This window comes from Botryllus schlosseri, chromosome 12, assembly GCF_051294905.1.
Source record: "Botryllus schlosseri isolate E-star chromosome 12, Bs_hap1, whole genome shotgun sequence".
Classification (NCBI taxonomy): domain Eukaryota; kingdom Metazoa; phylum Chordata; class Ascidiacea; order Stolidobranchia; family Styelidae; genus Botryllus; species Botryllus schlosseri.
The window spans coordinates 10,565,012-10,621,788 of NC_137247.1; the positions used below are offsets into that span (position 1 = coordinate 10,565,012).

At 42.3% G+C, this 56,777-nt stretch overlaps 2 protein-coding genes and 1 long non-coding RNA gene across 4 annotated transcripts; all 3 read left to right on the top strand.

Annotated features, from left to right (window-relative positions):
• The first annotated feature begins 6,315 nt into the window (after window positions 1-6,315).
• On the top strand, window positions 6,316-26,230 carry LOC145452631 (uncharacterized). 2 transcript variants are annotated; one of them, XM_080330816.1, is made up of 21 exons: window positions 6,316-6,483; window positions 6,776-6,918; window positions 7,375-7,464; window positions 7,772-7,894; window positions 8,046-8,216; window positions 9,052-9,125; window positions 10,996-11,103; window positions 11,620-11,699; window positions 11,947-12,070; window positions 12,136-12,261; window positions 13,268-13,384; window positions 14,527-14,615; window positions 15,400-15,499; window positions 16,625-16,806; window positions 20,322-20,460; window positions 20,523-20,579; window positions 21,219-21,564; window positions 23,320-23,505; window positions 23,898-24,022; window positions 24,664-24,730; window positions 25,204-26,230. In XM_080330816.1, the coding sequence occupies exons 2-21, from the start codon at window positions 6,898-6,900 to the stop codon at window positions 26,059-26,061; spliced, it is 3,183 nt and encodes a 1,060-aa protein (XP_080186942.1). In that variant the 5' UTR covers window positions 6,316-6,483; window positions 6,776-6,897; the 3' UTR covers window positions 26,062-26,230. The 2 variants fall into 2 exon arrangements, with proteins under 2 accessions (XP_080186942.1, XP_080186941.1); XM_080330815.1 differs by having other exon boundaries at window positions 6,317-6,483; window positions 25,201-26,230.
• A 5,247-nt stretch (window positions 26,231-31,477) lies between these two features.
• On the top strand, window positions 31,478-44,743 carry LOC145452632 (uncharacterized). Its single transcript, XM_080330817.1, has 13 exons — window positions 31,478-32,851; window positions 33,510-33,636; window positions 34,188-34,277; window positions 34,334-34,527; window positions 34,592-34,643; window positions 34,960-35,059; window positions 35,315-35,443; window positions 35,731-35,850; window positions 41,619-41,690; window positions 42,155-42,214; window positions 42,280-42,396; window positions 43,074-43,250; window positions 43,771-44,743. Exons 1-13 carry the CDS (start codon window positions 32,743-32,745, stop codon window positions 44,146-44,148), a joined length of 1,725 nt encoding a protein of 574 aa, XP_080186943.1. The 5' UTR covers window positions 31,478-32,742; the 3' UTR covers window positions 44,149-44,743.
• A 5,562-nt stretch (window positions 44,744-50,305) lies between these two features.
• On the top strand, window positions 50,306-52,048 carry LOC145452957 (uncharacterized). The gene is made up of 2 exons (XR_013919602.1): window positions 50,306-51,324; window positions 51,801-52,048. It is a non-coding gene; the product is annotated as an uncharacterized LOC145452957 (long non-coding RNA).
• Window positions 52,049-56,777: the final 4,729 nt, after the last annotated feature.

A 56,777-nucleotide genomic window follows, 5' to 3' on the forward strand; every position in this document is an offset into this window, starting at 1 on the left:
GAGTACAAAGGTCAATCCAGATTCTTTGTTCGTTTTCTCTCAGTCAAGCCCCCTTTTTTAATTGCCGCACAGCCAGAAGGGAATTCCCCTTCGAGTATTGCTGCAAAACTGAGAATGAGCTAATTCTTACACTGTTTATTATATTGATAATCTTGGTTTGTTTAAGTAAATAGGGTGCATGCGGGCAAATCGCCCATTTACCTAACTACTAAGATGCATCTTTTGATCGAAACGCGCCCGCTTTATACTTCATTAACTAGTACGTATGGCCACATCGATTTCAGACGCTAAAGCCACCGCTAATACTTTACAACACTAATGCCTAACCTAACCTAATGCCTCCTATTTGTTGTTTGTTTTTGACTACGGAACTAAACACGTATTTTAATTGACTCGGGAAGTGCAAATAACTTCATAAAAGCCCTGACTGATTCATTTGGTAGTCCTACGGTCGCGTTCCGTTGTCCAAATGAAACGATACTTCTCGGCTATGGTCAATCGCAATTGACGCTTTCATTCGGTTCTTCGGTCGATTATACGTTCAGTTTTGAGATCGCATCGCTGCCCTATTGCATAATTGGCGCGGACTGCCTTCGCCATTTTGATTGGACTCTAAACATGCGCGAGCGCACGATTAGGGATGAGCACAATCAAATAACGATCTCAGCCGTTTCGGACGTTCAGAAGGCAGGTTTGGTATCTAACATGACGTTACATTGTAAAAATTACAGCATCGCAGCACTGCTATCACGCTACCAATCAGTTTTTGATTCTGAACTCGACAGACCGCCTCTACATGAATTTGAATTTGATATACAGTTAACACATCACGCGTCATTTGTTGGATCGTTTAATCTGTCGATTCCCCTTACGCTATTGTACTAAACGTGTTACCTAAATAAAACTAAGCATGACTGTTGTACACAAAATTTCGACTTCTGGGACGACGCTTGACGGCGCCTTGGAATTTGCAAGATTATGACCTGTCATTAATTTTCGCAGAAAACTAGCTGCACATTTTATATCAATTTTGCCTCAATGACTTCGCCATTGTCTTGATGACAATAGCGTGGTCTCGGTTTTCTTTCATCTTTTGTTCTAAGTCTATATTCATTATTAGACTACCTTGCTTGATTTTTCATTGTGCAGATATGGTCGCCATGCAATTTTAGTGCATGGCTACTGATATCTGGTCACAGATATCCGTGAAACATTTTTGTATACTCACGATTCTCTTAACATCACCTATGCCCATTACAGCTATACTTGGGGAACTCGTGAAGTTGGGGTACGGTTGAAGTACGGGGTCTGTAGGTCTTCGCTTTCGCTCCCGGGTCGTATATGTAATGCCGTGAGCACGGGGAAATTACGCTTCCAAGTAATTTTCCTTGTACTGGCTTTGATATCTCGCCAAACCGTTTTTAGATATGGGGACTGCTGGTGCGCGATTCAGCAATTCTAATGCGCATGGAATTTATGATTTGCAACCCCCCAGTTCAAACTCATACTATTTACTTTCACGATTGCATAACGAAGCAGAAGTAGAGTCCCGCCGACTCGCGTCTCGCCCGTGCGCCATTTTCTCGAAATGATCCACTGACCGGACATTATCATACGGTTTTTGGATAAAATAATTATCCAGCGTTTAGGCAAATTATACCTAGAACACCGTTATTAAGGCGTATTCCACCGGTCGATACGCCATTATTATTATTAATCAGCCTTCGAAGCACACGAAAGTAGCTGGGCGCACGTTTACATTTGCGATATGTTAGGTGTGCGTGCTGTGATTATTACTTATTTGATTATTCTTTATCTTTCGATTCGTTAGCGGACCGAGTTATTGATTAGCCCGCGTCGACATGGCGATTTGATATCGACACTCGACTTAGTTCGCCAGCACAATGCACGTGTTTCGACATGCCTTGTTGACCCGTTTGGTTTTCATTTTTATTCTGCGTCATGTGTATGACGTCACTACTACAAGTAGAAGTAATTGCAACATATAGCGGTGCTAGGATTCCACCTACAGAGCTGATCCGCAATCTGCTTCGTTGCCTGCCATATGTGCATTTCGCAATTTTGTGTATACGTTTGCTTGCTACCAGTGTGTTTAACATTTTATTTTGCTCGCCTGTTGTTAGTATCCAATTTGCGACTGCTGCCGGCTTGTCTTACAATTCCAGAAACTCGTACCCGACATTCGTGCCGCCCCACCGAGAGTCGCGCTAGAGTACCGGATGCCGGAGACGCTCATTCGAACTTTCACCTGCTGCCGATACCAGAAACTGCATCATCACTTCGAATTGGAACGCTACACCGATTGCGTCCTATAGCCGATCGCGCGCTGGCTACGAATGCGTTTCGTACCAGAAGATTATTACGGCTTCCGCGACGGTTTTCGCGTTTAACGAAAGTCGACCACCTCCGATCGAGGGTCGTGAAAAGGCATCTGAGCAGTTCCTGCAGGCAGGTTCCCGCCATCGGCGGTGTTATGAAATATTACGATGAGCATTGACATTGGTACAACCCGGCATCCTCGCGACCCCACCACGTTGAGATATTTTTATTTTCGCCTATCCCACGTGGAAAGCACATTTTGCGTGCTCGACTGATTATGGCGGCACATTCGAATGGAATTTTGATTAACAGACGTTTCTCGCAACCATTTCGCAGCATGTCTTTGTTCTGCCTGGATATTTCCCATCGCTTTTTACAATTTTTCTCCCATCGCATCAACACTTACCGCCGCTCCCTTAAGCTTTATTCGATTATTAACTCCCAGCGGTTATGGAAATTAGAACATTGGTGGTTCACAATAACACACAACTGGTTGCTCTATTTTTCGTTCGTAAATAGGGTCACCACATCCTTCCCACACTAATTATCCATTCGTCTCAGTCGATTATGAATTAAGTGCGGCGGTAGTGCCCTATATTACAGCGGTTGGCGGCAACTTCTAATCCCTTGTCGATCTCCGCCATTCGCTTCCCTTGCCCTTACCTTTCTCTTCTCTCATTTAAATAAAACATCAAAAAAAACTTTTTTTGTTGCCTTTTCCAACCATCATGTAGTTGTATGCAATTGTATCTTGGACCACGGGATTTGACCTCACATGATAACCATCCGCTGCAATCAATCCATACATTATGTATTTAACTGTATTGCGATTATTTCATTTTGTACTTGCATCCCCTGTTACATTTAGTAACCTATACGATTTGATTATCGCTATCACTCCCTTTTAGATGGGACAGTGTGGATAGGCTCTAGCTCCCTCTCTCCTATCTGTATGGAGGAATACCACATCACGTGACTTATCGCACAGTTATAACCGAGCGCATATCGCATATTAGCCCCTTTTGATATGAGACTCAACGTACGCCGTATAACCTACTGCTTGAAGTAACCATCCGTCCAATACATATGGAAAAGGCAATTGTCGTCTATTGAACTACCAGTCAAAGAGCTACACGCAGGACGTCGTTCGTATCCGCTAATGCCAGATAAGGATATTGTAAGCCGCTATCCATGACATACGGACTTGCGGTATATACCATCGCAGAATATCGGACAGACAGCTCCTTTCACCGCACTACCGATATTTCCCCATTAACAAGTTATACAGCAGTAGCCAACACCTCAATCGCACGGATTTGGTTTTAATGATGCAGTAAAAATATGAAGTCAAGATTAACCCCGTACGCCTGCTAGATTTTTTACATCAGAAAACGATATCAATCTCATTGATTGGTTGAATAAGCATCATTCGCTGACTATATGTATTTCGCTCGCGATGTTGTGTGATTGCGGGTCAAGCTCGCAGCAGCGAGTCAATAAATATTCTCCAACGGAGAGCTGGCTATTCCGAGCAAACTTTTGTAACAAAGCAAGTAAAACTTTTGAGATTGTCAAGGTGCATGCTCGTTTAATGTTGATTTTTTTATGCTGCCAGCGCCATGCACAGAGTGGCCCGCAGTTGAAATGCAATAAATTGGAATCAAAGATGTTATAATGAAGTGAAAATTGTAATATATGAAAAAGGTTCACAGTGCAGAACCTACCAAGGTTCTGTTGTGAACGCGAACCTCTAAATTTCAGAGGTTCACACACAGAACGCGAACGTGAACCTCACGTTCACACCATCCCTAGTTACCATATTTCTGTGACCATAGAAAACTGTTTTCTATGTTGTGACTATAGAATGTAAACGTGGAATGGCAGCGACCGATTTTGCAGCGTCGTTCCGCTTCGCTGAAGCTTTACTCAGACTTATTTTACGGCAGCTACTGTAGGATTTCTGGCAATCCAAAAGTTGTCTTCCAGAGCTCAGAATTTACTGAATCTGGTCTTGTTCGAAAGCTACTGTCGCACTGATTCCGAAAATGTAAATAAACCTATGATCAGGCACTGAACCGCTTAGAATTCGCCCTCCAAGTCTGAATTATCGGCATTGTCCGAACAATCGAAGAGCCGCAATGGGTCATTGTTATGGTCATTGTTTTGCGGTCATCCGATTGTTCTGAACAATGCAGATTTTAGATGTTGAGGGTGATTTATCATCTCAGTACGGTGCTTCACCATATTTTGATTGGTATTTTCGAAATCAGTGCGACAGTAGCTTTCGATCAAGACCGGATTCAGTAAATTCCGAGCTCTGAAAGACAACTTTTGGATTGCCAGAAATTCTACAGTAGCTGCCGTAAAATAAGTCTGAGTAAAGCTTCAGCGAAGCGGAACGAAGCTGCAAAATCGGTCGCTGCCATTCCACGTTTACATTGACCCAAATTCCGGCAACTCTTTAGCGCCCACTAGTGGATTTTAAAATGAGTTATGACGTCACACTAGCAAAGCTTTGCTCATAGAACAGAGGTGGTCACGAACCGGTTCAGGAGTATGTGGCTGTGTGTTGTGTAACCGGGACCGAAAGCACATGTTTTCAGCCCCTTCCCGCCCAAATAATCAATGATTTTGAGCCCACCATAGGGTAGTCGATGTAACTTCTGGGACGGGTGGCTTGCTACATGAATCTGGTTTCTATAGGCATCTGGTCGTTAAATTTTTTGAATGAATTCTGTCAATAATATTGGTTGTTCTGTATATTACTAGATAGTTACTACTCTCCGCCCACATGATCAGAGTTAGCGGTAGAACTGGTTTGGATCATGAGTTTGAAAATACAGGGAGCGTAATTGTACATCCTTAAGTCGTGTTCATGCCCCACCGATAAGATCGTTTATCAGCCTTATGCCGGTGCGCACCACGGAGCTTTATAAACACCTCACATCCGGTGGTTTCCAACCTTTTATGGTCGCGACTCCATCTCCAATTTGAAAATGTTCCGTGGCCCAGATCAAAATTTGACGAGCTGATTACTAAAAGAAGTCAGCACCTTTGCCCAGACTTACTCACGGGCTATTTTGGAAGCTGATTACGTTCAACATATTCGCGAACCCCAGAATAAAGGCAAATGACCCCCACGTTTGGAACCACTATCTTTGAATAAAGCATTTAAACGGCCTTTAGCGATCTCTAGGAATATACCGTTCTCCTATAATTGCGATTACAATTAGGCTTATTCCAGTGAATGAAGGTTTTTTATTTTATTTATATTTTATTGCAGTTTTTGCGAGGGTGGTGTAGTCTTCATATTAAAACAATAAATATGGTAGTAAATCGCGCCCAGCGCGAAGAAAATTATCATGCATCAGCATAAATATTCCCAAAAATAATGTTTTTATGTTGATTTACGAAAAAATTATGAGCCTACGTCAAGTCTTCAAAATTCCGGACATTTGGCATATTTTAGAAATTCCTCCCGGACGCTAGTTTAAACAGTGAAATTCCGGACATGTCCGGGAAATTCCGGACGTATGGCAACCCTAGTATAGAGACTCCTCTATAATGCCAGTCTGAAAGGTCCCGTCAAATAAAGCCTACTTGGAAATATTCTCTGCTTTACTTCTCATTCAGTGTGCATTCTTAATCTATAGAGTATGACTATAGAAAGTGACTAGTCACTTTCTAGTCACTAGTCACTAGTCACTAGTCACTTTCTATAGTATGACTCTAAGGTGCATGCCTCCTCTCTACATCGCCTAGGCCCAGGTGGGTGTCTGATTTCAAAGACAACTCCAAGTCGTTTCGAAACCATCCTATCGTTTCATTGTATCGTAGTTTTGTGGTGTTTTGAAATGATGAAAATACCAATATACTGATACTGATACTTTACGCTTTTACCGAAAGCGATCTCGTTTTTTTATAGTCTGGCAAGAAGGATTTCCGACAAACCGTGGATTATGCAGAACAGGCCGCGCGTTTGCTTTGCTTGATGAGGTTCGAAATTCGATCGGTATACTCGTGTTTCGGCAAATGGCTGGATATTGCTAACCTCTGAGATTGTATAAAATCCCGCGAACTGAAATTTGGTGTGATATTACTGCGATTTTCAAGCGACTGTACGTATAGACGTCGATTTTCACGGTAAGCACATGCATCCATGAGCCATATGGCCCATATGCACCAACCATGGTGCTGCTAATGCTTGTCGACTGCATATTACATAGTGATGTGAAAACCAAGGGTAGATTTTCGGTCAGTGAAAGAATGTGAATGACGCTTGCGAAAATGACACCGAATCGAATTACCATACATTGAGATGATGAAAGTTGTTGGAACGCAGTAAATGTTTCATAGATGATTCCATGCAAATTGCAAATACTGTCGTGCTCGTGAAATGGAAATGATTTCCAATCTTGATTTATTTGCGTTGCAGAGTTGATGCTAATGGATGTTGGATTCTGAGATATTTATATTGAAAGAATATTCGCCACTGTGATCGACTATAGTGAATTGCCATTATTACTGTAGCGCATACGTGTTCTGCAAAGATCAAAGATGGACGCTGGATTTTTCAGAGTAAGTTTTGCTTGCAAATCTTGTATCATGGATCGAAATATAGTTTTATAGTGGTAGCGCAGAACTAATTCTAATTGCACAACCATTATCATTGAGTATCTCGTCAATTTTGTGCCGTATTCCCTGTGGATTTCGAAGTATTTTCATTGTAGATTTATCAAGTTAATTACCGGTATATTTAATAAATTAAGCTATGTGATTACCATGACTACAATAACTATATTTCTAAATAACTTGTCTTATGGTTTGATGTAGGTTGGGTTACTCTTACTGGTAATTCACAACTTCACAAACTATTTCACCTTCCCATGCATGGTAATGGTTCACTTCTTTGTTTACTCGGATGTCTTTTAGTGTAATTTTATAAGTATAACTATCCTATTAGTCATCGAATCGGAAACTGACAGAAAGTCATTCTGAAAATAGGACGCTCTTATATCTTATTCACGCATTCAGGGCACCAGCACCGAGCAAGATAACAGGTTTGCGAATAAGCAAAAGAAACTGTTGAAATCCATGAAGTTTGCAGAAGGATTGGATGCGAAGGTAATGAGACCGTTTCTAATTGAATTTATATATAGGCCCTATATTCTTTTTCATGATCTTTAATCGAGATTCCCTTCTTGCAATAGCGTAGGTGTTTTTTGCCAGCACGGTACTATTTCCTTCACAGACAAAGTATTGAACTTTGCACTTCATTAATTACAGATTAGTTCATATTATTTTTATAACCAAGTAATCTCCTTGTAGATCGATTCCAGTCCTAATCTGTCGTCGTAAAATGAGCTCGATAATTGTGAATTGCTTTTGTTTCGTAATTGTATTGCTGTGAATCGTTTTTCTTCTTTCCTAGATTGACATGCAAAAAGTTAACCTCGACACAGTGAAGCCTTGGGTGACCGAAAAGATTACAGAAATTCTTGGATTTGAAGACGACGTGGTCATTGGTTACGTTTTTAATCATTTGGATGAAAGGGTGAGTCGTGCTAGAAATTTCAAGTTCAATTCCATTTTTGTAATTATTATAAATCCCGATCCATAATCTCTGATATCCATTGGCTCTTTTCAGGAGAAATTGCAACCTTACCAGTTCACGCTGTGTGAGTCTCATTGTTTTTGTTTCTTAGTTTCCAGACCCGAAAACGCTTCAGATAAATCTGACCGGGTTCTTGAATGCAAAGAACTCGAGGTTGTTTCTCGGGGAGTTGTGGCCTCTTTTAACTTCCGCGCAAGACAATGCGACCGGGATACCGGTACGGTTCATCGAGCAGAAGAAGGAAGAGCTGAAACTTCGTCAGGTAGTGACAGTGATTTTTTGACGTTGGGATGAATGCTATGTCTGACATGTTCACAGTCCTGTGTAGTTGTTGGGGATGAATAATTTCCATTTGTGTTGATTTTTTGGCGCGTTAACGTCAGTAATGATTCAGAAATACCTACTTACTCTCTTGTGTCTCTGTTACTCAGTTTATACTGACGTCAAAATGAATGTGAAAGCCTGTTTGTGACGTTGTGACAGTCATAAAACATAAGCGCTTATAGGGCACAAGTAGAAAGATTAGACAGTCTTCAAGTCTGCTAGCTTGTCGTTAAAGAGGCGTAGATGGCTTTGGAACAGTGTTATACCTCAATTTGCCCCTATTCAACCATCAATAGAACTTTTGTTGTATGCAAAGGCAACTGTAACGAAATGCTGCTACTTCTGCACTACTTCCTCAAGCGGTAATCTTTTTTTGACACTTCTACTTACTAGTTTGCAGGCAGAACTACCATTTACGTTGTGGCTTCTGTAAAGTAATAAGTAGTTTAGGGACATATTTCTATCACTTTAACGAGTGAAATTGTCGTAAAACTGGAGAAATAGTCCCTGTATCGCAGTTGTGGAGTTTCTTTTTTTAAATTTGTTATGTCATTTTTGTGTTGGACTCTAAGCTGCTCCACAAAATGAGCTACCTCCTATTAACAGCCTAAAGTATGCGACCGCTTGACCATATCTACTTTCTGAAGGTCCCGGCTGTAGCAGTTGCAATGCACGTATAGCTCGGAAACAAACATTAACGCTAGGTTGTCCCGCTGTTGTTTAATGCTGTGCTGGCTGGCGTTAGCCGTTGTTAACATGCTGTTCTATTGTAGGCGGAAGCGGAGAAGTTAGCAGCGCTGATCAAAGTGGAGGAGGACAGGAAGGAAAAGGACAAGAAGAGACAACGGTGAGGCGGACAGTTTGTTTCCACACATTTTTGACTGAATAAAGCAGAGAAACAGCTTTGTCCGAGTTGAGCGGTATATTCATTGTTTGCATCATGGTCATGTGTAAAGGCACGCAACACGTTCAACTTACGGTTGTGTTCCGTGATAAATCAATAGCATCTGCAGTCTGCACTATACTGCAGTAATTGGCACAGATCGCATAAAACGTACGTAACCTTCAGGTTAATTGTATTGTACAGTATTTTCGACACCAAACCGTTCAGTGAATACCGTATTACTGTGTAAGTGTAACACGCACATTGGGTTGAAATAGTACTTCTTGATATCCCCACCAACGCAATGGACTGTCAAGGAAGCTCATTGCTCATTTCTTCGAATGCTTTAATGACAATTTCACAAGATGCACGCAGCTCTACCCGATTTGAGTGACACTGAAGTTGGTACGACGTTGTATGAGTTCATTGTCAATTGTTACTGCATGAATCGTCATTGATTCACTATAATCACTCGTCTCGCGTTAAAAGGAACGAAGTACTGTGTACTGTGCCATAACCTTAGAACGAAAAGAATTGTGAGCCTGTGTACTGGTGAACCGGGGTTTTACTGGCAATTTTTCCTTTTTTTCCGTTCCTGAGTGGTTCCGCGGGATATCCGGTGTCCGCATCAAGCGGAGTCAGTTGTAATTCCATTTACGGCTTCATTTCTTGGTATCAACGCTCATCAGCAGTGATATTGCTGCTACCATGCAAAACTTTGACCATTTATTTTGGCCACGCTCTATCCGACAGGGGTAATATTACAGGCAGCGCCGTTAAATCTCCTGACGCCATGCATCAGAGCTTCTCGCAGTCAGCAACCCGTAACCTTCTCGATAAAGGTGGGCTTGCAATTGCGTTTCGCTCGGTGTTGCGGGGAAAGTTAACTTGCCGTTGTCGAAACGCATTTTAGAGTCGGATGACGCTGAGAAATTCGCCGCTTCTCTCGTGACGACTTTTCGGCGGTTGGGCGTTGAGAAATTTCAAGAGGCCAAAGTCGAAATACACCGATTGCTTTATAATTTAGAATTTGATAAGTGACATTTTGATAAATTAGTGATGATGAAAATGTAATTCTTAATTACACGTACGCATGTGTTGATCTGTACTTGCGTAGACGTAAAGAATCGCGATACTTCCACATAGGTGTAAATGCGATCTAGTGAATGCCAATATCAATAACTAGAGAGATAGCTCGATAATTGAGTGGAATCAATGGCCTTGGGTGACAGAGGGGGTCATTAACGAAGTACTTCTATTTTACGCTTGCACTATTTACTCTCTTTTACTTGGACAATTTTCAGCAAAACTTGGGTACAATACTTGCTTTTACAATGTTACTATGTTATTTCTACTTGAGTACGGGGGAGAGGCCTCGAGTTTTGTCACGTTTGGCTAATTTCTGTGAGCGTTTTAATTTCAATCATGTCGAGGCGATTTGAAAAATAAATTGATATGAAACATGAGATTCGATTTGTACCTGACCGGATGCAGTGTGTGAAATTATGGGAAAGTAAGTCCAACTGTGTGCTACACTGATATGTGAAATAGGGTAAGTAAGTTGGTTAATACAGATCCGCGACTAATAAAAGAACAGGTCGAGGTGAATCGGTACAACAATATGTATTGGGTGTCACGTTTGTTTAGTGGGAGTGAGAAGCTTTTGATACAAAATTAAGTCCACTCAGTGACCATTGTGCTTACATTTTATTGGCGTTAGCAACTGACCACGTATGTAGTGTCAGTGCCAGCAAAGGGTCCCTCATTGGTCCTCTGCTGCCCCGTTGTTTTTCCAGTTGCTGCCGACACTTCATTCTCGCTCTCTCTTCCACAGATCCAGGAGCCGGTCTCGGAGTCGTTCCAGAGACAGGAAACGTCACAGACGAAGCAGGAGGTCCCGGACGCCGTCCCCACGTAGAAGTCGCCGTGGCGAAAGAGAGAGGTTTGGCCTTCTGACGATATACTGTATACCTGTGGTTCTCAACCGGTACTTGTGAACTTTCCCACTGGACTGCCGAGTATATTTCAATTTTGTTAATTAGTGAAATGAAACACCAAATTTTCACTGATTTCAGAACGCTTTCCGACATGATATATAGAGTCCATGGTATACTTACGACTTGTCCAACACCAAAAATCTGCAGTTGTCCTCGAAAATTAACCTGGGACTAATTTAAGACCAGAAATATATGAAAACTAAGATCAAATTTTACAGTAGGCTACTATTCAGCGGCAGAATCAAGTTAGTGTCACGATTCTATCTTTCCGGCAAATTTCTTGTTCTTAGTTTCGAGTTGTATACTTTGTCTTTTGATATTTGAAAGCTCATGACCCTCAAAATTTGTTTTGCAACTTTACCTGTCCGCAAGCCGAATAGGTTGAGAACCACTGCTGTATACGATCGAATACCTCACTTTGTCGCTAAGATTCTTCGCAAATGGACCGGCTTTTTTTGCAGACCTGAGGATTCCGGTAACAAGAAAGAAGAAATTGAAATCAGCATCAAGACCGAGGCCCAACCCAACACAGTTGCTTCTGGTAACAGAGCTGTGCCGATGCTTTCCCAGATTCGATTATTTTCGGCCTTGGCTCAAGCTTATTTTCTGACGTGGTGTTACGGAGCGGTTACTATATCTTAATTTACATTTATTTTTCAATGTGTCAGTATTGTGATGTCATGATCTTAACGCTAACAGCGTCGGAGATTTGCTTTCTCCATACGAGCAAATGCAGGCTGTAAGTTATCCTGAATGTTACCCGCCGTCATCAGGATTGTAATTTACAGAGAATGGAACGGCGAAAACGGAAGAGGAGAAAGAGAAGCACGACGAGGAGGAGAAAGAGAAAACTGCGGAGGATGCGGAACCAGATAAAGAGCAGGAGGAAGTGAACGGAGTAGAAACGAAGGAGTGAGTAACGCCTTTGTGCGTGCTGGTTTTTTCCTTGTGCGTTCAACCTTGAAGCGTTTGCGCAGGGATGATGCGAAAACGGATGAGGTGGTGAAGAAGGAAAAAGAGGAGAAGGATTCTAAGGAGGAGAAAGGGAGCGAGAGGAAGAGAGCGGACGGGAGGGATCGGTCTGGAAGCAGAAAGAGATCTGGGTTAGTTGTTACGTGCGATGCTGTATACTCTCGGGATCGATTGTTTGGTATTTGTTGTGAAGAAGAGCAGTGGTGTAGTCAGAGGGGTCGAAATGGAGCGCTTGACATATCCTGCGGTGTTGTAGTCTCACGTGCCAACCAAATATCACCATCGTATATCTTTGTTTTGTCTTCATGTTCTTATCGTAGTACGCGAAAATGGAGCCTCGAAATATTTTCTACTACGCTTTTTTCTTGGCTGTATACGCGCATGACGTGTCTCGAGTCTGAATCCTAATTGCATTCTGTCAGCTCCTCACTGGATGGGAAATATTCGACTAGAACTGGTATAAGAACTAAGAAGGTGCCCTAGTCGCTGCTTGTAGAAACTCTGAGCGAGTTTTTTCCTTTTCCGAGTGAAAAGAAGAGTCTGTGCTGCGATTTGAAACTTAACGTGGTAGTGATGTCGAGTCTGGTTGTGAAGGGGTTTCGCCTGTCAAGTTTTTCGACTCCGCAATCCCACACACGCGATACACTTTAAGGCAGGCGCTTTCTGTTTGCAAGAAAGCATGTTTCTTTATGAATTATTCAAAGAGTTGAAACATCGTGTAACCCTTGCGTCAGCGTTGTTTTTGATGTGATTAGTGGGCTTGGTTTTGAATGTCTCGATGTTTCATATGATTATTAGTAGCAATCTCATGATTGCATTCCACTATGGCCGTAATCGGCAATTATTTTAGACAGGGTACCGAGACTGCAACGTTATTGTGCATGATCATTTGATCAATTGCAGGCAAGTAACAGTGTTTGGACAGTCCTGACTGCTACAGTAATCCTCTCATAATCACTTGGCTTACGGGTTGGTCGATCGATTATGCTTGTGAGGCATTTGTTTTCTGGAATCGTTACATGAATATTTCAATGGTAGCGTGAATTCTCCACTCCAAACACGTGCACTCGTGCAGTGTTGAGCCCACCTCCAGCTCGGTAAACCGGGCGCAGTTTTAACGTGCGCGGTGTGCTACAGGAGCAGATCGCGAAACAGGAGGTCCCGTTCAAGATCGAGGAGACGCGACTCTAGGAGGTCCAGGTCCCGCGGCAGGAACAGGCGGTCAAGATCTCGGAATAGGGGGCATTTCTCGAGGTATGTAGCCGGTTTTCGACGCTACTGAAAAGTTCGAAACATGCAGGACCTTCATAAAAGTCAATGGTAATGAAACCTTCGCAAAGTAATCAAATATTATATCCGGTTAGCGATTGCTTCAAGCGATTTGACTAAATCTCTGTACAATTTTTGGCCATGTTGTGATTGTGAATATGTGATGTCGTAATATATTCATATTGAATGGCCAGAATTTTTTGACTGACACAATTGTCAGGGGTAATCATCATGTAGTCATATTTAGTGATACGATTGGTGATATACAATGTTCTTTCCAATTCTCTACTAGTTGCTGACGATCAGCCTACCCCTGACGAGTGAGTGAGTGACGAAAATATTGGAGTTTATTTCGATATGATATATTATAATAATTCAATTGTAACTTCCATTTCATGGTTATTTACTGGTAATGGGAAAAAACACTCTTTTCCTGCCTGCATGTTTTGAACTTTTCCGTTGTTCCAGAAAAGACGTTATACCGTTTTGAGTAGGTTGTTGCGAAAACGTAGATGTGATAGCGCAAGGCTTTATTGAAATTGGTCACGGGACTTCTCTCTAGATACTGCGGAAACAACCCTACTCGGATATCTGTTACGAAAACGCAATACATCGCATATTTGACCTAATCTTAGGGTTGACATGATCGTCATATCTTGATGAATATGACCTTGTAATCTTTCTGGGAATAGATTAGCAATTTCATTTTGATGCGGATTTGTGGACGCATTATATTAGATAATATGCCAGGCGTGTCGCAATCTGTAATGATCAATCGATTTCTATTTATCATATGTTCCCCGATGCAAGCTGCTGGCAGTTGTCAACCACGTTTTATCGTTGTGAACTTATTTGCTGATGCTGGGCAACACTAATTTTTAGAGTTGTGCACCTAGAAAAGCAAGTCTTGTGTAAATTTCCCTGAATTTTATGCCACTTTTGTAACCAATAACCTGCACCATTGGTAAAAAGAATACGCTGGACAAATGGAAATGTGCGTGCGTGGAATAGCGCATCTCGCGGCGTCATGCCGCTTTATCGTGAAAACTAAAGTCGGATGTTAACTTTCTATCTATTCTTCTCAGCCGTATAAAACCGATTTGCTTGAGAACGATTTTTGCTTGAAGGAGGAGGAGTCGCTCGTATTCTGGAAGCAGACGGAGGAACGTGCCCAGGAGGTCACGATCTCGCTCGCCTAGAGCGGCGAGAGACCAAGGTAGTTTATTCTAGTGCCTGTGCAGTGATCTATTATCTTTTGGTATTAACCGTGTGTCCATTACTCACCGGCCTAGGCGTTGATCGCAACTCGCTTTGCGATTAGCATTCATTTTTGGAAAAACTCTCCAGTTATTCTGATTTGTCTGAGATGGAGTCATTTTATTGTAACCTGGAAGATCATTTCCAACCTGTCAAGTCTGTTCTCCCCAGTTTTTGAGATCGCACAAATTATAACAATACGAATCGTCCATATTTCATGGCGGACACCCGACCGACTCGTTGAGATGGCGGTAAATTTTCAAAATGTGAATGTCCCTCGCGTTCTTGACTCGGAAATTTGAACGTTTAAAATGTTGCTCGAATATCAAGTCATGTTTGTCTAGGATTGGAATTTTCATGTCGAATGTAATTAATTCCGAATTTATCGATACTGCCTACACGTTTTGCGAGATTATAATAGCCTGCACGTTTGTGGTCTGAAATAAGTTCCAACGTTTGTACAATAGCTGCTGATTTCGACTAGTGACTAAGTTCAACGAGCTACGGTGAATGTGGTCCAATCCCGACCGGGATTCCACAGTGTATCAATCGAAAAGTGTAACGGTTTTGCCTAGGAGTAATCCTTCGATATGGTGTTGTACGCTGTGTAGTTGCGTAGTGTTGTGCCATCATAATATGATGTTGCTCTGCGGTGAAAGCGCTCCAGATGATATCTCTTTGGATTGGGGAAGGGCGAAGATGTTAGATTGTTTGGTTCCTCCGCTGAATGGTATCGTTTTCAGACCGAGGAGCGCCGCGTAGGAGGAGGGCTTCGACTTCTTCCTCTTCGTCTTCATCTGGATCAAGGTCGCCGTCTCCATCAAAGGCATCTGCGAAAAAACAGTGAGTTTATTGACGCGGCTATTTCTTGATGCAATGCTTCACAATACTAAGCGCTGGTAGGTTGGAGGAACTTACAATCACTGATGTGATCCTGAGAATGCAACCGTACAATATCGACTGATAACTATATGAAGCATGTGGCTGCTGTGTTGTGTGATAAGCAAAGCAGTGTTGGGATGAAGTTGCTACCTTCGAGTCACAAGTCAATTCGAGTCAATTCGAGTCTAGGTATATTTGCGCATTTTGACTCGAGTTAAGTCAAGTCGTTTGACTTTTGAAGGTGACTTGAGTCAAGTCACTAAGTCATGCTGAATTTTCGGAGTTCCAGGCAGGATTCATGCCCTTGCATCTTGAAACATGATTGAAGTATAGATTTATTTACTACTAATTATGAATCGAGTAACGAATGTAGCTTTAATTAATGGCTCGCATATTCGTGTATAGGCTACTAGGCCACGTCGGTGACTGTGGACTGTAGACGATACGATATGAAACCTCAGAAAGTTGAAACAAGTGGATATGATCTAATATACAATCCACCAACACATCCGCACGATATAATTACCAACCAACTGTTGACGAGTAGTATAAATGTATTAACTGTTATATCATTCCGATTTAAATTATGCAAGAGGTTATGAGCAGAAAGACACTGCTGTACTACCGGTCTCGAAATTTTTGCTTCGAAAAAAGTTAACCCGAGTTGTCCCAACACTGACCGGTATCTTGGGCCGAAGTATAATAGGACAATAGTTGAATTGATTTTCTGTGATGCTACAGGTAATAACGCGTTCATTTCTTCATTGAACACGAATTACTTTGTGCCCACAACTGTGCAAATGAGCCCGATTATCACGGCAACCGTGTTTTGGAAAATTGTACCCGTTTGTAGTGTCTCGAAGATTGCACCCCGCAATTCCTAGTGACTACTTCCGATTACTTAATTTCCTACTTCTACTTGTAATTGATATGAAATTTACAGGGTTACTTAAACGTGAGTAGCAAAGCTGGCAACTTTGATCGCCTCTAAATGGAATGGGATTTTTTTGTCGTGCGGTGAATTATCGGCCGATGGCCGTCGGAAACCGCTCGCTGATACAGGAGCTGAACGATGTTTTCTCGCAGGCCCGCCAAACCGGAGAATGCGGACAGCGGGAAAGCGGAGGACGCGAAGGGATCGGACAAAGAAGAGGGAAGTAAATCCGGGAACAGCGGAGACGAGAAGGAGGACGCGGCGAAGAAGGAGAAAGACGGAAGCTCGCTTCAGAAGAGGAGGCAGTATCGCGCTCGGAAGACCGAATCGTCAGGTATATTGATGCGGTGGCGGCGTGGCTTCCGGGACACGATGCTTGTTGTGGACGACGTCTTTATCGATTCCGCTTGTGCTTGGTGTCTCGCCGTTGTGTGTAGCGGATGAGCAGATTAACGATTTTCATGTCCAAATCTAGTATTGATTTTGTGTTATGTCCAGATTCAGTAGCAAGTGAAATATCATGTATATTCGAGTCAAATAGGAAATTATTAGTTTTGGCTGATTTCACTGGGCTGGGCAAAAGACTAGACCAGTGGTTCCCAACCTTTTTCGACTCATCGCCCCCTTTTGAAGCTCCACACCGATCATCGCCCCCCAATTATTGGGAACCGAAAAAGGTCAACTTTTCGGCTCGACCTCGAAATTACACTTTTACAGCTAAATTTTCGTTGGGGCGCCTACGGACAATTAAACATTAGGGTTGTTCAGATTTGGGCAATTTTTTGGAAACTCGTTTTGCGTAATTCCAAATGATAGTTTAGTGCATAAAAACACCTCTAAAACCGATTTTATTCATTTTCATTGCGGTCTTCCTTGCGCGCAAAGCCCCCAAAGACCCACAGGCCAATTCTCCTTACTAGCGACGATTCACCATTGCTGGTTTGTAGCTTTTGTGAAGTTTGCGGTAGAAAACGGCTGAGTAGAGCTGGGAAATATCAGGTTGAATTATCTTTTTGACAATTGAACTTACCTACATTCCTATACATGCTAATTGCGTTTCACTTTCCCGTATTTGGTATAGGTAGCCGGGTGGTAGGCTTATGTATGAACGAATACAGGCATTTTCAGCCGGTTTTAACTCTGTAAATGTTAATCAAAGGCATATTGTATATGAATGTAATTTCACCTTTATAGTAGCTCCAATTCACCTAATCCGCATCAGGTTTGCAGTATTTAATGAGTCTGAAAGAAAGTTGACACCCCCTTCCCCCACCTCCGAACACAGAAACTCAGGCCTGTCCTGTCCAAGACGTTGTCACAGTAGCGAATACGGCCAGAATGCAAATATCAAAAGCTCACGACACAAGGCTTCTTCTCGAAAGATCATGACAGTTAAGTCTAAATGGGGGTTCTGATCCTCAACTACCAATGCATTCTGTCAGAAAACGTCCACGGTGTTCTTACGGAAACTGAATCAATAATCTCAATACATATTAGTCACTGTCGTCACCCACTTTGTTATGTGCTTACAACTGAGTTAACATAAGAAAAGAAATCTGGCCAGACTATGTTTCTGAAACTTGATGAATTTATTGTAAGGAAATTTGCATTATCAAACTTGAAAAGCAGAATAAGGCAAACACAAATCCGGACCTAGTAGGCCGACCATTTACGTGACTTGAGACAATTGTGAAAGATGAAAATACAGTTATTATCATTGAAGAACATGTTGAGAATTAGGTAAGCTTAAAAACAAAAGGTGGATAACAACAGGCTCTAGTCTCATGCAGGCTTATAGGATTTCAGTGCGGATTTATTGAAGTTGTGATACTTCTGACGGTGTAGCTCAACAACTTGCAGCAGACTTTTCTTTTGGCGCTCATCATCTGTGATGATCGAAGCAAAGTCGGTGTTGAGTTTAACTCCTCGTTCAGCAGCGTCATTAACGACTTTGACATTGCTTACAAAATGGCTCATTTAATTGTATGATTCATGCTGAGGCCATTGTTCCACAGGCTGATTCAACAATTCTCCAGAACACTCAAATTCGTTGAACAAATGCCATGACTGAGGGCCCACTAAATCAGCCAAAGTGGTGTTATCCTCTATAGTCCTTTCTGACGAGAGAATGGGTGACCCACGTCGATAAGATTGAGGTTTTTCAACTTTCAGTAGGCGGCTTGCAATGCTTTTTCTGGTATCGCGACTTTCTTTTTCTGAGAACAAGGCATAAACCACAGTTTCTTCCACAATGTACCATGGATGCTTCTTCAACTTATTGAGAGCAGATTCAGCAACATCTTTATCGGTAGTTGCGTAACCGCGTATCTCTTGAATGAACCGCAAGTCGTTTCCCGGCGCGTCACGCCCAATGCTGCAGTCCAGCCAAGCAGGAACATAAAGTTTAGAAAAAGTTCATGCGTTCCAGTTGAGTCGAGCAAATACTGTAGAACTTGGAGTGAATAATACACTCAGATGATTATCCAATTAAATAATGACCAGACTTCGATCTCGTTCTTGGTGGGTCCGACACAACCTTTCTCCGCTTTGTTTCAGACATTCTTCTTCAACCAAGTTCTAGCCTACCAGCAAATTGGATAACTCAGTATTTTACAGTAACACTAAAATTGAGGTAAAGATTACTGACATAACATATTACATACCTTCCAGTAACATTTACTAGCTTAACACCAGCTGGAATTATCTGCACATCTGTTGTCGAGCTCGACTCACAATCACAACACGATGGTGCTTCTTCGGTATACGATTCATAACAAACGTGCAACCAATACATCTTTCCCATGAACACGATAGACCGGTTCTGCATGGTATAACGAAGATACATCTGGCATTTATAGGACTGCATTTCAGTACAGTTATGAATACAGATATATTTCCCATCCTTACATAGCCGTCTTGAACTGATAACTCCACAAAAGCTCCAAACCAGTGACATGGTCAACACTACAGATAAAGATATGACGTAAACACTCTGGTGGATCGTCAGAAGTAAGGAGAATTGACTCGTGGGTCTTTGGGGGCTTTGCGTGCAAGGAAGACCGCGATGAAAATGACCAAAATCGGTTTTAGAGGTGTTTTTATGCACTTAACTATCATTTGGAATTAGGCAAAACAAGTTTCCAAAAAATTGCCCAAATCTGAACAACCCTATTAAACATATATGTATATATATCGAAGTTTTCGGTCAGTACACGGGCATTCCTTTTCGGCCAAGGTCTTCTCGCTGCTGATCGTTCTGGCATACTTCTCGGAGTCGTATGTTACATGGTGTATAACTTTATATGTCTTGGAGCGTCGTGGCGCAGTAATGGCCATCGCCGGTGTCTCAATTTCCATAAATCATGCGTATTGTTGAAGGGGGAAGGGTACCCCAAAATCAATATAGATATCACAATATTAAATCGCGCACAGCGCGAACATTTTTTGAAAAAGTTGAGAGAATTTCTAAAAAAATTACTCTATAATTTATGTTAATTCACAAAATTATTTTTGGCCCCTTCGAGTTCGCCCCCAAAATTGGGGGTTTGAGGTGCGGCAGTTACTGTCCTGACTCCATGTTGCCGTTTTAACGCGCCATCGCCCCCTATCGCCCCCTCCGTCCGTTTTCGCCCCCTTATCGCCCCCTTCGGTATTTTTGCCCCCCTAGACCGCCAAATCGAGGGGGCGATATCGCCCACGTTGGGAACCACTGGACTAGACTTTTATATTTTGAGATTTCAGCTTCACAGTTAGGCTACCCCTGATTTGATAACTTCGTTTATACCTGTATTTAAGTAACAACGCTGACTGCTTTGAGAATAAGTGTGTAACGGGGATTGAAATCTGCAGGATCTGCGGACTCGTCATCCAGCTCATCGGAGGAGGAGCAACGCAAGCCTTCGCCGCCTAGAAACGCGCGTCGTGGTTCGCGTTCCCCGCGCCGTAGACGCAGGTCTAGGAGCAGGGACCGGCGTCCGTCTCCGAGGAGGTTTGTGCGATAGGGTGCACGAGAGTTTGTGGGCCCAGCTGTTGATCAGTCTTGTTTCTCAGCTACCGCGGAGCCTCGGACTGGTATCGCAGGAATCGTTCTCCGTCGCCCAGGCGCAGGTATTAGCTTTGTGGTGTTGGCGGTGGAACTTGTGTCTAGCTTCTAAATGTGGGTACCTGGATCAGACGTCTCAAGGCATATTCCCGGTTTACTGTTATTCAGGTATCGAACCGGCCGGAATTACGTCTGATTAACATTGCCCTTGCTGATAACAGTTGCCTTAAATTGGCATTGCTGGCGTTATGCAACACAGTGTTTTATTGTGGGTAGTTAATTATTTGGGTTTGCGTGGACGCCCTTTGCGAGGTAGTTTGAGAGAATCTTGTTACATAGAAAACATGGTGGTTTTAGTTCTCGTACAACCAAATAAAATATATCTATTCTTCGCTCTTCTTTCTTGATATGGGATTACAAGTAAATTAGATAGAAGGCTAATTTTAACGGAGCCAGTCAAATTATTGTTTTATCTAATGGTCTCGTTGGAAACACCAAACTAGCAATCATCAATTTCTATTCTCGTTGGTATTATACTATCATTGATAACGTGGCAAAATTATATTGAGTTTTGAATGAAAACATTAAGACTAATGTCGTTCACTTTTCCTGGACCCCTTAAAGCTAGTCCACAGACCCTCACATCCCTGATACCATCAGACTACTAGAGCTTTATTCCACCCCCTTTTTTAATCGATATCCAGATCGCCACCGAGATTCATGGACCGGCGGAGGTTCGACTACTCCCGCGACCGCAGGCCGTCCCCGCCACCGCGTTCTCGTGACCGAAGAAAGTCCCTGGACAGGTCCCGCGACCGCAGGAGATCGCCGGACCGGTCCAGGGATCGCGGGCGACGGAGCCGCAGCCCCAGGAGAGACTCGGGCAGGCAGGAACGGCGCAGGAGGGCGTCGGAAAGGAGCGGGTCCCCGAAAGCTCCGGACAGGAAGGCCAGGAGGGGTTCGCCTTCCAAGGCTAGAGATTCTGAGGAGGAAAAGGAGAGGCGGGTGAAGAAGACAGTTGTGAAAGCCAAGCCGGAGGATTCTTCGGAGGTAAGGATTTGTAGTTTACCACTCGTAGCATGGTATCGAGCATCGGAAAATTGAAACGGTAGCTCGATGCTATGTGTGCTAGTGGTAACGGCGTGAGAGCTAAGTTTATGTGATCAACTATAGATGACAGAAGTTTCGATGAAAACAGCTAACTCCAGTGGCATATACACGGGAGCGACTCTTTCCAACTATATTTTTTGTTTTGAAGTTGTTCATTCAATTACGTGAAAGTAAGAACATGAAATAATCAGAATAACACCCGAGTCTACATGCTGATTTTGGCTATGCTTTTGAAGCCGTTAGAAACTGCTCGTGTTGCTACTGTCTGAGACTTCGATGATGATACTGACAACCAGACGCGTAGCCGGGGGGTTTCGGGGGTCGGACCCCCTCCTTTCGAAGCGCGAAAGCCCCTCCTTAAACGCGAAACCCCGTCCTTTTCAAATGACCGTTCTGACGCTAATACTCTGTTGCAATTCAATAAGTCGTATTATCAGTTGCAATTCAATAAGTCGTATTATCAGTAACGAAAGGCGTGTTGCCAATTAGCGAGATTCATCCGTGCGCGCTGCGTATTGCACTGCACAATGTAACGCGACGCGAGCTCCCGCTGAGATGATTGCAAAATTAGGTCATTCATTGCCCGGTGTGCACGATATCATCGCTGGCCTACACAATCGAATCTACAATTAAATAGTATATTCATATTGAAATGAACCCGAATATTTTCGGCTGACACTCGTCAGGGGTAATCGTCAGCAACTAGTAGAGAATTGGAAAGAACATTGTATATCAACAATCGTATCACAAAATATGACGTAACCAGCATGAAATTTCGAATGAGAGAGCGTTCAATGTACTATTTTTAGGTGATACACGAACTCCTTTTGTTGACAGAGTTTTGGTTGGTGTATTTTGATATTGTGATACGATTGTTGATATACAATGTTCTTTCCAATTCTCTACTAGTTGCTGACGATTACCCCTGACGAGTGTCAGCCGAAAATATTCGGGTTCATTTCAATATGAATATACTATTTAATTGTATATTGAAGTTCTGTACCTCCAAGAAGCTCTACAATCGAATCTGCAATAGGCCTAGTACCGAAGATATCGCTAGCCTAACTACCGTGTCTCGGGTCTACCATGTTTTGGCTCAAATTTCCCGATGTCTTGGATGCAATGCCGTTAAGTATATGCTGATTGTGATTAAAGAGTGACATCTCGAAACTGAATAACATCGAATGTCCGCAAACATGTGTGACGTGCGCGTACATGCGTAAATTAAATAGTATATTCATATTGAAATGAACCCAAATATTTTCGGCTGACACTCGTCAGGGGTAATCGTCAGCAACTAATGCAACATGCGTAAATGATTTTCGCTACTAATAATAATTGTAAAATAGGTAAGGTTTGAACCACCTGAAATCGGCGTCATTATAGCACATATTCCATACATTTTGACTTGCGCCAAGCGTCACCGAGGCTGCGTAAGACGCATTGATAAGCGCGCATATTCAATTGTTCACGACATACCGGTGAGTCGCTAATTAACAGCACTTCCGGACTCGTCGACAAGCTTATAATACGCGTATAATCGTCAACACCAGGATTTGTATAATCGCTATTCACACATGTACTTAACCCTAATGAATTGATGCAATATTACTAAATGAGAAAAAAAAAATCGAACCCCCCCCCTTATTTTTCGGCTGGCTACGCGCCTGCTGACCATTCCTTCTCGTTATCCAGAGCTCTGACGAGGAAGAGATTAAAAAGAAAAAGAAAAGAAGCGAGAGGAAGCAGAAGAAGAAGGAAAGCAAAAAGAAGAAGAAAAAGAAGAGCAAGTCCAAGAAGAAGAAGCACGGCAAGAAGGCAAAGAAAGAAAAGGTCGAGTCGTCGGACGAGAGCGACGACGCGGAAGAAGTCAAATCCAAGGTTGTTGGAAAATAACTCATTTTTTTTAATTTGACTGGTTATTTAGTCGCTGCGGAATCTTTCTCTGCTCCAACCTGTAAAAGCGAAATTATTAGGTTGCAAAATTTTGGGTTTGTTTCAAAAAAAATTACTGGCTACCCCATGAATTTTTCATGTTGAAAAACGAATACAAATTAATTTGACTCAATTCCAGCGTAAAAGCGAAGGTATCGCAATGCATTTATAACTAAATGATAGAATTTCCATCCACATTCACTCCACTGTTATTTTCAAATATAAAATTACTTCTACTCCAATAACTACGCTTCTATCGGTTGAAATCGAGCCAAATTTGTTATGAGCGCCGTGACGGCTACCGATTTTTTCATTTGTGCGACTGCGACGTCATACAGGTGAGGAGGAGTTCAGGAGCGACGTCGGGCGAAGATGACTCGTTGCCACCCCCGCCGGGCACCAAAGATCCGTCATCGTCCGAGGAGGAGGTGTCTGAAAAGAAGCCGGTTAAAAAGCCGCGACAGTATGTTGTGAATGATTTTTTGTCGGCTGATTGACATAGGCTTGGGGCAACTAGATGGTTATAATGCAGGGAATTCTAATCTAATTTTTGGAATGTTTCGACGCTCTGATGTTAATTTCTGGTTTTCGGAGTCGGTGTGACAGTTGCTTTCCATCAAGATCAGATTTAATATATTATGCGCTCTGGTCCTCTGGACGATAGCTTTTGGATTGCCTGTAGTCGCTGCCGCGAATCAATCCAGTTTCCTGCATCAACGAAGCAGAAGAATCGGTCGTTGCCATTCCATGTTTACATTCGATCATGAAATACTACTGATGTGAAGGCGTTTATGTTCGAATCGAATCATAACAATTGGCACTCGACTCGATTGGAGTACTCTAATTGTTGATCCTGGACCTAAACGTAACCCAATTTGAATTGACTGCAATACTTGTACGACATTCAATATACAACTTTGTCGCCAAGCCGATAGTCTCATGCTCAATCCATGTTTGCAATGGACCAGCGTCCATTGTGACGTTAAGTGTCTGTGTACGAGGCCTATCGATTGTTTCGTTCTCAAAATAGTCCACACACACACACACAAGTATACTACTATGAGTTGACCAGGCGATCATGAATGGTTCGTTTGTGCTTTGCAGAAAAAAGCAATCATCCGACAGCGAAGATGAACACTCACCTGATAGGGAACCGGTCAAAGTGACCAAGGTATGTAGGACTTGTTTGACCCAATAATCCAGAGTTACTGGACCCCCGTCAAAAGAAACGGCTTTCCGATCGGCTGTCAAAGAAGTCGTCGCCACAATAGAAGTAGAAGTAGAGGTAGCGTCGTATCATCCTGCTGATCGAGTAGAAATAGCGATGTCGGAGTAATGAAAAAGGAAGTATTCTAGGCCAGCTTATGCCTAAAAAATGAAAAAGTTTTACGTGGAAGTAGTCTAAAAGCAAAACCACTTTGTAGGTATGCCAAACTAGTAGAAGTAGCGATTTCCAAGTAAAATAAGTAAGTATTCTAGACCGAAATTTGTCAATCTGTCCAAAAATGGGACTGCTTTAGTAGGTACTGCAAACCTGCTTCAGTATTCCGAAAAATCAGGACTTCTGTTACTAACCTGTGCATTTTTTTTTGGCGCAACCGGAAACCTTTTGTGGAATTTTACGTCCTCCTCCGTTTGCAGCAGGTGGTCAAGCGTCAGGCCGCTAAACCGCGGCCCAGAGACGCGTCATCACACTCTGACGACTCGGAGCCGGAGGACTCGGCCAAGGACAGCTCCGGATCAGGCCGGGACAGCTCGGACGGGGCCAGAAAAAACGCCAGAAAGCAGTCCGCCGCCCGAAAGAAAGGCCGAAAATCGCAGTCCGCTTCTCCGAAGCCCCGTCGATCGGAGAAGTCGGGAAAGCGAAGTGCCCCGCCGCAGCGTAAAGTTGAGTCCAGCAACGAGCAGTCCTCTTCGGAAGAGGAGGGTCCCGTGAGACAGAAAGGTGGCGGGTCAAGAGAGAAAGTGGCGGAGTCAAGAAAGAGTGAAAAGTCTATCCCGGCCCAGGATACCCGGCGGCGTTCGAAACCGGTCAAGCAGAAGACCCCGTCTGACGGGTCGAGTGACGACGAACAGGGAAAATCCAGGAAAAAACGTGCCCCGCCGAAAAGAAAGCCGCCATCATCGGAAGACTCGTCCGAGTCATCGTCAGACGAGTCTCCACCACCGCCACCACGAAAAGCTCGACGACCTGACCCAGCCCAGGACGCACGCCAGAAACCGAGAGAAAAACAGCGTGGGCGTGATCGCGTAATCGACGCTCCCAAGAAAAAGGCACGCAGTAAAAAGTCCTCGTCTGAGGAGCCGGCCCCTCGGCCTGGAAAGCGTCGGGACACGTCGTCCGACTCTGACAGTGACCCGCCAAAGCCACCGGCGAAAGGACAGCGCCGCCGGCCGAAGCAATCGTCATCCTCGTCTGGTAGCAGCAGCGAGTCGGACCACCGGCAGGACGAGAAGAAATTGAGGCGAGAGGCCCTGGCCACTATAGCGAGGAAGCGGTGAGCGCCGGGACACGGTCGGCGTAAGGATTTTTTTCGAGACGAGGCCTGTTGCCATTGCGCGTTTTGCGGCCACGGTTGTCGGGACGAGCGTACGTGGAATCTTGTGTGACATGTTATGACACTTTTCGCGACGGCCCGAATTGAGGGGCAATAAACCTGTTTTCAGTCAGTTTTCTTTCTATTGTTTTGTAGGAATTTAGATAGAATTTAGAGCAGGGATGTAATGACTTTAGTCGTATCAATTTAGACATTATTTGTTGTTAATTATATTTGTTGACCGACTGACCAAAGCACTTGAAGTTTGCGCAAAGTTGCACGAAACAAAATCAGGGCCAAGGTGTTCTGGCTTACAATGCAAATCTTACCAATTAATTCTGGTTACAATCCGAAACTAACGTCGTTGATACTAATCATTTGTTACGCCTGTAGAAAGGTAACCAAGTACCAGGGTTGTAACCAAGTCACATGGTCACGAGTCAATCTGACTTTTGTGGTTTTGACTCGAGTCGAGTCATTTTCAATTCATCACCGACTCGAGTCCGAGTCCAAGTCACCGTTTTAAGGGTCAAGTCCGAGTCATAGTGTTATGACTCGAGTCGAGTCCAAGTCACAGTATTGAAGTCATGTTCAACTTATGTTTTCAATTCTGCTTGGGTGATATCGAATTCCTTGCTTGCCAAACATGCATATTTTGTCCCTATCATAGTCTTGGCACAAGTTTATTTAGTTAGGCAGATAACAGGCAGTTCCTGGCCTCATATACCGATGCTACAGATAGACGAGACATGCCGCCAATACGATAACGTTACTAATCTTAGAACTTTAAATCAAATATCTGTATTGTCAGTCTGATATTTTACAAATAAAAGCATTCAGTTTTTATTACGAGCACATCGACGACCGCTCACAAATAGCTTATAGAGAATTAACGAATTCACGTCTACATACTATCTGATAGAAGACCTACGAATTCACGTCTAGCTAGATACAAGCTGGTAAAGAATCAACTGATAAACGCTTATGTAGAGGGACAGTTTTGCTTTCACATCATATCAGGTGGTTGACCAGAAAAAAGGTCAACTTTCCTGCTCAGCTGCCGAAATAGTCGCCGGAGCGTTACTTTAGTGCTGATTTACTGTTGTCTTAGTCGAATTTGCCCTACATTTAACAAAAAAAATCCAAAAAATGAAGACAGAATCTCAAAAAAGAGGCTACTTCTTAAAATTGTTAGATTATCTAAAACAACTTAAATTTGGCTTAATTCCAACCAGTAGAAAGCAATGCTAAGAGAAAATATTTGGATTAATTACAAATAGAGACTTTCGAAATATACCGGCTACCTCATGATATTGTTAGATTGTGTAAAAATATGAATCATAGAAAATTTGCCTCAATTCCAACTAGAAGAAGCGGAGTTATTAGAGTGGAATATTTTGGATATGAAAAATAGTCGACTTACTGCTAGTATGTAATTATATTATATGAAATCATTTCTCACTAAAAATACTCCATGTATTTTCAAATCCAAAATTTTCTCCTCTCATTTCATTGATTCCACTTTTTCAAATTAGGCCAGATTCAGTGTTCTTTTTATGCAACGTAGCAATTTTATCAAGTAGCCACCCAGTAGAATAAAAAAGAAGGTATTTTTGATCGGCCCTATTGTACAAACATCACACAATATTAGCCAGTCATTATCATCACGTGCACAATGCACATACCTAACAAAACGTCAAACGGACGGAGGGTATTGTGTGTTTTCACAGACAGCAGATCAAATCAATGAGTTACACTTGAAAAATACTAAAGTGGAAAGGAGATTCTCATATATGTTGAGGCGGCATGGCCTTAGAATAATCCACATCGACTGGATACACGTTCCTCTGGCGCATTAGATGCAGGAATTGAAAAGCAATTTTGAACCACACTGAAGAGCATTAGATACTCATCCATTCTAGTCGGCCAAAAATGCAAAAAATCATCGCCTTCATATCTACCTGTGAGCTTATCAGTCTCTTCCAAGTAGGCTACTTCACCATCTGAGTCATTTCTTTTGCGCTAATTGGACTTTGCTTCGATTGGTTGCTTCTTTTGCTTGTATAATTGAAATGTCTTGAGTACTTTGATGGCGGAGGATCTATTACCTCTTCATCACTGGATGATTTTGTACAATGCATTGCTCTTTGCTACTATGTACCATTGTCTTTTGCTTTTACGGCGGCGCATATCTGATGTCAGACGAGTGCAACGAAAGCAGTGGTGACAAATAGCGATGTCGACAGAATTCGTCACATGCGTTGATCTAACCATTGTGATTCGCAACTTTCTTCACCTTCAAGTCATATAAAATAAGCCGAGTCAATGACTTGAGTCGAGTCATGCGAAATGACTCGAGTACAAGTCGAGTCAATCAAAATATTGACTCGAGTCGAGTCGAGTCATTTTCCCATTTCAAGAAAATGACTCGAGTCAAGTCGAGTCACAAAAAAATCGTGACTCGAGTCTGACTCGAGTCGAGTCATGACTCGAGTCATTACAACCCTGCCAAGTACACCAAGTAACCAAGAACACAAATACCGCGAGCATGACTTGACTGAATGTACGGACTACGGATGGCTCGATGCAACTTGTAAATAAGGATGATAAGCTATCATTGCGCTAGTTGCGGATTTTGAATAGTATTTCTAGGACTAGCTGAATTGAAATATTTATGGCGAGTATGACAGATTCTTAGGCTAAAGAAGGATGGTGGATGCAGGACAATAACAGCAAAAGAGAAAGCGTCTTACGAACATCGTAAATATTAGTTATTACCAGAAATATAACAGTCATAGTCGCAGGTCTTCTTCATATATTATACGTTCTAGTAATTTTTGATCGCCAAGGCTGTACAGGCAGTGACCAATACAAGAGTGAATGACTGAATAACAAGAAAAAAACGAAACAGTCACGGTCGTGTCAGCATTTTAGGGCTGTTCAAAAAAACTTTGTTTTCCTGATTCCAGCCATTCACTGATTAAATTGTCAGGTTCCCCTAAAAAACGCTACACACCAAATTTGGTTCCATTCAAACAAGTATAAGACTCCGCAGACCCAATTGAAATTTTTAATTTATTAATGAAAATTTTTAAAAAATCAAATATTTCTGTCAACCCCATGAAATTGGTGAGTTGTCTTCAAAGACGATGCAAAACAAATATGACTCAATACCAACTAGTAAAATCGGAGTTATTTGAGTTTTTCTGTCAAAATTGCGATTGCTAAGCAAGATACATTTCAAGAACTTCCGACTTTGTATTTTGACTTATCATAATCAGCTGGTATTTCTGGATGAAATTTGGTTTCAAAACACACGGTATACGCTATAATGAGGTGGAGAAGCATGTATAGGCAGGGCCGTAACAGCTCTTCGTCAGGCCCCCCCAAAACTTTGGTCTTGGGCCCCCCATAGGGTTATAGACCGAACTCCCCCTCCCGCGATACACTGCTCACCGCTATTCATCATGTTCATTGGGAGTTTGTTTAGCGATCGAATGAGCTTTGGTCGCCTAAGCGCGGAAAATTTCTAGAATTCATGATTTCATCGGTCAGTATGATCGGGAATTGCATATATTGTTATCAATTTTTATCTTCTCTCTGCTCACGTAATCAGATTTGCCGGTAGAGCTGAGTGAGGCGTGTTTGAAAAGGTGAGACCTGCACTCAATAATAATAATTAAACATCTTCGGGCGTATACCCGTTGGCAGGAACGAAACAGCACCTCGTCAGGCCCCAAAAAACATGGGTCTTGGGCTCCCATAGGGCGATAAAACGACCCCCATCACGTTGTTCGCGTTTGTCACGAAATTATCCGTACTGTATTGTGAGTCAGCGCGAAGCGCGAAAATTTTCGATAATTCATGATATAATCGGTCAATCAGATCGGCGATTGCATATATATTATGCTATCAATTTATTGTCCTCTCTACTCACGTAATTAGATTTACCGGTAGAGCTGAATGAAGTGTCTTTAAAACGGGAGGGCCCGTAAATAATGATTAAACATCTTCGGGCGGGCGGACCCGTTGATATGACTTCGTTACATGATGTTATTTCGTGACTTCCAGTCTGCTATATCAAAATATATAGAATCGCCCAAACGTAGGCTTCTAAACTAAGAGACGCACACGATTTCAAATTGGTATTTCTTCACTGGCATGAAATTTTTCCCAGCGGGATGGTATTTGTCTTGTGAGGTTCAGATTGCAAAGACAGGAACATTCGGCGCCAGTCATTTAGGCGCCTATGGACAATTAAACCTATATGTATTTTGTATAGCCTATATAACGAAGTCTTCGGTCTGCATAAGGGCATAGACCTTTTCGGCCAAGCTTTTCTCGCTGCCGATCGTTCTGGCACACTTATTGGAGTCGCATGTTATATGACCTAAAACTTGATTGTATGTCTTGGTGGGTCGTGGCGCGGTAATGGCCCTATACCAGGGGTGGCCAACCTTTTCAGCCAAAGGGCCACATTTGAATGATGAACTATTGCGCGGGCCATTAGCCGCGCGAAGCGCGAATTTTTTTTAAAGTTCATAGGTCAATAATATTGTCACTTGACTATATTGTGGGCCTGCTGTATATCGCTGGATTCAGTTTGCAAGGACTGGACTATTCGGCGCCTGGACGTATTGATATCCAAGGCTTCGACCAACATGCGTCAATCAGTTTTTGCCTCTAGGTTTCATAGTCGACGGTCTTTTTGCGAGCGCAAACGCAAGGTGGCATATGTTGAACGACACTTTGTCTCGTAATCGCGAATATATTTGGCAATCTGATACATTAGGAGTTCTTTCATTTTCACAAAGGAGCAACAATATTAAAAGCAAGAAATCGAGTGACAACATGTTGCATTGGTTGCGCGAAGCGTGTAGAAAATTTTTACTTTTGACAAATCTATCGCAAATTATTCTGCTTTATTGTAGTGTACGAAGATCTACCAAAATGTGACTGGCTCTTGGATCTGCCAATGCGTCGGAACTGATATTGTAGTCATCACATATCAAGTGTTGCAGCCAGACTAGTCAAATTTTTGGTTGGCCTCGCAAGTTCGCAATCTGTGCAATCCATTTTTGATAATATTTGAAATTTCGGAAATTACCTCGCGGGCCACTCAAAATCTTCTCGCGGGCCACGGGTTGGCCAGCCCTGCCCTATACCCAATAATATAGATAAACGGTTACTTGAATTCGCGCGCAGCGCGAAAAAATTTTAAAAAAATTGCATAAATTTTCAAAAAATACTCTATGATTTATGCTAATTCACGAAATAATTTTGGGCCCCCTTCGAGCTCGCCCCCCCCCAATTGGGGGGTTTGGGGTGCGGCAGTTACGGTGCTGTGTATAGGTCTGTATAGGGATTAAATATTTGTGGGTTACTGAGTGGCATGCGGTAGGCTATTTAGTAGGGTATGAGAGGGTAAAAAGTCAGTCGAGGCGTTTTGCCCCACCCATGTAACAAAACGTCAAATTGACGGACTTAGATGAATGATAATTGATACTTTGACTTCCAGACGATCGTGATAGAGTGGGGACGATATCTCGCGCGCAAATTCCGAAACTCAATCTGTTTCGACTAGTTTGGTGGATATTACGACGTTTCGCGCTTAGGGTAGGCGTGTTGCACCCTCTACCCTATACATTAGATATCAACATTACACAACAAAAATGTAACAGTGAAATGCGACATGCAATGTAGAGACGGGAGGCTCGATATGACAAAGTCCTCATAGCCGAGCCACCCAGGCTTCTTTCTCAAGCAATCTAGGACTTCTGAGACGCGGTACATAATTTGTAATTATTTTGATTGAAAAGAGTGCTTGAACATGAAACCATTTCAAAAATTGCTGCAGTCTACTTAGGGCTGCATTTTCAACGGAAGTCAGGGGCGGTAGTATATGCTCCTATACGCCACTGCATTCATTGCGAAAATATAAATTTTATTTTGCTCGGGCACCTGGAGCCCCCCAAAATCAGCCTCGAATGTCGCATTGTAACGAAGTTTGATATCGTGACGCAACCATGATGTCTGAGAAGCTCGGGAGCAAGTGTGCACGAGAGTGAGAGGGTGAATGCTCATGCTCATTGCTCAATCGGTTGCGCAACAATGGCTAATAGGCTTGCATTTTGCGCTGCTCATCACCCATCACTATGGTAGCACGGTTGCACTCTAGAATGTAATACTATAGAATGTAATAATGTTTACATTCCATAGTTGCACCCACGATGATTGAGCTAAATTTGAACTAAAGCTGGGGGTGCGCGGGGACCGTGACGGCCGAAAGGGGTCCGCGAAGACAAAAAAGTTGATAAGCACTGTCCTAGAATGGCATTCGTGTGAACCTTTGTAGTATCGAATGACGAACACCATCGGGACGAAACCGTTCTCGTTGAGCTGTGAATGATTGAGAGGCCACGTAGTCACAGTTCTAGTTTTCTATGGTCAGACGAGAGACGATTTATAGTATTGTTACGTCACTTCCGTTACCTGTGAGAGCTTGATCTGCGAAAAATTCTTCTTTGCCCATGCAATGCTCGCTAGTCGCTGCCTTATACGTGCATTTGTTTTGTCGTTTGTGATCAGTACCTATTGAGAGTAATTGTGCGTTCTCGGTGCTCAGGAAACATAAATTAGACCGAAGATGGCGTGTGGAGATGAATCGTCGGCTCTGTTTAGACTCATCAGCAGCCTGACCAGTGAAATTGAGGAACAGAAACGACAGATTGCTAAGGAAGAGGAAATCGGCAAAAGTGGGTTGATTTAAACACGACTTGGTAGCCTTTGATAGTGATGCTATAATGCCAATGAAATTCCGAAAACTCAATGGAGACAACTCTGTCTATCGCTTTTCTTGAAAAAGCTTTTATGTTAGCTGGGTTGCTATTTCTGGCCAAATCGTTCATACAACCATGACTAGAAATTCGAAAAGAGAAATACTCACCGATTCACATTAAATTTCTGCAATTTTACATCATGTTTTAACATGTTCTAACCGTCGAGAACATTGTTACTTGCATATATTGCACATATTGCGGATCAAAATTGTACCGTGGTGCTCAGATTGTAAGTCAGGAGTATTTGGCGCCTGGAGACATATCAATATCGAAGGTTTCGGCCAACACGCGCCCACCGCCCATCATTTTGGACCAAGGTTTCATATCATTCTGACAAACTCTCATGTTGGCCGTTCTATATCTTGTTCTATTTTTGGTAATGCACCTTTTAGAAAATGACCGTGCGTACCACTCAAAACTACTACATGTGGCCCGCAGGTTGGCCACCTTTGTTCTTGGCCAAGGTTGGTTGTTTTATTCTGTTCTGGCATAGATAACCAGCTCTGACAACTGATCGAATGAAATGACACGGATGCATCCTTTTTTGAGCTCGTTCTGTAATCTTTCATTTTAGGACTGAATCAAATGTTTGAGGCAAAGTCAAAAGAGTTTGACGAACTCAGAGCAAAGCGGATCGAAATGGAGGAAGCAACGGAGCAAAATCGCAGAGTGTACGCCAGCCAAAAGCAAGTGTTGGAAAGGTGAATCCAAGGGTCAATTTCCGGGGGCGCGGTGTCACTATTGATATGAATTTGCAGTACCTACTAATCATTGATTTGCATATTTTATGATATCCCCCAAAAAAGCATTTTTCATCGCCATGATGAGAGTAAATTCGGCCGTAAAATATTAACACCCTTGAGTGTTGTGGCGAAGTCGCTATATTTCAGTCATAAATGATTTCTAGTAAATGCAAATTTTGATTTAAGTCATTTCATAATTTGTCAATTCTCGTGTCGAGTCACAGAAATTTTTAAAGTGACTCGAGTCAAGTCATCTCGATTTCAAGTCATCAAATGTATTCAATTTGAGGAACTGTTAGATGTATACATCATGACTACCTCATACATATACTGATATAGTTTATGCTAGACCACATGAAGCTTGGTGAAGCTTGGTACCCTGTCACTCCTTAACTACTAAGACACAGGGCTTCTACTTCCTGGAACTGTGCTGTGTTTTCAAGTATTCATTAATACAATGTTAATAAATTCTGATCGGATGGGTTATCTATCACATAATTGTCTTGAAGGCTTGACCACACCGCAGCGCTGTTACGTGAAAAATTGATCTACAAAAAGGAAGAGTTGGAAAAGAAGAAGAAAGATGCAGAGCTGACTAGGTTGTTATCATAATTATACATAATAATATCAATTATAATTACTGAATATCACCCAGGCAAAGACGTCAAGAAACCTTGAATAGCACAAGGCGCAAGTTTCAAGAATACATGAAGTTATACGAAACCCTACCCGGAGTGCGCGAATATCTCGAAGCCAAAAAGCAAAATGAGGAGCTTGAATCGCGATTGGATGCCGCAAAAGAGAGGCTTGTTCAATTACAGAAAAAGAAGGACATGCAAGTCTCCAAAAGTGAATTGAATTTGTTTGTCCAATTGTATGCGTTATGTAACAGTGCTTGTGATCTTCCGAGCAGAAAATCCATCGTCAAAGCCATTTGATTCTCTAAGGAGCTGGGGAGTTGCAGTGTGAGTACAGCTTGTGTTAGGATATTTATTGGTTTGCAATTTATACGGCGATGTGACTAATAAACTCAGATGTGTCCAGATTCTCTAACATTTCACTGATAAAGATATTTGCCTAATGTCTTCAAGCCATAACAGTTGCAGAAGACATGAATAATTACTTCTTTCCATAACATCACAGAAGACGCAAAAATTATTCCTTTCAGCAACATATTTGTCATGCCCCATATAGCAGCATTACCGTTATAATGTATAATTGGACTGTCTCTCACAAGTTCATTTTGGTGAAACTCTCATCTATTTCTTTCCATTTTCCTAGAGCCCATAAGTATATTGCGTATGTGGCACATCAGAAGAGCATGAATAAGAAGTTATCAGATATTGCTGAGAAAAAAAAGAATATTGAGGATCTAAAGCAGGTTCGTAGGATATTATTCTTTTTCAGTCACACTCGATAACATTGCCAAACAATATATGTGGTAATTTTTGCTTGTGATTAAAAGCGATTTTTATCACTCGGAATTCGGCCTTATATCCTGACTTGAGTTAAAACTTGAAATGAGTAGGCCTTGTGTAGTTTAATTGCAGGCTCTTTGATGACAAATTAGTTTTAATGAATGATTATAGTTGATACACTTGACACATTAAAAGTGAGTCAAATTTTTGCGATCCAGAAGTTGAAAGACAAGGAAAGAGCAAAAGTAGATTTGGAACGCAAAAAAGAATTTCAGAATCGTGTTTCGTCGCAATCGAATCCTCCTGCAACAAAGACATCACGTTCCAGTGATTCGCATACATTCAAGGTATTTTTGATATGATTGTAAGTAAATGGACAATATAGACAACCCATTTATGACGTGTACTGATGCACTATAGGTAAACAGGTCTGCCATTCGGAACAGATACGCATTTGTACGGGAATATCGTCAACTCCAGGTGTAGGCTACTGGTTTTAGAATAGCCACATTGATTTAAAATGATATAACTCCATTCCTTACCAAGCTACTGGCCTGCTTGTAACAGCCTTTAGCTCCTTACGGGGGTTTAGTGTCTCTACTGAAAGTTGCACGACTACCGTCTGTAATTTCAGAAAAACTCTGGATTGAGCGATTATAGATTCACGAGCAAGTCGCCATTCCGGCTGTCCTCCCCAAATCTGGCCACGGAATCGCACAAAAAGACGTTGCAGATTCATATGCCGAGTTTTACGGTAAAGTTCTTATCATTACTTGTCATTCACCTGTGTAGTCATCGATTTCTCCAAGAAACTTGGTAGTAGTGTGTAGTAAAAATTACGATTTGGATTGAGTTGATATTAATTCAACATCAAAAAAGTAATGCTTTTTTAATTTGAATATCAGTCTGTCACTACTTGCAACGTTATCAATTCACACTATTTTTTTTTTCAAATTTTACTGTAAACCTCGTGAAATTGTTGATTCCAACCAGGGACGTAGCCAGGGCGGTGGTGTCACACACCCCTTTCCAAACTAGAATATCCCCCCTTTTTAAATCCCGAATCTAGAGGTAATATTTCGTGGCATAATCGCGCATTTGTAATTGATGCACAGCGAGTGTTTTCACTGAACGATCAATGCCAATGTGCCCTTTTTCTCCGATTCCTCTCTCGTCTGTGATAACGGGAGTACTTCAGGTGTCATGTTACAACACAGCGGGAGATCTCGCTATTTCACGTACAAATAAATTGGCGACCCGACTTGATATCTTGCCATATTTTTATCAAATGTTCAATGCGGAATCTGTTTGATACATGAATGAATTTGATACGACTCGGTTGTGTGATTAACGACTGCCCGCCTTTCAGTGCTATGGTATCTCTTGTCCTGCTTTCACACATTCAGCCAAAAATGGAAACAATCATAGACACATCGGAGGCGCGAAAAATTAGGTATTTCAGCGATTAGCTATGTATTACAGTTCTATAAATGTTCAATGTGACCTGGTGATAACGAGACGAGATAGTCCTGCAAAATCCACATTTGTCTCTTTTGCATCGAAATCCAATTCAGGAATGCTTTTTCGATTACGAGCCTGAGCCTAAGCCTGGGCCTGAGACGGGCTACTGACATACACGATTGCATCGTACTTTCGCACACATTTGGTCTACTCTTTACCATCCCAACATAGAAAAAATGCTACATCAATTTAGCGAACGATATTATGTTGAAACAAAACTCATGGTACATAATTTGAATTAATCCAGATTCGTAGAAACGATCTGTGAACATTGCATAGCAAAGGCGAAGGTGTATTTGCGTGAATATTAAACCATGACAATCAGGAGATGTGTTAGAGGCCGAGTAACGATTAGCAAGACGGCCAGCCGTTACTTCAACAACCGAGCTAATCTATCGCCAATTTCATCAATCAATAAGAGATTCCGCATTCAACATTATCATTTGTGAAATCTGTTATGATACCCGACTCGAGGTCGCGTTGTTATGTGAGCGCGAAACGGCAATATTTCTGGCTGTATTGTAACTTGATCACACTGCTCACTTTTGGTAATTAAGGGCAAGTTATGTCTGTTTCTGCTGTTATCTCAGCTTACCAGTTGTGGGCTATATCGTAATAATACAACTGGGTTATGTGGAGGAGTTACGGGCCGAAATGAAAAAGATCGGAACGTCGGACGGGCGTTACATCGAACTGAATCATGTCACAAGTTATCACGATATATCCGATTCCGACTGCATATATTTGTGGTATTGTGATGTGCATCATGTGAACCATTGCACAAAGTAGTGTATGGCGGCGGCCTTTGGTCGGGGGAGAGCTGTGGGGGAGTGTGCGCGTGCTATGTCAGTTGTCGTCGTTGTTTTCTGCTTTTGAATGAATACATCTTCAATTACAAGCTATCGCGGCCAAGATGGCAAACGTAAAGTTGACGGACATCGTTAAGAATTATGTGGATTGGGAGACGTCAGGCGACTTTGCTAAATGGATAGAGAAATTGGAATTGGTTGCCGAACTGAAAAAGATGGAGTCTCTTGTGACTACATTACCGTTATTGCTCGAAGGCCCGGCATTTGCGGTGTATAAACAATTGTCCGAGGATATCAGAAAAGACTACGAACTGCTTAAAGGAGAAATGTTGGCAGCTTTTTGAGTGGATTGCTATGTGGCATATGAACAGTTCCGTAACAGGGTACTTCAAGCGGGGGAATCAGTTGATGTATTCTTGTCTGATTTGAAGAGAGAGAGAGAGAGAGATATGATATTCTTTCTCGCCTGCACCATCGAGATGCTTTGGCGACGGAGTTGCGATACGGCCCCATGAGGTCATCTAGTCTGCGCCCCCGTTTTTTTTTCTCCTCCATGCTATCCGTGATTGCTGAGCGCCTAGCAGGATAGCCGCGGATACCATTTTTCGAGTCTTTGGTATGACCCGGCCGGGGATCGAACCCACGACCTACCGCTCGAGAAGCCGGACGCATAACCATTACACTATCTCGCTCGGAGGCTGGAAACGTTGATAGGGTTGAGCGGGGCTGCGGCAGAGCCAATAATCAAGTGTGCATTCGTTGCTGGTCTGCATGCGGATGTCAAGATACAGCTTAAGTCTGTCGCCGAGGCGGAGAAATTGGAGTTAAGTGCTATTGCAAAAAGGGCACGTATATTATTATCCACAAGAGATGGTGAAAGTGTGTTCTGTGCGGCTGGGGCTCGACGTAGATTGGACGGCCCCTGTTTCAGGTGTCATAATGTGGGTCACATCGCCAGAGACTGCCCGAATGGAAATAATACTGGTGCTGTACGAACCCAAGGATTTTAGGACAGTGTCCAGCGGCAGTGCTTTGCATGGGGACGTATGGCCTGGCAATGTAGAGGATTGCCGGCTGCAGGAAAAGACCTAGGAGGGACGTTGGCACCGGACGTCCCCTCCGCATCGCACTAGGGGGAAGAGAGAGAGATATGATATTCTTTTTCGCCTGCACCATCGAGATGCTTTGACGACGGAGTTGCGATACGGCCCCATGAGGTCATCTAGTCTGCGCCCCCGTTTTTTTCTCCTCCATACTATCCGTGATTGCTGAGCGCCTAGCAGGATAGCTGCGGATACCAATTTTCGAGTCTTTGGTATGACCCGGCCGGGGATCGAACCCACGACCTACCGCTCGAGAAGCCGGACGCATAACCATTACACTATCTCGCTCGGTAGGTGCTACCATTTGTGCCTGTGGAGATTTGTGGCATTGTGACAAATGGTCTTGTTGACACTGGTTGTGAACAGTCAGTCATTCGTGAAGACTTGTGTAAGCAATTGGGTTTTACACTTAAAGGACCGTATAGAGTTGTAGAAATTTTAAATGGGGCACTCACTAATTACCCAGGGAAGGTTCGGGCCAAGGTGACGATTGATGGTGTTGTAGAGACTGAGTTTTTAGTGGCTTCAGATTTAGTGTATGATGCAAAAATAGTTCTGGGGGACGATATGGTGAAAGCGCTTGGTGGCGTTGCAGTTGATGCTGAGCTCAACACGAAGTTTGGGCTTCAAGCGATCAAGACTGCATGTGCTTCGACGAAGGTGGTTTCAGAAAGTCAGCCAGTGGAAATAGTTGACTGCGACTACCAAGCTATGTTTGAAGGGGTGAAGTGGACTGAGAACGATGGCGAGGTGTGGAAATGAAAGAGAGATGGAGAACTGCCTGTGGTGGCAGAAACCCTAACCAAAAGAGAGTTATTTTCAGTCTTTGGGAAGTTAATTGGACACTACCCAGTGGCTGGATGGTTGAGAGGGGCATGCAGTTATGTGGAAAGACTGACCGACGAAGTTGAATGGGATGCAGTTGTTTCAGGACAAGTGAAGACTCTGGCCGAAGAGATTATGGCCAAGGTGCGGAGACAAGATCCAGTCAGTGGGAGTTGGCGAATGTCTCCTGGTGGTCAGGTGGAAGTGTGGTGTGACGCGAGCAATCTGGCGGTAGGATGCTGCGTGAGAGTAAATGGTGCCGTTGTAGAAGACGCGGCGTGGATGCGGAAGCAGGATGATTTTATGCATATCAATGCTGCGGAGTTGGAAGCTGTAGTGAAAGGTCTAAGCATGGTGCTGAAGTGGAACATGAAGAACATTGAAGTGGTTACGGACTCGGCTAGTGTGTACAATTGGGTAAAGTCGATACTGGAAAACAGCCACAGACCAAAAGTGGGTGGGCTAAGCGAGATGATCACAAAACGTCGGTTGGGAACAATCTCGCAGCTCATTGAAGAGAATAGTCTCAAAGTGACGATCCGTTTGGTTCCATCAGCCAAAAACATTGCTAACTACTTGACAAGGGTCCCGAAGACCTGGCTGCAGCAGGTGGCAGCATGTAAAGAGAGGATTTCTCTGAAATCGGGGAATGCGAGGCGTTTCACCCCATGGAGAGAGGGAACCGTGACAGAAATAGTTGCAGACGCTGCGGTAGAAGTGGATGGAAGGAACGAGCATGTTGCTGATGTCAAGCACATGGTGGGGAAGCGACGGAAGGTTGCTGGTAGTAGTAATGTTCCTTCAAGAACTGTGGAACTGGTGTTCGATGAGGAAAATTTGGAGGATAACTGGAGGTATGACGAATTTGAACTGCTGGATGAACCTGAACCGCCTGATGACATCAGTCAAAGAGAAATGGTCTTCAACGAGGGGGGCAGGGAGTATTACAACCTTGAACCTCCTGATGAGAGTAATCAAACGTAGGATGCCGATCAAGAAGCTGAATGCTCTATTCGAGATCGGGCCCCGCCTAGATGGTTGGCCGACTACTGTGTTGATTTATGATTGTCTGTTTTACCTTAGCTGGGGGGGTTCTATGTTTGCTTGCTTGGTTATGTTGCTGTCGTTGGGTCACCATTGTAACTGTACGCTTATGATCTTTAGATCAGGGGGGAATGTGGTATTGTGATGTGCATCATGTGAACCATTGCACAAAGTAGTGTATGGCGGCGGCCTTTGGTCGGGGGAGAAGCGGGAGAGCTGTGGGGGAGTGTGCACGTGCTATGTCAGTTATCGTCGTTGTTTTCTGCTTCTGAATGAATACATCTTCAATTACAATATTAACTTATAGAATCTGGTTATGGTACCATATTAAGTCAAGGCCGCTACTTATCTGAATGCGAAATTATAAGATCTCCCGCTGCTGCGTTGACTGAAATATGATCTGCGTGCACATGATCCGTGTTGCCAATGTCGGAACTTGCTCTCAGTATTTAGAGGCGCGCCTACGAAGAGACGTACTCGGGCTGCTATCGATCGCACCGTACGACATTGGTGGTATATTTTAATATAACAGGACTATGTATATGCGTATAGAGTTGTTAACACGAGCGAGATTATCTAATTCTTGTAGTAGAAGCATTTGTGCATACAATTAGCAAGATAAATAGGGTTTAAATCAGAACATCCTTTGTTGACGTAACACCCCCCTTTATTCTCGTCTGGCTACGCCCCTGATTCCAACCCGTAGAAGCGAAGTTAATTGAATTTTCCATTAATAATTCTGGGTTTACCCACCATCAATGCTATTTTTGCAAATTTTTTGCCTTCAACTGCAATAACTTCACTTCTACCAGTTGGAATTGTTATGCATTGTTCTTTTAGGCAACTTAACAATTTTATGGGGTTGACAGTAAAATTTGAAAATTATATTTTTCATAGTAAATTCAAAAATTTCAATTGGCTCTGCCTCGACTTTACCTGTTTGGAATCGAGCCAAATTTGGTGTGCAGCGTTTTTTAGGCAACCTAACAATATAATCGGTGAATCCCCGGAATCCGAAAAAAAAGTTATTTTTGAACAACCCTAGTGTACGTACATGCCTTCTCTTTACATCACCTATGCCCGGGTGTGTGTCTGATTTCAAAGATTACTCTGAGTCGTTTCGTCACCTTCCCATCTGTTCATGGTATCGCAATCTTGTGGTGCATTGATCTGATAAAATGGTTTATAATAAACTGAACTGAATTGTGAATTTTCGGCAGTTTCCCAAGTCAACCGACTCCCTGATGAGATCGAAATCCCTGAGCTCGTTAGCGAAAGGAACCAGTGGATCGGTAAGTTTCCACGGAAGTGATTTGATGTTAATACTGCAGGCCGTGTAGAAGTAGGGTCCGGTAAGAAATATACAAACCCCGCAAATTCAATGAAATATTTCTGCAAAAATGCATGGTCCGTGTAGTGCACTGATGGTAGGTTGGCTCTCAAACAAGAGTGGTGACTACAAAATCTCAGAGTGCATTGTGATAAAGATACAATCAGTGCCTGTCATGGTCTTTTAATGGGTATGAGTAGCAATGCTTCCAGTATTTATTTGAGTTATAGAGCGAGACAATATTGTTCACATTACATAGGTGATTCGGCTTCTCATCATGTCGCAATCTTGTTATATTTCAAATGATAAGATGAATTGCACATGGAATGAGCTATAAACCCAACCAATTGTGATTTATGGCAGCCGATGTCCTGGTAGCCTATGTTGTTTCACATGTTAAATTTTTCTTGTGTTGTATTTCTGAAGCAAGTGAAGCAAACTGTTCCGAAATCGTTGCAAAGTTGGCTGTCCACCGGAAACGCACAGGTTACGATCACTGTTGCTGCATGCATCGATTGAATGTTCTACTTTAAAATGGAATTTTATTCCAGAAGAGCAATGTCGTCTCTAAAAGCTTTGTAATTCCAAAGCCTAACATTCCTACAACATCGTCACCGTGGAAAGGTAGAACGGAAAACTGCGGTGGAAATAACGAAAGGGCTTCAAAGGTGTGTGAATAGATTTGTGAATTGACCTGAGCTAGGGTTTGGTATAGATATCTATTTAAGAAGAGCAGTTTGAAGTAGCCATTTGAAGGCATACCATCACTATTTCAAGTAAGCTGGGACGAGACGTTGTTGACTAGTAGTAGTAGACTAATTGCAGTTGTCAAAACGTCGCGACTAACACAGAATGACCAATGACAACGAAAATAAATGCATTATATATTATCTGAAATCTTCATTCAGGATTTGCATCACCCAGTTGCGATGGAAATTGAATTCATGACAGTGATGCGAATCGTTACCACACCTACTAATTTCTACTTGACAAAATGGTGACTTGAAAACTGGAAGTGGAAGTAGTTTACAAATGAATCCACTTGAGTAAGTGCTGGAAGTGGACGACAGTCATCGTGTAGTTTGAAAAATTGAGGTACTTCGTTACTGACCAGCCATAGTTTTGAAAAAAAGGGTTCTGGTTCATTTTATTATTTTATATTAAGCAAGACTGTGATACAATGAAAAGATAGGAAGGTGTCGAAACACCTTTGTCGATTCAAAGTGCCAAGAATTTTGTCATATTCTTCAACCGTAATTCGATATATTTGTGCAACTGGGTATTGCAACTAAAATATCCGATGTATTCAACTGAATATCTGGATTTCTTTTCCTCGCCGGTGCAGATCCACCTTTCCGAGACGCCCTCACCCTGTCCTAAGCTAGCGTCTCCTGCAAAACCGACGGAACTGCTCCATTTCAATGATGTGTACATGTCTCCCGACGATGGTTACCAATACTCGCCGTATGTAATGCCGGGCACACCTACCGGTGCAGAAGTAGGGAGCTTCCCGAGTTCGTCGGTGAGTGCATTATTTCACATTTGACATTCTCGCTGGTTTACTTACAACTTGCATATGCTGTTAACGTTGTTCCTATGTCCGGTACCTCCTGTCCGGAACAAAATCAATGTCTGACAAAATTCTATCAATCTGTAGAAAGTCGCTAATAGTACAAAATTGTCTGAACTGAAATATGTAGTGAACTTAGTAGCCCACCGATGGTAGGTCGTGGGCTCGATCCCGGCCGGGTCAGACCAAAGACTCGAAAACTGGTATCCGCAGCTGTCCTGCTAGGCGCTCATCATCCACGGTTAGCATGGAGGAGAAAAAAACGGGGGTGCAATGCAGACTAGGTGACCTTACAGTCGTATCGCATCTCTGTTGTCAAAGCATCTCGATGGTGCAGGCAAAGAACAATATCATACCTCTCTCAGACCATCACCCTGACTTTCAATTCGAATTGCTGAAATTCAAAATATATCAACTTTACTCGGGACTTATCTGTGTAACCTGTTGAATATAAATCTAATCTTGTCTGCAGCATGCGGCCGATTTTCATATGTCCGCCAGTCGTGAGTTTCAATTCGCTGTGCCATCTGCTCCGGCCCCTGGGAAGTCGGCCCGAAAAACTCAAGGAGAGGCCGAAGAGAAACGGTCCGCCACGCCGTCCAGCTACAAGGAATTATTTCCGTCTCTGTTTTCCGCGGCTGCCGAAAGCGATAACTGTGACGCCGGGCCGAGTGGCTTTCAGTACAGCGGAGAAGACTCGTCGGCGGGAGGATTTTCATTTTTTGGTCGTGACATGGAAGATAGTGCTTCGGTGGACCAGCCCGGACAGGATGGTTTTGTGTTGTCTATCGAGGATCACGAGAAAACGCAATACGAAAGTCTTTTCAGTTTCGGCGGGGCTAACAACTAATAGCCCAAAGTACATCCCTCACTGATGGAAAGGTCTCTGTTTGAGCTTGCAATCACAGCTCACAACCATGGCACATATATATGACTCGAAATTCTCACAATGATAATTTGCTGAATGACAGCAATTATGTACGTGACAGTTTCTACTGTCAAAGCGGTTTTTGTTATTTCAGAACTAGTACCATAGTTATTTTTTTATTTAATAACAGTTTTTACCTCACAGTTATTGTTTAATAAAAGTTCTTACTGCTAATTTGTGTGTTAAGGATAGCGGTGATATAATATAGCTGGACGTAACGAATCCACCCAAAATAGTTTTATATGACTCGCAATTCTCACGGTGAAAATTTGTCTGCTTAATGACAGCAATTATGTGTGTGATAGTGCCCTTCAGTTTTGATATAGAAGTTATATTTGTCACTGCCTAAACGTACTGCGAAAAGGAGCCCGCTTGATTGACCCAAGCGGCATTGGTCACTTGGTCGGTGATTTTTCTTGGACATCGTATGTTTTCAGTTTTACTGTCAAAGCGGTTTTTGTTATTTCAGAAGTGTAGTACCATAGTTATTATTTAATAAAAGTGTTCTTACTGCTGACTTGTGTGTTGAGGATAGCGTTGATATAATATAGCTCGACGTAACGAATCCACCCGAAATAGTTTTAAGTAGGGTTACCAGGCGTCCTCGGATTTGTCCTCTTTTTTGAGAATTCTGGTTAAATATAGGGCAAAATTCGACTGAGATGCAGTAATTCAATAGCCTACTGAAGTAACGCTCCGGCGGCTATTACGGGAGCTGAGCAGGAAAGCTGACCTCTTTTTAGTCAATCAACGGATTATATGAAAGAAAAACTATTTCGGGAGTTGAGCCGGAATGTTGACCTTTTTTAGTCAACCGACCACGAAGTGGGAAAAATTTACCATTTTTTCAGGATTTTCCTCTGGTATTGTAAGTCCCAAAATGTTCAAAAACTGTCCTCTTCAGATTTCCCAAATATGGTAACCCTATTTTAAATGACTAAAATATTGTTGCCGGAAGTACAAGTATCTTTGGCCATGCGGCATAAGAAAGATGTTGAATGTTTGCTGGCCCACGAGAGGATGAAATTTGAGTTGTAGTGGTAGCGCATAAACCTGTCGGTTGTTATTATGTTACTCATAGTGATTCGACTGTCAAGATATCTGCTTATTTACAGCGGCGTTTATTATCAAAAGCACAAGCTCAGCTTTATTCAACGAATCCACAATAACAATAATAAGCATCCGCCTCCAGCATGTGCCATCGCTGTAGCGAGTAGTCTCTCAGTATGGCTCATATCACTACATCCTCCTCTTTCAGTTTTCGTCATCGTCGATGTAGCGTTTCGGTTTGCGTACAGCTCGGCCGGATCTGGTAGTCTGTATGCTTGTGTTCAAGGCGCTTGAGGATGGTGTGCTGTCTTCTTGTTCTATCGGTATGGATGTGCTTGACGTGTCCACAACGTTTGTCAAGGTTTGCTCCGTGGCACATGTTTCCACATTTCTCAAGTAGGCCCGATTTCTGACAAGCTGTCGTCCTGTTGCCATTTGTACCGTGTATCTTCGGTCACTTTCACGCGATAATATGGTCGCGAGCTTCCAAACTTTATCTTGTTTGTCCAGCACCCGTACATTTTGTCCATGGTGCAGTAGTGGAAGTTCTTTAGTGTGCTGATCGGCGTATTTCTTCTGGTTTTCCACTATCCGGTCAACCTTGTCTCTGTATACCTGAGGTGTTGAGATGATATCATGAGTAGGCAGCTTCGTTGTGATGCGGCGGCCAAATAGCAGTTCAGCAGGGCTGGGCAGCACATTGTCGAGAGGTGTTGCCCGGACATTGAGTAACGCTGCCTGGATATCTCCTCCAGTCTTGATACATTTCTTGATGATAGGTTTGAGATATCCTATCTGTCTTTCGATGAAGCCATTGGATCTGCTGTGTCGGGGTGAGCTGGTTGTGTGCGTGATGCCCCATTCATCACAGAATTTGTCGTATTGGCTGAGGTAACAAGGTCCACCGTCACTGACTATTTCTTTGACGCTTCCAAATAAGCTCAGGATCCTTTTCGTTTTGTTGACGACGGATTTCGATGTGATCGATCATAATTCTTGCACGATGGGGTATCTGGAAAAGTAGTCTGAAATGATCAGAAAGTTCCTACCTTTGATCTCGAAAATGTCAGTTCCGAGTTTCACCCAAGGTCTTGGTGGGCGTTCATGCATCTTCATCGGTTGTTTTGTTTGTTCTGGTAGGAGCTCCTGGCATGATTCGCATGACTTGCAGAGTGTTGAAATGTCGTTGTTGATTCCAGGCCAATATACATATTCCCTGGCAAGTCTTCTTGTCTTTTCGATGCCCTGGTGACTCTCATGCAGTTGTTGTAATATATCTGATCGCAGACATGTTGGAACGACTGTCTGATTTCCTTTGAATATTATGCCGTTTTCAAGGGCTAGCTCATCCCTGTAGTTCCAGTACTCTCGTATGTCCGAAGGTACCTCTTGAATCGTGTCGGGCCAACCAATGTGTATGGTTTCGGCAACGGTTTTCAAGATCGGATCTGTGGCAGTTTGCTGTTGTATCTGCGATTGCTTCACACTTGAAAAACACAAGAAGTCAATGGGCATATCACTTATGCAGCTGATAGGTACTGTGTTTGCACTGTGGTCGAGAGTTGCAGTCTCGTCTTTTTGGTTTGGTAGACGCGAGAGTGCATCAGCGAGCACCATGCCGGGTCCAGGTCTATAGGATACCACAAAGTCGTAGCCTAGTGTTTGCGATATTATTCTCTGTAAGCGAGGGGGTGCACAGTATATCGGTTTTTTGAATATCATTTCAAGCGGTTTGTGGTCGGTAATGACCTTGAAGTGGCGGCCAAACAGATAATGGTGAAATCTTTTTATGCCATACAGAATTGCTAGGCACTCTCGCTCAATATTACTGTAATTTGACTCACTTGGCGTCACAGCTTTGCTTGCGAAAGCGACCACTCGCTCACCTTGAACCAGCGAGCTTCCCAATCCTTTTAGCGATGCATCCACTTCCAGAGTGACCGGTGAAGTAGGATCGTAGTATTGCAGGATGTGGCTGTCAGTGATTGCTTTCTTGATCTGCTCAAAGGCGTGCTGGTGATCTTCATTCCAGAGATATGTTATATCCTTTTTGCAGAGGTCTCTCAATGACGCACTTGTTTTCGAAAAGTTTGGAATGTGACAGGCTAGGAATTGTGCCATGCCTAAGAATGTTTGTAGGTCCTGCTTGTTTCGTGGTGTCGGCATGCCGGTTATGTCACTGACTTTTGTCGGGTCAGGTTTTACACCATGATCAGTCAGGAGTCTTCCGAAGAACGAGATGCAGTTGGTCTTGATGCAACATTTCTTGGAATTGAGCATGAGACCCTCTTTTTTCGCAGTGTACAAGAAGTGTCTCAGTCGCCTGTCATGTTCGTCATTGTCTTTTCCGTGTATCACAATATCATCAGATATGCCAACACAACCTTCGCATTGGGCAATGATAGCATCCATTTTGGCTTGGAATATATCCTGTGATACATTGAGCCCGAATGGTAGGCGCAAGAAACAGTATTTGTCGCCAAGGGGGCTTCGAAATGTCGTCAGTTCTTGTGAGGCTGGTGATAACTTCACACTCCAGTATCCAGATTTAGCATCAAGCTTAGAAAATACTTTTGACTTGCTGAATTCTGGTAGGAGTTCTTCGACTGTAGGGATCTTGTGTGGATTTCTCTTCAGCGCTTCGTTAAGGCGTCTTGGATCAAGGCAGACTCGCAGTGTCTTATCTGCCTTCATTGCCACAGTGAGCGAAGAGCACCAGTCAGTATGTTTGGTGACTTTCCGTATAATCCCCAGGGTCTCCATCTTATCGAGATCTTGCTTGATTTGATCCTTAATATGGATTGGGCATTTCCGCGGAGCATCTTGGAACGGTTCTGCGTTCGTGTGTATGTGCAGAGTTTCTTCACCCTTAAAGTTGCCAATGCCATCAAAGCAGTCTGGAAAACATTTTTTCAGGTCCTCAATGGTATCCACTCTAGGCGGCGTCTGCTCTGTATGAGGAGCTTTGTCCATGACACTGCATGTGTCCAGATTCAGTGTAACAAGATTGAGTGCCTCGCAGGTGGGCAGGCCCAGGATGCCGGGACCGTCAGTGTCGACCACATAGAATTTATCCTTACGATACTTCTTGCCATGTGGCCGTTTGATGCGGAGACTTATCGATCCAAAGCACTCAATACACGAACCGGAGTAGTTCTTTAGCAAAACATTGGGTTCTGGTTGTAACGGGGTCGGATTGAATTTCCCGAATATTTCCTTGAAAAGTCGTCTTGGAAGAGTGTTTGCTCCAGCTCCAGTGTCGACCTTGATCTTCCAGCTCCCAGTCAACTTTGGGTTCATATGCTTGAATTTAATCCTGGTGTATGCTTCCTTACCCTGTTTGTTCTTGCAGTCGTTTACAGCTCCAATGGTGATCGATGAAATTGTGTTCGTTTGGTCATCATCACTATCGGGGTTTTGACAGTCGGTACTGCTGCTATCTGTGTCATACACTTTTACTTCTGATTGTCGAGTATGTCGACTCTTTTGATGTTTCGCTACAGCGATGGCACATGCTGGAGGCGGATGCTTATTATTGTTATTGTGGATTCGTTGAATAAAGCTGAGCTTGTGCTTTTGATAATAAACGCCGCTGTAAATAAGCAGATATCTTGACATGGTGGCAGCAGTGGGATTCGAACCCACGCCATCGAAATGACTGGTCATTTCGATGGCGTCATTTCGATGGTCATTTCGATGGCGTGGGTTCGAATCCCACTGCTGCCACCATGTCAAGATATCTGCTTATTTACAGCGGCGTTTATTATCAAAAGCACAAGCTCAGCTTTATTCAACGAATCCACAATAACAATAATAAGCATCCGCCTCCAGCATGTGCCATCGCTGTAGCGAGTAGTCTCTCAGTATGGCTCATATCACTACATCGACTACTATGGTCAATTTGTTATATTTACTCCAGGCCGATATTTCTATCATGATCCCTGATCTGCCAACACGGTTCATCTCCCTAGGCTACTGATTTGCATGACAGCGCTTACGCGGATCACCTGGCGAGGACGAGCCTAGATAAACCCGAATCACGAATTCTGGAGTCGGACTCGCAGCTTGTTGGTCGTTGCGGCTGTGGAGTATACCACGGCGCTATTTCGCAACTACGTAAAGTCATCGGCATTAGTACAATACAATGTTCTATATATTTGCAGTCAAGGTCAAGGGTAGCCAGAAAAAATGAGGGGGGCAGAAAATTGATGAGGTCAAAGACGCCCTCCTTTTGTTGAGGTAAAAAAAAAATTACAAATGGCTCATGACAAAAACTTCGAGGGTAGCCGCAACTCAATTGCGGTAATCGTTTTAAGCAGTGTTTGGCAACACAATCATACTAACAGAATAGGAAGCTCCCCCTATCTAAAACTATATCAACGACGAAATCCATATTCCCAGTTTCCCACAGCCTGACAACATATATTCGGGTCGAATTAGGAATATCTTGATTCTATGGGATATCCCTGAGGTCGAACGATCGAACAATATTCATGATTATTACAACAGGCTGCCAACGAAAACAACTGCTGTGCTGTGTCTAATGTCTAATATAAGTTTACCATTGTAGCCTGTGTCGTGTATTGCAAGTTCACGCAATATATATGAAGAGGTCAGCACATAAAACTGTTGAACTATTGGATCAAGGATGTTGTAATCGAGGCTCGCGTCATAGCTTGGTAGGAACTAATTGCATCATTAGTGTATTTATAATTTGGTTGATGACAACGATAGCTACGAAACTTATGTGTCGTGTCATAAACTTCGGGTAATTGTCAGCACTGTCTATCTGTATCTGATAGCTGTCAATGTTACCAGCGTAACCTATTGCCATCGTATATAATATTCAATGATATCAATATTGACAATAGACAATCTAACAAATTTTCTAACTCGTGTTACATAACTCGCTACTACTTGGGCCTAATATGTAGTAGCTAGCCTACTTGGGTGCGAAAACAAACACGTAACATGCGCTGGTGTAGTTCCTCAACTATTCAAGTAGTAAGCGAATTGTCACAGCCAAATCTAGCCTGTAAAGCACACTGTAAAAAATCTGGTAGATTTACTGGGAAATCTCTGTAAATTTTACCACAAATTACCGGTCGCAGCCAATTACTGTGCGTAGCTTGTCATTTTACATTTTGATATGTAATATTACCTTAATATAGCTGTAAAGTAAGTTACCAGAATTTCTTCGCAAAATTACTGACAGTTACTCGTTACTGCAGTTTACAGGGCTATTGGCAAAATTGATTAGCTTCAAAATCGCTGCAGCCAATGTATACGTAAAACTGAATGTTACTGATATATCATTCTATAGAGGTGATTTGACCTGATTGAACCTCGTTTGCGAGACTGGGGTCTGTCATACCGAAATTGTTGGCCCTAGTATCAATTTAAGCTTAGTAGGGTACAAGAAATAACTGACGATCGTAGCTAATGTGGTACACCGTAGCCATATTATATTATAAGGCTATGGCTGTACGGCCAGTCTCGCTGGTTACATTCGTTGTCACGGATAAGGCTGATAAGTTAGAAAATTAGTTCAGGATGTATAATATTGCTCGGGGAAACTAGAAATATCAGCACCGCATGCTCAGCTAACCATTTGTTAATGGCGGACAAGGCGACCTGTAATAGGTTACATTAGGTGACTGCTTTTTCTGAGATTCGTAGTAAACAACCAACGCACAACTGTGACATCACAAGCAGCGTCTGGTTAGGTAAGTACAGTAAGTAGTGAACAATACATGGAATATACATCAATTTATACGAAATTAGATGAAAAAAGGGACTATATGCAATGATAAATGTTTCTGTATGGAAAAAACGACCCAGATCAAACATTATACGTGGCCAGTAAATATTATTGGTGTCATGTGTCAGCGGATGAATACCATTTATTTCGAAATCGTTCGAGTGTCGTCTGGCCAGTGGCCATTAGTGAGGTTTGAGCAAAGGGTGGAGCGAAGCTTGTGCTTGAAGAAAGTGAACACGATCGTTGAAGATTCCTAGGAATGCTGAATGGCATACGCATCTTAAAAGGTAATACAGTACTACATAGTATTTGTTACCGTGAATATCTGACTCTGCACACCAGCCCTCGATGACTTAGATTTCATGATTGATATATTTCATTCGCCGCATTCTCTGTTCTATTTTTGGATATTTGTCGACTTATATAGTGACCACATACTCCGCTGCGGAGGAGTTGAAACTGTTGGCTTGGTAATGTCATTTTCGGGCCATAGCATAGATTTGTTTTCATCCACTGCTGGATTTGTTTGCCACACATGCCACCTTAAATTAGGAACCTTTTGCTTCAATACAGAGATAAAGTCATGAATCTCTGCTATGTCATGTAAAAGGCGGAGCCGTCATCACACAATGTGCCAGTACCGGTACTTCAAAACATGTTATATTTTTGTTAGCCTATTTGTCTTAGTCTTTATAATGTCATGTCCACTGTCCAGGTTAGGAACTTTGCTTTATATAGCTACTTACGCACGAATTCTTTTTAGTGGAACTGCAAGATACTACTTAAACAGAAGGAATGAGAACGAGAAAAAGAAACAATTGGAAGTTTGGCCGGTGGTGGAATTAATTCACGTTTTCTTGAGACCACTCGTGTTACTGCATGTCTCCTAAAGAAGAATTAGACCTCCAGCAGCAATATTTTTCCATCGATAACCACTTCATCGTGATATCATGAATGAATATACAGTTTATTCCAATGTCGTTTTGTGGATGTGAAGAAAATGTTGCGATATTTTTGCATCGGGTTGCTTTGCGATAGGTATAGATGTACGTGAATTTACAAGCTGGTATGTAATCCTGATTTACAGGAACAGCATGTAGGTAGGTAGGCGGTAAAATGACAGTCTCGATCGCAAATGTACAGGAGAACATGTAGATTAGATATACCGGAGGTGACTGTAACATTACAGTCTGGCGTGTAAAGTGCGATTACCGGACGAGTGTAAGTTAAATTTACATTGACTAACGGTAATGTTAGATTACCACGAAATGTCTGGCTACCGTGCTTCCAAACATTTCGCGGTAAATCGAGGTTTTTATTTTTTACAGTGCAGTGGTTCTCAACAGAGGTGCTCAGTAACGAAGTACTTCTACTTTTTCAAAGTACTCAAGTAGTTTTCCGCTACTTGGGTACTTGCTCAAGTAGATCTAATTTCCCGCTACTTTTACTTCGTAATATTTTGTGATCCACTTACTTACTTTTCACTATTTTTGGTTTGTCAAGTAGAAGTAGTTTAATCCTCAAATCAGGAAGATATAGCCTGAGGAATTTTGGGGCTGCTTTCACGGAGCATCAACATTTGATTTTCATATGTATTGAGTAAAGCCCAGAATTTTCGTCGCGCTTTGCGCACAGTGGATATGGAGTGACCAATATAATTTCACGAAAGTATCGGTGAATGTAAAGATAGCGGGTTGCGTAGTTCCGTTCACACCGCATTGACGCCCATATGAAATATTTCTTCACAGTATATATGGCCCATCATAGCGTTTGAAACTGATGTTTCGCAACAGCCTTTACAAGTCCATGGCATTTCCTAATCTGGAAAATGGGACTCTGACTTTTTTAGCTTTCGACCTAATTTAGCATAGGCCTACCACCTTTGAAAATTTCTGGACTACGTTTTCCGCTTTTAGAAGTAGTATTTATATTTCTCTTTTAATTTCCAGTATCATATACTTTGAGTTTTAATAAGTTTCAGCAGTTGTTTTGTCTGGAGAATATTCATGTTGGAGTGTAGTAAATGGCTTTAATTTCCGGAAATAAAACTACACATGCCATTTTTACGATCTACCATATTTTCATTAACGTTTACTAATCGCGCAACATGTTTACACCGTATCCAATACAACTTCTCCGTATTGCTTTTCGACTAAACTATGGATCTTATAATATTGGGGAGGGCGCCATACCATGATATTTTCTTTCGAGTAAACAGAGGATAGTATCGCATTTCTATATCAATACTATCATTTTCATCCCATGATGCGACGAATGCTTATATGCTATCGAAAATTGGATACCTCCTGGCATGCATCAATATGAATCAAGCTCGGCACCTTTCGCATAGCTCAATTTGCAGCCTTTGACAGTCCACGCGAACGAATTACGATCGTTTTCACAACTACTTACTTACTTGAGTAGATTTAAAGTCAGTCAAGTCTACTTTACTTCAAGTAGTTTTAGGTTGCTTATGAAAGAAGTATATAGGAAGTAGCCGATTATCTTGTATGAAACCTAGGGTTACCATACGCCCTCTAAAAGTGACGACTTTTTTTTCAGTCAACCAACGCAGAATGTGAAAGAAAAACTGTATTTCTGGAGTTGAGCCGGAAAGTAGACATTTTTTTAGTCAACCAACCACAAAGTCGGGAAAATTACCATTTTCCGAATTTTTTAGTCCACAATTCTAAGTCTGAAAATTTTGAAAAAGTGTCCTCCTTTCCCGATTCCAAAATATGGTAATCCTAATGTAACCGCCACGGTGTGAAGCATACTAATCATCTCGCTTGATGGAATCACAGATCATAGCAATTGTAAATTGTACATTGTAAATTGCTATGCGGCATAGATCAAGTCAAGTATAAAGCTACATTCGGTAGTTCCATATTACCATGCGATTAATAGGCCTATGTACCATTGTACGGCGAATGATTCATTTTATCAACATATTTGCCCGACAGAGGGGTTTGACTGTTCGTGGTAATTTTTTGACGTCTGAAAGTTAAACGTCTCGTGATTGATTTAATGCATGAGTGGATATTAATACTAGCATCGTTTGCCCACTGATCTTGGCGTTTTGTTATGATGGCATTTTTCAAAAGTCGGGGTAGTAAACTGCTCACACTCGGATATTATATAGATACATGAAGTTGTACCTGTCGGAAGGCAGGCTGATGGTGTTTGGATGATCATAAGATGTTCATCACAAGCCCGCGTTCCTATTTTAGCGATATCATGAAGATATGATGGATTGCGTTCCATTGTAGATAATACGCCAACGATTGTGCATTGAAGCGTGGAATTCCTTGCGCTGTCACACCCAAAGTGGTTGCCCAGTCAGAACCATCTTGAAATACGACAACTTTTGTCCGTAGATTTAAAAAATCGCAGTCAGTCGGTCGTATTCGAAAGTTCTATCTTGTACGAATTATTCAATTATAAATATTAGTTACTCTATATTGTAAATCAACTCTCACGGTTGCTGTAATAGAATGATTGCACTTCTGACGTATTGTCATCGCGCTCGCGGTGGAATCGCGACAGTGCAAATTTCCTGGAAATATGCAATTGCGCTGTGCAGTGCCATGGCCAAATGTATCTATCTACCTCATGCGCGCCTGACCTATCGCATCTTCAGATATAATCAGTTTGTACGCTAATATTTTCAACGATTGTTTCGTCACGTATGGTTGTATTGGTATAATTACGAACCGGGACCGTAGTAATGAATGAGCTGTATGTTAGTAAAACGTTTTGCGCGGCTTTACGTCACTCTCGTCCGCAGTTTTTGTATTTTAGACGAGAATGGAATAGATACAAAGTAGTATTTAACAGATGCAGGAGGTGATACATGATTTTTGTCAACTGCGGCGTGACTGTAATTGCTTGATAAAATTTGAATAGGCGGCTTCTGACATGGTTAACCTAACACTGGCAGGGATGTTGGAATTTTCTAGTGAATTATTTCGAAAGTAAAATACTGTTGCACGACACCAGACACTGCAGTAGTATAAGCCTATAGTGGGCGATGGACTGGTTATAGTATCAGTGTGTTATCCTTCTATGTTCTATATAGATGTCAGTATGATCTTTATACTTGAACTGTGGCTGTGGTCGAGCCATAAGTCATGATACTATATCTGCATTGCCGGATAAAAGTCTTCCTCTTCATTACTTTTACGTTTTGGTAGCTGTCTCTAAAATTGGCGCTAATTGAAATCTTGTCGGCATTCTATAACGAACCATGAACCATGTCTTGCATATCTGGATTTATAGCAGTGTCATAAGCAATTATCAATTGTTTGTTTGAGAAATTTTCCTTATTGTGATCATTCGTAGTTACATGAAATTAATTCTAGACTACTATTGAATTCAACTTGTAGGATAACGGTTGAATGTCCCATTTTCTTACATATTATATTTGAAATGCAGCACTAACATACTGTTATGCAGAATAATGTATATATGAGCTTTATTTAAATGTATAATGTAGCAATCTCACATTGATCATTGAGATCGAGATTCCAGATTATTTGGCTAATTCCGGTTCCGGGTATGATTACATGAGTTGTCTTTGTCTATACCAGGTAGCGTAACCGCTGGTACGATGTGTAGTTCAGTTTGTATGTGACATAATAATGTAGAATACGGATTAGCTTTATATTTTTTTTAATTTTGCCGTTTTATCGTATGCCCGATTACCAGTGAATTCGTCGCTTGGCGAATTGGACCTGATGAATTTGGTTCTGTCGATCAGTTGAACACCAGCCATGTGCTGGATTTTAAATTGGGGGGACAATGTGCCCACATGATCCACACTTGCCTGCCTAGTTTTCACTGTAGCATTCTTGAGTTTACTACACAATATTAATGCGTCACTTTCATACTGATGATAGTTGTTAGTTTTTCGATGCTGAATTGCAATTGCCAAATTCACCAAGTGCCATATATGACAATTCCTGCTCAGAGTAGGTGAAACATTCATTTTCATATTTTTAACACAATATTGATGTAATGATGCATCACTTTAGTAATAATAGTAGTTATTAGTACTTTTTACGTTTCTAATGACGAATTAATCAAGTGTCGAATTCAATATGACAAATTCACTGGCAACCAATAGACCTATTTCAAAGTAGGCTAGAGAGTACAATAATTGGATTACCAATCAATCTCATTTGCGATTGATTGCTTCCTTTTTCATACAATTCCGGAAGTAATACCATTATTATACGATTCCTAATCGCTTGCGTGGTTTATGTTAGGAGATTCGAGGTACAAAGATTTTCCTGTTGATTCACGATGAATCCATCTGAAATATGTTGTCTTAAAAATTATTGCACATGAAGCATAAGGCGACCATATTTTATGGTAAATGCATCAGTTGATGTCTTTGTAATTTGATGGTGCGATAAAGTGACTTTGAATATGATGGTATAATTATTTTGCGAATCATGGGTAGTTATAAATTATGATGTCAACAACACTATAAGCATCTATTTTTTCTAGAATTTAATTGGATAAATTTGGTTAAAACGCAATGAGCGATCTTCACAGCGCAACTTGCAAATGTGGTCAATAGGAGATCCCCTGCCACAATGGAAATTGAAATAGCAATATCTTGGTTAGGGGCTTTTCGCTATATTGATTAATATTAAGTTGGAGGTGATCGATAATGAAATCGATAACATAATCAAAGACTCCGACACACTCACACTTCAAGACTGGTTGATGTTGT

Excerpts from the sequence above, each read along its gene's own strand:
- LOC145452631 (XM_080330815.1), top strand. The coding sequence starts at position 6,898 with ATGGACGCTGGATTTTTCAGA. Across the intron at positions 7,895-8,045 it reads TTAATCATTTGGATGAAAGG|TTTCCAGACCCGAAAACGCT; the intron begins GTGAGTCGTGCT and ends TTTGTTTCTTAG. Across the intron at positions 24,731-25,200 it reads AACCGGTCAAAGTGACCAAG|CAGGTGGTCAAGCGTCAGGC; the intron begins GTATGTAGGACT and ends CTCCGTTTGCAG.
- LOC145452632 (XM_080330817.1), top strand. The coding sequence starts at position 32,743 with ATGGCGTGTGGAGATGAATCGTCGGCTCTGTTTAGACTCATCAGCAGC. Across the intron at positions 35,060-35,314 it reads ATATTGAGGATCTAAAGCAG|AAGTTGAAAGACAAGGAAAG; the intron begins GTTCGTAGGATA and ends TTTGCGATCCAG. Across the intron at positions 42,215-42,279 it reads TGTCCACCGGAAACGCACAG|AAGAGCAATGTCGTCTCTAA; the intron begins GTTACGATCACT and ends ATTTTATTCCAG.